At 37.0% G+C, this 72089-nt stretch overlaps 1 protein-coding gene and 2 pseudogenes across 1 annotated transcript; all 3 read left to right on the top strand.

Moving 5' to 3' along the window:
* The first annotated feature begins 20908 nt into the window (after nucleotides 1-20908).
* LOC138396859 (liprin-beta-1-like) lies at nucleotides 20909-39782 on the top strand. Its single transcript, XM_069490592.1, is given in 12 exon segments — nucleotides 20909-20972; nucleotides 24973-25002; nucleotides 25005-25177; nucleotides 27781-27867; nucleotides 28964-29077; nucleotides 30028-30159; nucleotides 34222-34314; nucleotides 36148-36469; nucleotides 37175-37300; nucleotides 38624-38775; nucleotides 39456-39521; nucleotides 39663-39782. Coding segments are annotated over 12 exon segments (1479 nt in total).
* A 7661-nt stretch (nucleotides 39783-47443) lies between these two features.
* LOC138396858 (taste receptor type 2 member 50-like) lies at nucleotides 47444-54497 on the top strand (annotated as a pseudogene).
* Nucleotides 54498-64206: 9709 nt separating this feature from the next.
* LOC138397568 (taste receptor type 2 member 13-like) lies at nucleotides 64207-65118 on the top strand (annotated as a pseudogene).
* Nucleotides 65119-72089: the final 6971 nt, after the last annotated feature.

Genomic DNA, 72089 nt, shown 5'->3' with positions numbered 1-72089 from the left:
GTGTTAGGACAAGTTGATCTCCTTCCGTAAGTCAGAACAGGCACAAAGACTACGTATGCATAATATACCATAACTGTAAAGGATCACTATCTTAGACTATGGATTTTTCTGTGTGTTAGAAATATTTAAATGGCATGTGGCAGAAACTAAGCAAAAAAAAAAAGTACACATACACACATTTATGTTTTTTACGTAATCCCACCTATGTAAACCCATAAAAAGTTCATATTAGCTGTGGAAGCTTCAGTCATTTCTACGTGGAGCTGCACTTGTGAAACCTGTGGCTAGGCAGATATTACCGTCTACTTTCAAACTGTTAATACTCCTAGAGTAACATCACAATGGATCTCCCATAACCACAATAATATCCTGATATTTAAATGATGCACATTTCATTACCTTCACTAATCTTCCATTTTAACTAGAAAGCTCTGTATTTTTCGTCACATACACCCTCTACATGGATTATTCAAATGTGTGATTTCTGATCATAACCTTCAGATTACAGTCTGGTTCTGAAAAGTATTTTTCAAATATCTCATATTTCACCCTGCACTGCATATCTCTAGTACTGTTCAAAGCACAATTACTGTATACTAGAGTACCTCTGTTTCTATTTATCCTACTGATGATATGATTGGTACAAATAAAATGCCATTGGGAAATTTCTAAAACGTAGTTGTGTGTTCCCAGCTAGAATTTCTTCTTCTGCTACTTTGCTGTGCCAATACCACCAGAGCAAATCGACAGCACTTAGAGGAACTGTTCATAATTACTTATGACAGCTTCTAAAATACTAGTATAGAGACTGAAAAGCCAAGTAAGGTGAATGATGATCACCTCTAAGAACCAGGAGATGTATAGTTTCAGTAAACATGTATCATTTACTCTCATTAAATTGAAAGAATAATACATAAAGCCATTCAAGGTCATGGGAATCATTAATTTGTGCCTGAATTTGTGGATTCATTCTCTCTTCCACTCTTCCTTGTGCCCCACCCCACCCCCACTCTCCACCTGCCTCAGCTCTGGTTAACTCCATGTAAATCCTGTCTTCCACCGTGATCCCATGTGGAAAATAGCAGCCACCCGCTGATAACATGGCCAGATTGAGGTCCTCTTCTAATGAGAAGGGATAGGCAAAGAAGACCAGTCACAAAGATCTAAATCTTACTCATTAATGCTCTAGAGCTGATGAAGGATTTCCATCAGGTGAACCTGATAAAGGAGAGTGGGATAAGACCAATATTTTAGTTGTAGTTTTTATTCTGTCCCTTGATCTTTAGATTTGAATGACTAATCTACACTTCTTTCCAATAGCACATATGAACAAGTTATCAACAATAATGCATATCTTAAGCCATTTCTTTCCATGGTACTTCATTGATTCTTGGCATTCCTTTCCTGATCCTTCTTGTTCCTCTATTTTTGACTTTATATTCCAGTTTGAATACATTTTGAAGGCCTGTTTAGCTTGATGATCTTTGGAAAAGTTTTAAGGTAAGCTTCAGTAGATCTGCAAAGTACCATATTGCCAAATTTTCAATTTTTGGGAGGGAGGGAATTTGGCAATGTAAGTGCTCTATTATATGTAAGAAATGCATTCAGAATGCAAGGACTGGATCCAAATGATCCAAGCCTGAAGGTAAGAGGAAAATCGTAAATCAGTGAGTTTATCCAGCATGTGCATGCTAACAAATTGAGTTCAACCTTTCAATCATCACCACACATGGAAACTTTGAGGTTTAGTGTAAACATACACGGGTTTATGAAAATTCTTTGAAAGGAAAACAAATTATATCAAGTAATCCCAATGACTAGCTTTCACAGCAATACTGGACAATTTCTGGATCAAGAGTGTATGGTCAAGCATCATGTGTATTATACTGAAGCAGAAAAATCAGTTGCAACATTAGAGATTAAGATTTTTCTCTCTGTGTGTATGTTATAAGGAAAGATATTTTGCTGTTTGTGGTATTAGAATTCATGATTGGACTGTATGGAAATGGCTTGATATATTGGTTAACTGCATTGACTGGCTCAGGCCTTGGAAGACTTTTAAAACTGATTTTTCATCAGTTTAGCCATCTCTAGAATCTGTCATCTGTGTTTAGTATTATGTGATATTTTTATACTTGTGTTCGCAGCACACCATTAACTTGTGCCAATGCCAACCTAGAAAAAAGTACTATTTCCTTTTGGACACTGATCAGTCACTCAGCCCTCTGGTTTGCTATCTGCCTAATAATTTGGGGGTCTCAAGACAGCTATTTTTTCTCAACCATTTTTCGTCTGGATGAAGTAGAATTAATTACATGATTATTATGATTCTGATGGAGTCCTTGTTTTATTAACATTTCATTGGAAGTAAATTCAGTTTTGTGGAGACTATAATTGCTTTTATTTTTCTCTACCATGTACTACTTTTCAATTTTTATGGCCAAATTGATTCATTTTATGATAAAAGCCAGCTGGGTGTGATGCTTTTGCAGACAGCAACCTTCTACCTTTCTAATCACTCTATGCTTCTGATTCTAGGGAAGAGTAAGCTGAGGCAGGCCTCACAGATAATGCTTCAGAAGATTATATTCGGCTTGATATGATGGAAAACCTTGGCTCTATGAAAGCCTTAACAAAAATTTATTTATTTATTATTATTTTCTTTTTTTCTCATTATTATTTATTTTTTTAAGACAGAGTCTCTCTCTGTCTCCCAGGCTAGAGTGCCGTGGTGTCAGTTTAGCTCACAGCAACCTCAAACTTCTGGGCTCAAGCGGTCCTCCTGCCTCAGCCTCCCGTGTAGCTGGAACTACAGACATGGGCCACCACGCCCGGCTAATTTTTTCTATTTTTAATAGAGACTGGGGTCTTGCTCATGCTCAGGCTGGTCTCAAATTCCTGACCTCAAGCATTCTTCCTGCCTCGACTTCCCAGAGTGCTGGGATTATAGGCGTGAGCCACTGTGCCCAACCAAAAATTTATTTTTGTATTAGGAAAAAAGAAATCAAGTAGAAGTCCATGTAAGAACTCTTTGTTTTTTTTTGTTTGTTTGTTTTTTGTTTTTGCTATGGCTTTAATATGTATGTATAATTTGGAATCATTGTACTTCTTATTAGAAGATTTTTAATACCTAAACATATACTCTTATTTCCACTTTTCCAGGAAGACTTTTCTGTTCTCGCCCTCTCCCACCTCTCTTTTAGATAATGGAATATACCTAATAATTGTCAAATTATTAAGATCTATTCTAGGTTGCAAAGGCCAAGGAGGCTGCATGAGAAATCATCTCTCTGAGTCTTTCACTAAAAATTTTTTACAAAATAAGTTTGTATATGATGCATATGGAAGAATATGATATATGTATACCTTTATGCATGTATTTTGAAAACCAATTTGAGTATTCTGCTTTCTTTTGGGAGGTAGAAAAACATGAGAGAATGTTGCTTCTGCTATAACAGGGAGAATAAATTAGATAGGCTTTGAAGTCATAATTTATTTTAAGCTTGTTAGAGCTTAAGTTGCAAGGTAAGCAGGTAAATTGAATTCCAAAAGGTGGTAAGACCTTCCAGGTAGGACACATGAACTATTAAATCTTTGGCAGAACTGAAAAGAATAGCTTAGCTGCTATTTTTAGCTGCTAAAGGTCGATAAGAAGAAAATGGCTGAAATTTTAACCAATTCTTATAAAAATCAATTGTGTTATAGTTTAGTGTGACAGTTTAGAGTCCTTGGAAACCTCAGACACAAGAGTGATCTGTAATTACTAGCTCCTTTCCCTGGGCCTCTACCAAGCATTGAAAGATTGGGGTCAGGGCAGGGGACATAAGAAAGCCACCTTTATGGTACATGATATGGTAGGCAGAATAATGGCCTCCCAAAGATGTCCATGTCCTAATCTTTGCAACCTGTTAATATGCTAACCTTACATGGTATAGGGACTTTGCAGATGTGATTAAAGGTATACACCATGAGATGAGAGATTATCCTGGATTATTTAGGTGGGTCCATTCTAATCATATGAACCCTTAAAAGCAGAGATTCTTTCTGGACTAAAGTCAGAGATGTGTCAATGGAAGAAGAATCAGAGAGATGCAACACATCTGATTTTGAAGATGGAAAGGTGGAGGAAGGGGACCCAAAACCAAGTTCTGCAGCTAGTTTCTAGAAGCTGGGAATGGCAAGGAAATGGATTCTCCCCAAGAGCCTCAGAAAACAACACAGCTTACCTGACCCCTTGATTTTAGCCTAGTGAGACCTCTGTCAGACTTCTGATCTATGGAACTGTAAGACAATTAATTTGCGGTGTTTAAGCCACTAAATCTGTGGTAATTTACTGTAGCAGCAATAGAAATCTGAAACACGTGAGAATAAGGTCTTCTTAAGTTTGAAGGTGGAACAATAGAAACTGGAGACAATTTCATGTTTACACACCAGACTCCATCTTTTTAGTCATTACCATGAATGGAAAACTGCAGCTGATGCCAAAGATGAATGGACCTTATTAGCATTTAGTGTAAAAATTATGTAGTAGCTAACTGGAAGTGGTAAGAAGATATTTATGAAACTTTGTATCTCTTCACAAAACTGTTTGCTTTAGTACTGGAATTACAATGTAAATAGAAGAAACTATTTTTTCATGAAAATCTCCAGAAGTACATTACATGGCAGAATTTTGACTGTACTTTCTGGAATTGTGGTGAAAACATATATAGAAAGCATCATAAATGGGTGTCCATCTGTAACTTTGGCTATAAATCTGTCAGTGAGGTACAACATTAGAACTATTTTCATAGAAATGTCAATTGGAATGAAGATTTCTTTTCTGGTGGTGGGAACAGTAGAACTCGCATTCAGAATGGTGGGAAATGGGCGCGTTGGACTGATAAGCTGTGCATGGAGTGGCTCAAGGGTCGGAAGGTCTCATCAGCTGATCTCATCCTCACCAGCTTGGCTATGGCCAGAATCATTCAACTGTGGGCAACACTATTCGATTCATTTGTAATGGGGCTATTTCCTCATGTGTATGCCACCGGTAAACCAGCAAAACTGCTTACTATTCTTTGAGCACTAAGTAATCACTTAACTACCTGGTGTGTCACCTGCCTAGGCATTTTCTACTTACTTAAGATAGCCAGTTTCTCCCTCTTCTTTTTCATCTGGCCAAAGTGGAAAATGAACAGAGTGGTTCTTGTGCTTTTCCTGGGGTCTTTGTTCTTATTGTCTGTTAACCTTTTAATGTAGGATGCTCTTCCTGAGTTGTGGATGCATACCTACAGAGTACGTGAAAGAAACATGACTTTGCATTTAGATGTAAGTAAAACCTTCTCTCTTAGAAGCCTTATTCTTCTTAGCTGGACCTATGTTATCCACTTTCTTCTGTCCCTGATCTCTTTGCTCCTTTTATTTCTGCCCTTGGTGGGACACACCAAGAATTTGCAGCTCAATTCCCTGGGCTCCAGGAACTCCAGCACAGAGGCTCATAAAAGGGCCATGAAAATGGTGACAGCATTCCTCTTCTCTTCATCATTTACTTTATTTCCACCCTAATAGGAAGTTGGATCTTCCTTAAGGTACAGAGTTATTGGGCCATGATGTTTGTCATTGATATTTCAACTGTCTTTCCCTGAGGCCGCTCATTTATTATAATTTGGGGAAACAGCAAACTAAGACAGACCTCCCTGAGACTACTGTGGCATCTTAAATTCTCTCTGGGAAAAGCAAAACCTTTAACTTTGTAGACAAAATTTAAATAACTTTCTGTGTTTATGGAAAAATACCTTAATAGAAGACCTTGTAGGTTAAATTTTATATTTCAATATTTCTTTCTTTGGATTCTTGTAGATATTGTTAAACAATCCTGAAGTTTTCTTACAGTATGCTGTTAGCTAATCACATTTTCTCAAAGTCATTTGACATATTTGACTAATGGAAATATCTCTGTTATAGTAACATTTGCTGATAATAATAGAGTATTTCAGACTTGAAGAAAAAAGACTATAAAAATTTATAATGTAATATAATTATATGCATATATAAAATGTAACGCAATATGAATAACTGTATATGAAATCACAGTCAGAGAAAGGAAAAAGAGTACCATGCAATTTTTTGAATAATAGATAAATTCTAAATAGAATAGGAAAAAGAATTGTAAAATGTTGACTGTAATTTAGTAAATTTACTAAAGCATAGTATTAATATGTATTTAGTGTAGTTTTAGTGTATGTTTGTGTATGTGTACTACTACTATGACTACCATAATAAAGTAACCCAGATTTAGTCATAGTAGCTGGGAAGGTAAAGAAGCAGGTGAGAGAATTTTGCTTGCTAATCATGCTATTAAAATATGAAATAAAGATCATACACTATAGTATTGTATACATGATATGGACATGTCTATATGAAAATGCAAAGAAAAACAACAACAACAGAGTATCATCATCATTATTATTTAATCCCATGTTGTGAGTATATATCAAACTTACAGGGCTGAAGAAATGGACCACCTTATGCATTTAATGGTAAGTATCTGGTACATTATAAAAGCAATTCCAAGCAACATTTATGTCCTTATGTATATCTGAGTCTCAATTTTGTAATTTTATCTGTGATTCTCCATCTATAGTATGATCTTAAATATTTTTGAGACCTCATTGCGATTTATGTTATAGACATTACTTCTATTGCCTTCTTTTCTGGAATTCTGTACATTTTTCTTTTTGTGGAAGTTTTCTCCAAGAACTTACATTTGTCTCAGCTGTAAACATCTTCTCACAGTTTTCTGCTGTCATTTTGTTTGTTCCTCCAAGGGTTACGCTCATTTCTCCTAACATCTTACTGGTCAATTTACTTCTTCTTTATTAAAAATACTGGGCATATACTTTTAGGTTCTTATGTTTTTGCCACTCTTAGCATTATTTCTCTAAATTTTGCCTTTTGAGGACTCACTATGGTATGATATATAGTGTTAATATGTGTGTCATTTTTGATGAAAGCACCAATTGTTTAAATAAATTAAACCCATTTTATTGTCATTAAATAGGCAATGTAATCCAAACATATGTTCATCATCAGTTAAAATCTACCCCATACTTGAATTTAGTCCCGTTGTCATCTTCCTTGGTTTTTCTTGTTCTCTTACCTTCCCTATCCTTTGTTTTAATGTCCTAACTTCATATATATCCAGGCATTTAAATTACATTTTTTTTTGAGACATAGTCTTGCTTTGTCACCCTGAGTAGAGTGCAGTGGCATCATCATAGCTCACTGCAGCCTCAAACTCCTGGGCTCAAGTGATCCTCCTGCTTCAGCCTCCCAGATAGCTTAGACTATAGGTGTGTGCCAACATGCCTGGATAATTTTTCTTTTCTTTTTTTTTTTTTTTTTTAAGAGGTGGGGTCTTGCTTTTACTCAGGCTGGTCTCGAACTCCTGAGCTCAAGCAATCTTCCTGCTTCGGACTCCCAGAATGCTAGGATTACAAGTACGAGCCACTGCATCCGGCCTTGATGCCAGTCTTCTCAGCCAGAGTCAGTTATATTTTGAAATTTAATAATTAATGCCAGAAATGTCTCCATGGTTTATTAATGCTTTGTGTAGTCATCTTAGTAATTAATGTGGGCCTAAGAACAAATAGTTTTTAAGTGTCAGAGCCAGGATTAGGTTTTATATTTATGTTCTATTTAGGCTGATAAATAAGCCCAAGACTGTTTTACTTCCAAAATCTTTGTACATTTTCCGTTACATAACATTAGCTCTAAATTTAGGTAAATATGATTCTTTATCAGGAACCAACTAGCCAAAAGGCTTCTAAGTTTATCTCATAACATAATCATTGAAGTTCAAATGAACTTCAGGATGTGGACTTCCTTATTTTAGTGATATTTCAGTTTTAGATCAGAAAAGAAGCAATCCAAACAGACTTATGACTTATAGAACTGACAAGTGCAGAGATAGGACAGCTTCATGTATGGCTAGAGTTTGATAAACATGTGACACCTCTGGCCTAGCCCAAAATAAGTCTTAGAAAATTGGCATACTTGTTCTTAACCTCAGTAATAACAATAGAGTGAATTCTGTCACATACCTGTATCCTCTTATGACCTCACTATTTACCTCATGTGGGTGGACTTCCTATCAGTGATGTTATCCCTTATTATATTTAATAGCCTTTCCTTCTGTGGTAGGTAAACTAATGACCCCTTGACAATGTCTATGTCCTAATTCATAGATCCTGTGAATGTTACGTTACATGGCAAAGGGGCATTAAGGTTGCAAACAAAATTAAGGTGATTAATCAGCAGACATTGAAATGTGGAGATTATCCTACACTATCCAGGTGGTTCCACTGTAATCACAAGGGTCCTTTTAAGTGAAAGAGGGAGACACAATAGTGAGAATCAGACACGGAGATGTGACAATGGAAATGAGGGTCAGGGTAATGTGATTGCTAGCTTTGAAGAAGAAAGGGAGTCTTGAGCTAAACAATGCAGTCAGCTTCTGGAAGCTGGAAAAGGTAAGGGAGTGGATTCTCCCCGAAAGCATCTGGAAGGAGTGTATGTCTGCTCACACCTTGATTTTAGCCCGGTGAGACTCATTTCAGACTTTTGATGTCTAGACTTGTAGGACAGTAAATATGTGTTAAACCATTAAGTTATGGTAACTTGGAAGCACTAGGACACAAATACACATCCTTCTGAAAAAGTCACTCAACTTTTCACCATAGATAATTCCATATTCATGGATTATTCACACTCTGACTTCTTTGTATAGACTGTTTCTGAAAAGTACTGGTTAAATTTCTGAATACGTACCTATTCATCTCTTGCAGTTAATTAGCAGATCTATTTCAGCCAGACTGAGTGATTTTTACATGTCCGTGAATATTTTTATTTTTATGCATTGAACCAACAACATGACTAGTACACGAATCTACCTTAGTGTTGTGAAATGTATCTGAAAAATTTGACTATACTGTTGAAGTTCAAACATTTTCTCCTGTAGCACTTGTGGTCCCCAGTCTCACTCGTTGTGGCCCCATTATCATGCTAGTACTTAGCACCAAGAAATCCAGCAATTGATAACTCGAGACAATTGCTACAATAACTATGTAAGGAGTAGGCTAAGGCTGAGAATAGGTAACCAGGTATGAGAATTTCATGCAAAAGTATGAGCAGGAAATGGGGTGTGACTCAATTAATTCCAAATATACAACCACTACCCATCCATTATGAAAACTAGAAGAATGCCCAAAGCCTTTCAGAATCACAGAAATAATGAACCCAGGATTTTCTAACTTCAAATACTCTAAAGCTCAGAGATCTACCTGCATTTTCCTCTGCTTTATGCCTTTTCCCACCCATGAAAACTCTTACCTACAATTACACCAACTTAAATTATGTGATAGAATTACTGGACACTTATTAATAACATGGTCAAGTTAAATACTTGATACACAGGGAAGAAAACCATCATGAAGCCCTTGGTCTTATCTCAAGAATGTCATAGAAGCCATCTGGATTATTATTTAGGCTATTCAGTATGAAATATCCGATTTCCTTAGGTACTAAGTATGATAGTTGATATCTCTGACATTTCACTTTGACACTTCCTTTACTGTTGTGAGGGTACATCCTCAGTCTTTCAAACGGATGGTTTAGCTTGTGATTAACTTTCAATTTTTGTAGAGCAATTTTTGTGAAACCATGGATAAGTAAAAATTCGTGTTGTTTTCAAATATGAGTTCCGTGGTGGAACCAGTGCAGCACAGACAGCTCAAAATGTCAACAGAGTGTTTGGGAAGGACATGGCTAATGAACACACAGTACTTCAGTGATTTGAGAAGTTCTGTTGTGGTGATTTTAATCTGTAAAATGAGCCCTGTAGGCAACTTGAGACCAAGGTGGATACTGATGAGCTGAAAGCTGTAGTGGAAGTGAATCCATCTCAACCCACGCACGAATTAGCACCGAGGTTTGACATTACTATTCCAACAATATTGGACCATTGGAAACAAATCGGCAAGGTAAAGAAGCTAGATAGATGGGTTTGTATGAATTAAACAAGCGTAAGAAGAGAAATCATCTTGAAGTTTGCCTTTCTCTGCTGTCACGACATAAAGGCAAACCATTTCTACACCATATTGTTACGTGTGATGAAAAATGGATTCTTTTTGTCAATCACAAGTGTTGGGCACAATGGTTGGATAAAGATGAAGTGCCAAAATTCAGTCCCAAACCGAATATTCATCAAAAAAGCTAATGGTGTCTGTTTAGTGGTCTAGCACCAGTATTATCCACTATAGCTTCATGAAACCTGGTCAATGGATTACAGTGGACTCTACTGCAACCAATTGGATGAAATGATGAGGATGCTTGAGATGAAGCAGCTGAGATTGGTCAATACAGAGAGGCCAATCCTCTTGCAAGACAACGCTTGAGTCCACATTGTACAACAGGGCTGCTTGTACAAAACTACAGAGGCTGGATTTGAAACTCTCTCTGTCATCCACCATGATCACCAGACATTGCACCAACTGAATACCACTTCTTCCAGCCTTTGGACCACTTCTTGCAAGGAAAAATCTTCAATTCTCAACAAGCTATGGAAAATACCTTTTGCAATTTCATCGTCACTTGCTCTCCAGGCTTCTTTGCTGCTGGCATTAACAAGCTACAATTAAGTTGGCAAAATTGTGTCGATAATTTAGGCCATACTGTGATTAATTGTACAGATTCTTGTTTGAGATATAATAAACTTTTGATTTGCAATCGGACATTTCATATTTAATGACCTAAATAAATTAGTTATTACTAGTCTCTTTTTTTTCATTCTCACTCTTTTTCCCTCCCTATCTTCTTCCCTCCTTTTCCTCCTCCTTTCCTTTTTGTACCCTATCTCCATTGTTTTTAAGCCTAATATATAGGATAAGGAAGGCATGTTTTTTAATATCTGTTTTTTTCTGCACCTTCTTCCCCAGTTTCACCAATGCATATTGAGAACCCCATTAATGAACATCTAGGTTCCTTATAGGTTTTTTTGTTTTGTTTGAATCCCTCCTCTGCCACTTCATAGCCATGTGACCTCTTCAAGTACTGATGATCTTTGATGGCATTCTTTGGGTGGTGCTGAGGTGGCAGCCATGTTGGAGTGGGCAGTGGAGCGGCAGTTGGTGGGGGAGGGGGAGCAGAATGCAGCTCCATCCATTTTGAGGGAGTAATTGTGAGGCGTCAGAGCAGATCTGTAACCTAGGACGGGTGGAGGTAAGTGGTTGAGAGTGTGTTTTGTGTCTTTGCTTTTGGATGGGATTTTTAGGTCTAGAAGATTTTCAAAATTTTATTGGTTGAGCAGAAGGAAAGAGAGGAACGGAAAAGACTGAAGGTATAGAAGTGTAAGTGAGTAATTGTTTGAAAGCTTGGGATGAGATCAAGAATGTTACGGCCAGAGAGTCTTCCCGTGACAGAAGGCTATAGGCCAAGAACAGGCAAATGAGTACACGTGGGAACTTTAGATAAGGGAGAGTTCCCCGGGATTGGCTCTGTTATTCTCTGTATGGTGGGATGTCAGTATTGTGCTGAGATTAAGGGTAGGTGAAGAAGGAACAGGTTAGGGGAGAGTTTTACAGGAATTTTTAGAGACAGTCATTATGAGAACTGTGACAGGGAGGGAACTAATGATAAGTAAAAGGATTCTTGAGTAACATTAAGTGCCCAGTGATGATTAGCTAGCAGGCATTTGAAGTGGAGCCAACTTGGCTTTCTCTAGCCATGCTTGGTACAGCTAAGACACAGCAAGGAGTTTCATAGGGGAAAATAAAATTTTAACACTCTATTATTGTTTAACAGAGGTTAGGCATTGAAGCATCCTGAGATGAAGTTAATTAAAGACATTCAGTACGATGCCCTAAACAGCAAAAATTTAAAAACCAAGAAGTATGTTATTATTCCCCACCCTTGTTTTTAAGCTCAAGTATCCCATTAAGTGGATTGTATACCCCAATCACTTAGAATATTCAAGTTTAGGTTTGTCACTTGAAAATAAGGCAGATGTTGTACTTAACTAGGAAAAAAACATATTTCTCTGGCAGATGGGCTCCCTTAATGGGGTTCTTCAGGTGGACTTGATTGGAAGCAAATACAGAACTGGAGATGGTAGGTGGAATGAAAGCTCCTCAGTGCCTAGATTAGTTTCTGGCCCATGGTTTCTGGTACATGGTAGGTAAATGAGGAATATTGTTTGACTTAAGTACAGTTGTCCCTCGGTATCTGTGGGGATTGACCCCAGGACTTCTCTGCAGATACCAAAATCTGTGGGTGCTCACGTTCCTTACAAAAATTGGCATAGCATTTGCATATAACCCATGCACATCCTCCTGTATGTTTTAAATTATCTGTACATTACTTATAATACCTAATACAATGTAAGGGCTACATAAATTAGCTGTTCTGGGCCGGGCGCGGTGGCTCACGCCTGTAATCCTAGCACTCCGGGAGGCCGAGGTGGGCGGATCGTTTGAGCTCAGGAGTTCGAGGCCAGCCTGAGCAAGAGCAAGACCCCATCTCTACTAAAAAAAATAGAAAGAAATTATATGGACAGCTAAAAATATATATAGAAAAAAATTAGCCGGGCATGGTGGTGCATGCCTGTAGTCCCAGCTACTCGGGAGGCTGAGACAGGAGGATCGCTTGAGCTCAGGAGTTTGAGGTTGCTGTGAGCTAGGCTGACGCCACGGCACTCACTCTAGCCTGGGCAACAGAGTGAGACTCTGTCTCAAAAAAAAAAAAAAAAAAAAAAAAAAAAAAATTAGCTGTTCTGCTTTATTGTTTTTAATTTGTATCATTTTTATTGTTGTATTTTTATTTTTAATTAGTTGTTTTGGGGCATATTTCCAATTTACGGTTGGTTGAATCCACAGATAGGAAACCCATGGATGTGAAGGGCTGACTGTATATATGTATATATGTATGAGTAAATGTATGAACTTATCCATGTCACTTTGGAGCACTAGTCCTACCAGATATAGTAAAATATGGAAAATTCTGATTGTACTGGTCATTTGGTAGTCCTGCCCAAGTCACTCAACATATAGCTATGGTAAAAGCCAGCTTTCAAGACAATTCAACATATTTACTCTCCTCTTCTTGTCTTCTCCACTGCCCCCTTCCTTCTTTCCTAGAAAGTATGGGTTGCCAGAATATTATTGAAATGAAAACAAAGTCTAGTTGATGCTCTAAGATGTAAAAGAGCCAAGCAAGTCCATTAATGTACCATTCTTTCCTATTCCAAAGCATACTCCAAAGCATATGTGGTTTTGTTGACTAAAGAGTCATTTTATGTTGATGGATAGAAACAGTTATTTATCTATTCATCAAATCTTTAGTGATCACCGCGGTAAACCTGGTATAGACATTATTAGGAGTGGGACCTTAGTCCTTAAAAAGCTTAGTCTAGTAGCGACAGCCTTCCACAGACCAAGTAAAGTGAGCCCGCTTGCCAGAGACAGGCCTTTTCCCTAGCCAAGAATAATATTTAGTAGCGATAACTAATGGTTCCTTATGGTACTTGGTAAAGAGGTTGAAAGAGAGAGAGAGAATGCTTTGGGAGTACTTGATGTGGTCATGAAGTTTCCTTTGGTATTCTGCCATGACATGTAGTTTTTATGCATAAGATTCAGGTGTGTTGTCAGTTTTTAGTATAAAGGATAGTGGGGTGATGACTCACCCTGGATGGTACTTTTACAGTTCCTCTTGCTCCTTTCCTTTGGTGGATGAAGGACATGCTTGTGATGCTCGGAGTTGGGAGTGGGCAGTTAGTGGCAGTTAGTCACCTCAGTAAATGGCCACTCCATCCCTCTATGGTGTAGGCCACAGTCTTGAGTCTGTCCCTTCCCCCAAACACTATATCAATTTTGGTGAGCATTTCCATCAGAATAAACACAGGGTGATAAAAATGTGGATGTCTTGTTAGGGGTGTGTTACTAAGATGTATGCATTTGTCAGAACTCATCAAACTGTACAGTAAATATCTATACATTTCTCTCTCTGCATTATAACATAATTCATACACATGTAATATATCTTACTCTACATATAGTAAGATACATTTTATATTTAGTTAATATATAATAATATACATTATAGGTATATATATTTTTTATTATATGTACAGTCACACATGCATAGCCAGGGTCCAGTCACCACCTCCACTGCTCCCACTCTGCCCTGAGCCACCAACAGGACACCTCTCATGTGAATTATTGCAATGGTTTTCTGACTCTTCCTGCTTCTACCTTTGCTTCGCCTTCAGTGTGTTCTTAGGACTCATATTTTTTAAAGCAGAAGTCAGACCATGTTGTTCCTCATCTCTAAAGCCTCCAATGGCTTCGCATCTCCCAGAGCTTCATTTCACTGTTTACATCACCCAACAAATAAGGAAACAAGGGGCTTCGTCAGTTTGAACTGTGACTTTGAACCCAAGCTCCACTCTTTTGTTTTGGTAGTTATTTTCTTTGTAGCTTTGTCTTCAGCAAGTATTCCAAGAGGTATGTATACATTAGCCATTTAGAATCCACAAGTAAATCTTCCCCCTTGTGAGAATTATTGGATGGTGAAGTTTTAATTTTCCAAATGGTTTTGTCTGCCCAAAAGACCAAATTATAAATAGCAGGTTTCTAGGTAAGTATAGAATGAGGATAAAGAGACCTGAATATTCTGTTATTTTGGACCTCAGGTACATATATTTGGATTATTCCTCATCCTTGATTTGTGACATATCATCATTATAGTTCCATGTGTGTCCTACCTATATTCATCCATCTATTTAGTTAGTTCATGTTTTGAATATGATTTTATTTCTGATTTGTAACAATCACCTTCATTCCTGATTTTTTGAGTACAAAAAGTGTATTTGGAAAGTAACTACAGGAAAGACTGTTAGAGAAATGGGAAGTAAAAGAAAGAAAAACTGATAAATGATGCATTATCAAGCAAGTTACCAGTCTGAGAGGAGCGTAATCCTCTGGGTAAATCTGGGAACCTGGGAACTAGTGCAGATTACATGAATCAGGAGAAAATGTGCTGTGGTGTTTAAAGTTGATGACTGCTCCCAGGGGATGTTAATTCCCTGGCATTTCCAGACCACCATGTGCAACAGCAGAGGGCTCCCTGATATCCTAGTTAAAGGTCAGGCTGGTGTGCATGAAAATACGCATGGGCACAAATAACATCTGCCCCAGAAACTGAACAATGCTATTAATAGATATGTTTTAAGGGAATTCCTGATTAAATAGACTGAGTGGATTTTATGCTTTCTACATTTAGCCAGCAACTAATGCTTCTTTCCCAGTTAAAGAATTTAGCTGGGATTGACATTGGGATTCTTAATGCCTGACAAGTTTTAGAGACCATTGCTTAGTTTGATGAGTTGGAACAAATATATAGACTTGTGTAAGCAATATCCCAATCAAGATATTGAACAGAAATTTCCCTAGTGTCTCCTTCATTCACTCACACTTTCTTACAAGTAATTATTGTTCTACTTTCTATCATAGGTTGCCTGTTCTTGACTTTCTTATAAAAGGAATCATACAGTACATAGTCCTTTGTGTGTGGCTTCTTTTGCTCAACCTATCGCTGTGTGTATTATTTGTTCAATCTTTTTACTGTAGGATATTATTCCATTGTATTAGAATAATATTTCATTATATCAATTAATTATGTGAGGAAGCCCAGGGAACTTCCTCTCAGAAATGTTTTTGAGGATATAGGAAAGTCTTTATAGAGAGCATGGGGTTTTTCTGAAGGCTTTTTATTTTTATTTTTATTGAGACAGGGTCTCACTCTGTCGCTTAGGCTGGAGTGCAGTGACATTATCATAGCTCTCTGCAGCTGAAGGCTTTTTATTTTGCCTTTTCATTTTAAAAAATACTTGGACCTAGCCATGAAAATTGACATAGCTTTATCAACACAGATGCCTGCTAAATTAGGCTGCCTCTAGAATAGCTCAAGCCACGGGCAAGGCAGAATTTTAGTTAAGTATGGACGTTCTGTTCTTAGTATTAGTACTTTACCACTTCGGGTTTTGGCTCTTACTCTTCTGTGTAGTTCTTTAAAACCCATTTGAAATTTATTTTAACTTAGCTTGTGGCCTTGTATACATACCTTATCCTGGTGAATATAACATGTGGACTTGAAAGGAATGTTTCTGCATTTGGGTGTTTTGTTGTGTAAATTGAATTAGGTCAAGATGGTTGACAATGTTACTCAAATCCTCTATATTACTGGGTTTTTGTTTTGTTTCATTTTCTGAGACAGAGTCTCACTGTCTTGCCTAGGCTAGGGAAATGTGGTGTCATCATAGCTCACTGCAACCTCCAAGTTCTGGGCTCAAGCAATCCTGCCTCAGCTTCCCAAGTATTAACAGCTGGGACTACAGGTGTGTGCCACCACACCTGGCCTATTACTGTTTTTTTTTTTTCCTCTTACCTCATCTACTACTTGAAAAGAAGGTTTAAAAGGAAGAACAAATGATAGATGGGACAAACATTAAAAAATGGCAGGAAGTAGACTAAAATCCAGCCATGTCAACTATTATGTTAAATATAAGTGGACTAAATTTACCTAATTCTCCCTTAATTTGGTTGCTTCATGTATTTTGAAGCTTTGTTAGTGGTTACAAAAACATGTATGCTTGTTATGGCTTATTGATGGATTCACTCATCATTATAAAATCTCTCTCTTTTTTTTTCCTTCTAGTAATACTTATTGATTTGTAGATTTTTCCCCTCATATTAATATACTTACTCCTGAAAAAAACCTACTTCTGCTTTCTTATACTTACTATATGCATAATATAGCTTATTTTTCATCCTTATACTATTATATTTATTTATAGGTAAAGTACAGCTGTCTAAACGGCATACAGTTCTTTTGTAAAACTATTCTGATGATCTCTGGCTCTTATTACTGTTTATTCCATTTATATTTAACTTATTTATTTATATGGTTTAGTTTAAATTTGCTATCTTGGCTTTTTATTTTTCTTCTATCCCGACCATCCATTGTTCCTCCATTACTGCATCTTTTGGACTAAAGAAAATTGAAGTTTTTATTAATATTCCATTTTATCAACTCAATTGGGTTTTTACTTATACCTTTTTTTTTTTCCATAACATAGTCTCACTCTGTCACCCTGGCTAGAGTGCAGTGGTATCATCATAGCTCACTGCAACCTCCAGCTCCTGGGCTCAAGCAATCCTCCTGCCTCAGCCTCCTGAGTAGCTGGGACTACACATGTGCACCACCACGCCCAGCTAATTTCTTTCTATTTTTAGTAGAGATGGGGTCTCACTCTTGCTCAGGCTGGTCTTGAACTGCTGGCCTCAAGTGATCCTCCCACCTTGGCCTCCCACACTGCTAGGATTACAAATGTGAGCCACCACGCCTGGCTTAGGTTTTCATTTTACAGTTTTAGTGGGTTACATTATTGATTCTTATCACAGTCTGCCATGAATTAGTATGAAACATCTTTGTGTAGAATGCAAGAATTTTACCCCATTCTGACCTTTGAGCCAGTAAGTTTGGAGTTTTCTTCGGGAGTCCTGGCCACTCTGCATCACATGGTTTGGGGTGCTCACAGGTAAAAGCTGTATAAATGCGAATCTTTTCCATTATGGTTCCTTTTTCTTAAGAGCTAAATTCCCTCCGGTTTCTACCTGCTTTTGGTCACTCTCCACTTTCTTCAAACAATGTTTTTGTATTTCATATTTCATCCACTGTTTTGAATCCCTATGTGGGGGACAATTTTTCCAATAATATTTATTCTAACATTACTAAACTGGAATTCCCATTTTGTTATTTTTAGTAATGTTATAAGCACTTTTGAATTCATTACACAACTCAAAAACTTGGCACTAACCTTGTTACTTGGTAAGTTGCATCGTTCTCTTTTTTCTTTTTCTACAGTTATATTGAATTTGTATATATTTATAAATTTTATATATATTAATATATAATCAATATATGTTTATAATCCATATCGATTAGCTGATATATAACCAATTTTTTAACCATTATATTGTATGCATTTATCCATACTACACATATATTTCTTTAGTTTGTTTTGATATCTGTATGTCATTCCATTGTGTGACTATCCCACAGTTTATTCATCCCCTCTCATGTTGATGGACATTTGGATTGGTTTTATATTTTTGTTCTTGTAAAGAGTGCTTCTATGAATGTTCGTGTATTGCTCTTGATTGTACCTTGGAGTAAATATTGGCACATTGAAAATGAATGTGAATGTTTAATTTTAGATGCTAACACCACATTATTACTGAAAGTGGTAGACCATCTTACATTCCCACAACCATTCTATAAGAGATTCTGTAAAGCTGGGCATGGTGTCACATGCCTGTAGTCCCAGCTACTTAGGAGGCTGAAGCAGGAGATTTGCTCGAGCCCAAGTATGAGGCCAGCCTGGGCAACCTAAGTAAAACTCCATCAAAAAACTAGCAAACAACAAAAGATTCTGTGAATCCATATCCTCTACAACACTTAGTGTTGTCAAATATTTTTCCTAATTGAATGGGTTTAAAACAATATCACATGGTTTTAAATTCCTCAGTTATTAATGATATTAAGCATCTCCTCATATTTTTATTAGTTGAAAAATATTCCTCTTCTTGTAAATGTCTGTTCATGTCTTCATTCCTCTCATTACATTTTATTGATTTGTAGGCATTCTACACTTGGAATACCACTGAAGTAGACTACCTATATTTGACTACTATTAATTTATTAGAGAGATCTGTGGCCTTTGAATCTGTCCCTGCTTCCTGGCCACCTATTGAATGTGCAAACCCCTCCAAACTGGACCCCCTTATCCTCCTCCATTTCTCTTCCCTTATCACCTACCACCTTTCCCATATTATATGTGTATTTATTGCTTATATTTACTGTCTTGTCTTTATTAGTACATGTGGGCTGCAACATGAGAAATATAGAGATTGAAAGTAAGCATTTATGAACTTTCATAGCAATTTAAAATCATCATCATGTTTTCCTTATGTTAAACAAAGGATTATTCTCTAAGGAATTAGAAATTTTTATAAAAACTGGTTCTTCACTACTTTGAAAAGCATGCTCTAGGATATCTATGCCTTCATGTCTGAACATTTGAAAAGCTCATTGAACAGAACAGAGAGGAAATACTACTGTCATATTCGAAGAAGTGTTTGTACTCTACACAAAATATAACTGCTAACAAAGATGATTTTTTTTCTATTTTAGTGAGATGGTGAGTGTGTTTTTCTAATGTGGGTGTTACTTTGTTTTATTGGTATTCCCACATTTATAGCTGAGCATGGTGTGTATCTCTTTGTTTTCTTTATACACATATATCATATGAAATCCAGCTTAATCCTTTGTGCTCTCAATTTTTATGTTTTGTGTCTTCCAGCCTGAAGTATGGTTATTAAATGTGTGCTCCACCTCTTTGGATTGTACACTGGCTGAGTGTGCAAGTCAATTTGTTAGAACAACCTCGGTTCATAACCTATTTGTTGATTCCTCGGTTTCTGGGTACTGTAAACGCATACCTTGAGTATTTTTGTACAGTAGTATTCCACATAAAATGATATTTTATACCTTCTGAAGTGAGTAAAGTTCTAGAAAACCATTAGATGAAACTATTCTAAAATCAAAGTAATATTTCCCAACAAATTTTTGGTATTTTGTTAAAATAAATGTAGAGTAGAGAATTGAGTCAAGAAACTGATACCAGAACTATAAACATATTTGTGAAAATAAAGTGGTAAGTGAGATCTGGCTGCTTGGAAACAGAGGGCAAAGGTTTCTGTTAAACAGTGTGCCCTTTCTTTCCAGGTATTTGCTGTACTACAGCATCTGCAAGGTAACAAGAGCCTTATTTAGGTCTGTTCAGAGAATCTACAAGGGTGCTTAGTCTGGTACCTGAAATGCGTTAATTAATGTCGAAAATCACATTATCTTATCTTTTTCTTGTCTATGACCAAGTGTTTTACAAGCATAATCTCAAAATATTTTTGACAGGTGAAACAATGAGTAGATTGTTACACAATTTCAGTATAGACCTGTCCTTCAGATAAAATCAGATAAACAGAAATTCAGTGTTATACCGGAAGTCAGACAAACCTAGATTAAAACTAGTATTTGCTATATTTACTTGATGTGCTCCATGTAAAAATCAAACATCTTTGATCCTCACTTGTAAAATGGAGATGAATGTATCCATTTTATAGGTTTGTTGTCATTATTAAGGATTATGGATAACTTACATAAAAGTGTAAGAATCACTATGAGCACTCAACTGATAGGTATAATTACACTACAAAATACCACTAGGGGTTTGTGTGTGTCTGTGTGTTTAGCATGTATGTTAGTGAATCCTTTTGTTAGAAAATTCTTAAAGCAAACCCTTATGCAGAAAGAAAAAAGCAAACAAGAGAGCAGAGATTGGTGGGGCTGGTACAGGGAGGAATGAGCCAGCACCTCTCATGTCCCCAGCAAGCTTCCACGGCCATCCCGGGTGCACTTCACAGAGTCCTAGAGCTCTGGAGTAGATAGAGCATGGAGACCATTCTACTGGATGTTAAGGACCTTGAGGGCAAGAACTGAATCTTCTTTATTACCTGACACAGGTATGGCATGTGGTCTTGTGCTACAGATGATTGGCCACAGCGTACTGAATGGTTAGGTTGATTCAGCTCCACTACTTCTGAAGTTCTGTTTCCATATTTTACTGGGAAGTGTAGTTCTAACTGGAAGCTGAATTAGCAAACTCACATGCAAGCCTGTGTCATTTAAAGGATACAATGACAACATCATTATTTTTTCAGGTCTAGGTTGGAATTTGCGCTTGACACATAAGAAGATGATGAGTGATGAAAGTGACATGTTGGCTTCGGCATCAGAGAAGATGAATGGTATCAGAGCAGGTAATCTGCATCCTCTGAAAGACAAAATCATTGCCGGTCGCAGTGGCTCTTGCCTGTAGTCCCAGCATTCTGGGAGGCCGAGGTGTGAGGATCACTTGAGGTCAGGAGTTCAAGACCAGCCTGAGCAAGAGCGAGACCCCGTCTCTACTAAAAAATATAAAGAAATTCTCTGGACAACTAAACATGTATAGAAAAAATTAGCCGGGCATGGTGGCGCATGCCTGTAGTCCCAGCTTCTTGGGAGGCTGAGGCAGAAGGATTGCTTAAGCCCAGTAGTTTGCGGTTGCTGTGAGCTAGGCTGACGTCCTGGCACTCTAGCCCACGCAACAGAGCAAGACTCTGTCTCCAAAAAAACAAAAACAAAAAATACGGGATCATGACATTTACTCTGCTTGCTTGGCTTTTTCATTACAAGTCTCTTGTTACCTTTTCACTTTCTTACTTTCATTTCTGGGCTCTCTACAATGCCTTTGGCTTCCCATGGTTTCATTTCTTCATTTTCTCCTTATTTCTGTTATTCATTTTCTGCCAGAATTAGTCTCAAACTTAATTTTAAAATATCAGTAATTCCACTTCCATCCTAGGTCTTGGATCAAGGGTAAAGAATCTGCACCTCAGGTGATTCTGGTGTACGTGGTCTGTGGACCACACTTTGAGGGACACTGCACTGCCCAGTATCCATGAACGTTCTCATCTCTTCCCTTGAATCGACGTTCACTTTCCACCGATGACTCTTACATTTATTTTGTTATTCTTTAGAGACAGGGTCTTGCTGTGTTGCCGAAGCTGGAGTGCAATGGCTGTTCGTAGGTGCGATCATAGCTCACTGCAGCCTCCAACTCCTGTGCTCAAGCCATCCTTGGGCCGCAGCCTCCCGAGTGGCTGGGACTACAGGTGTGCACCACTGAGCCTGGCTTGTTCAATTTACATCTATTTACTGTCCCAATTTTTTGCTAAGCTTCCAGTCCCTATTTCTAACTGACAACCAGATATCTCCTTGAAATGTCCTATAAGTACATCAGTATTATCACTTAAAGCATTGAGCTCATTCACTGTCTTTCCTTGGAAGTTCCTCTAATAGTCTTTTTCTCAGTTCATTTTGTAACCCTCCGTCTACACTTTCCCAAGCCAGAAATTTAAATCATTTTAGACATTTTGTCCCTCATGTTCCCCATTTAGTTAATCAAGTTCTGCAAATTCTGCCTCCTCCCAGATTCTGCCTTTTCTTTTTATCCTCTCTAAAATCTGTCCTGTCTGTCCTACCATTATCTTTCTATGACCAAGTAACCTTTCCACATGACGCCCCTGAGACTCTTGCTTTCCCGCTCTAGTCTATCCTTCCCGACCCCACCAGAGTCTCCTTTCTAAAACACGGATCTCATCCTACCACTCCCTTGTCAAGGATCTTCAGCAGGTGTCTATCATGGAAGCAGAGCAAAGGCTGTAAACCAGCACAGCTTTGTCTCACACCGTGGCAGAGGGGACTGACTAGCAAGTGAACCCTTGAGGTCTCCAGGAATGCTGGACACCTGAGCTCTTGTGTCACATTACAGTTTTTGTCTGAAGAGAGGAACTTTTATGTATTTAGGAACCCATTATAAGGAGGAGAGGGATTCATATGTACCAGTAGGTGGGGTTGTCACCCCGCAATGGTCAAGGTCAGAAGCAGTTGAGCTCTACTCCTCCTGGATTCTAGTTGTGCTGGCCCCACCTGCTTATTTTTTCTGGTCATAAATTTAACCTTATTCTGTTTGGTTGTTCTAAGTCCTGTTCAGAAGGTTCTTTTTCTCCCGAGGGAAGTGGCATGCCATAGTTTTTTATACTTCTATGTCCTGGAGACCCAACTTCAATTTAACCTCCTTTGTAAATTAGAGTACTGCATTCAGTTCTTGTAATATCATTTTCAAGAGTTCTTGGCAAGCTAAAACTTGTCTAGGGGGGGTGAACATGAACACCAAAAGTCTAACAACCAAATCTGGCAAGGAACAGGTTAAGTTTAATGTAGAAAAGTGTTTTCTCGCTCAGGGCGTGCAACATGCTTCCAAATACTAGTTGAAAATACTATGTGGAAAAGATATGGACTTACTCTGTCATGATTTCAGAAAATATTACTAGAACCAATTCTAGGCTTTTACCAGAGATCGTTACCGTACACTCTTAGAGAAACTCTAGTTGAGAGAAATGATATTTCTAGAATAGTGTTTGAAGGTTTTACATTTTATATATTGTATCATATTAGTGTCTTTATTTCTTAGCCCCCAGCAGGGTCTCAGACCCTTTCAGACAGTTATTAAGAAAGACAAACATTCCCCAGGTCCCACCTCAAACTAAGTCAGTGAGAAGCGTTGTGGGTAGGTAGGACCTGGGTTTATATGTTTTTAAATTAAGTTCGGTAATTCTCTAACTGGGGTGGGAGGGAGAGGAGGAGAAATGAGTATAAATGTTTGGAAACTTTCTAAATATACATCTCTCCCCTATGCCCGCCTTGTTTTGTGAAGGCAATTTAACAGAAGGGACTGTCACGGACACATATATTTTTAATAATATCATCAGGTGATCCTAATGCTCAAAACTGCCGGAAGAGAACACCACAGCCTGACTGGGTTTTAATGCCCTTGTGTTCCTCCCTCCCCTCTCAGCCTACAGGGCTGCTAGGGGATTGATTCAGAGGGTTGTGTGATGTAGTCAGCACTGTGCCTAGCGTGTCAACAGTGACTATGATTAGAGTTTGGCAGATACTGGTCTAAATCATTTGGTCCAGTATTAGGAAAGTCAGTGGAATGGACTAGCTGAAAGAATTTCTGTTTCCATGGTCACAATTGATCAAGCCCGATGGCCAACTGGGGAGAGAACGCAGGCATTGGTTTGTGTGTATCATCCAATTGCAGCCCTTCAAACATGTGAGGTGATAACCTGACCATCACAGTGACTGATTTGTAAGTATAAATGTAGTATGTGTATCTGACGGAACTGAAAATAAAAATCAAAGCGATAGAGAGGTATATATGATTGTTTTCATAATGGGTTGTGGGTCAGTTGTATGAATTTAAAAGTAGTAGAATGTTTTCTCCTATAAGTAATAACAAACAAAAGTGGCTGTAAAACTTTTTTTTTTGAGACAGGGTTTCCCTGTGTTACCCAAGCTAGAGTGCAATGGCATCATCATAGCTCACTGTGACCTCCAGCTCCTGGGCTCAAGCCCTCCTCCTGCTTCAGCCTCCCAAGTAACTGGGACTACAGCCGTGAGCCACCATGCCCATCTAATTTTTCTATATTTTTATCGAAACAGGGGTCTCACTCTGTTACAGCCCAGGCTGGTCTTGAACCACTGGGCTCAAGCAATCCTCTTTCCTCAGCCTCCCAAAGTGCTGGGATTACAGGTGTGAGCCACTGTGCCCAGCGTGTAAAACTGTTTTTTAAGGCTGATATTAACAAGAGCATTTGATGCTGGGCTGCAAATGAAATCATAGGGGAAAAGTTTAGACACATATGCTTCGCACATACATACACAAATGCACACATGTAATTCTGTGAAATCTGGAGATTAAATTCCAGTAAGTTAAGTGGAAGGTGGCCTTCATGGCTTTGAAGTTGTGCTATGCAGCTTCTACTTCAGTATAAATCCTTTTCAGGGATTTTTGAAGATTTTATGGTCTGTATATGCATGGTTCCACTTGGCCTCATCTGCCACCTTATCCATGGTTTCCGTGAGGCCGGCACACCTCACACCAAAGTCCACCAGGCTCTTTATCTTTCTATACTACACAGTTGGCCTCCTTGTTAGGTATTGGACCATTGATATTTACCACCAATTATATGGTTTTTATTTTTGCACCAAATGGCTATGACTTATAGAGATTTACATGATTGAATTATTGTTTTCTTGTTCCTTGTTTTGATTATTCCTCAGTGTGGTTAGACTGGTTTATCGCCTTCAGCGCTGGTATTTTACCTAACATAAATCCCATTGTCTCTCTCTGTGATTTTTCCTTTAACCTAGATTCTAAGGCTCTGGAATATTCCAATGGGTTTCTGATTGCCTGTCTTCCACTTCTCTGTTCACAGGAAGCTTGCAAGCTCTGCACCTTGTGGAAGACCTGTCTGGACTGTTAGAGGGGATGGAAACAGATGAGAAGGAAGGCCTGAGATGCCAGATCCCACACTCAACAGCAGAAGTGCTTGTTCAATGGCTTCAGAATCCAATGGTAGATGTTACAGGCTGTGTTGTGAATCTTTTGTTGCTTATTCCAAAGTTCAGAACATAGCATAGGTGACTATAACAAGAAAAAAAAAATTGTAAGACAAGAGATTTACTCTGATTTTGTCCCTTAAGAGATTCCAATTTCATTTTGACTCTAAAGATAACTGTTTACAAAGTGCTGTTAGTCTGCGTTTTATGATTGCTGACAGGTCACCTGAGTTTGCCCATCAAAAGGGCTTTTAGACTGTGCCTGAATGGCCTACAGTGGCTCACCACAAACAGTCCTGTAAGAGAAAGAACCTTGCACATAACAGATGTTTTCTCAGTCACATTGGGAAGTTCACTCTGAAGCACCCGATGGCAATTCCAAATGGAAAGTGTAATGAATAGACACTTGAGAAAGCAACAGAGGTTTGTGGCAGTCCTTGATAGGAAGCGCCATCTAGTGGTTTATGGCAATCATTTCAATTCTAGTTCTTGAGTTAAATGGAGTTGAGTGTGACTCACTGAACAGCAAGGCCTCTTTCTAGGCATCCTTCCCCCAAATTGATGCCATGGAAGAGCTGCCCTTTCTCTGGTCTCAGTGGTAAATACCACGGTTTTAATATGTGATGATCACATAAAATCTAAAGAATATCACAAAAACAGATTCGAAGAGAAGGGTAGGAATGATAGTATTTCGTAAGCGTTTAAAGGACACTCAATTTTCAGTAAGATGCACTAATATGCTTGTGAGTTGATTGTGTTTATATAAAAACTAATGAACATGGTATGAAAGAATCAATTCTGATTTTGGATCTGTGGTGGAAATGAAGCCACTTGCTTAGGGAAGCTTGATAGTACAACCTGTTTTCATGTGATGTGGCATAAATACTTAGGTTCCCACCCAATTTACCTCTCCCCTTCTGAGTGCAGATAGTACCATCCATCCTTTTATGCTGGTACAGCCACACCACCTTCACAACCGGAGATATTTTACTTTTTTAAAATATAGGATGGCTTGCTATTATACTTTATATTTACTTTGCAAGTTTGTCCTCCGGAGATTTAAGTGTCCAGGTTTGCTGATTTCTTTGGGGATGGCCTCCTGCTCTGAAATTAGGTGTTTTCTAACATATTCCTTAGCCCATTTTACATCCTATCTCACCCTTCTTTACTGCATGTTTTTCTGAATATTTAGCATGTAGTGAGAAAGGAATTTACTATTGTTAGAGGAACCTATTCTCCTAACCCACATCCAGAGGCCGCCAGTGACGGTAATAACTTAAGAGAGTACCTGTGGTTAAAGTTTTGACATTTTTTCAGAAATTGTCAATGGCACCACATCTTATTCAGAGTAATAGCCAAAGTGCTTACCGTGGGATGCAAGGCCTTATGGGATTGGTTCCCTGTGACTCTCGGACCTCACCTCTCATTACAATGCTTCCCCCTTTTCAGTCCACTCGAGGCACTTTGGCTGCTTCACTGATTCTCAAACATGCCAGGTAAACTGGCCACAGCGCCTGGGCTCGAGCAATTCTCCTGCCTCAGCTTCTTGAGTAGCTGGGACTACAGGCAAGCACAACACCCAGCTACTTTTTTCTATTTTCTTGCTTCGGCTGGTCTTGAACTCCCAACCTCAAGCAATCTTTCTGCCTGGACATCCCAGAGTGCTAGGATTACAGGCGTGAACCACCACATCCGGCCTTGGTTGCTTTTTAAATTGAACTCTAGATGGCCCCATTTAACTATTTTGGATTCCAACTGGCTTTTATTCCTATTGTATTTGAATAAGGAATCAGGAAATCTATTGGGATCATATATTTTATGGTTATGAACCATTTAAAAGCTATTAAAAGTCACATATACTACTACATGTTTCCAAATGATGTTTTTTATGTGTCTTTCACGACTTGCATATGACCACAGAGAAAAGAAAAAAATTCTATACTTTCTTTCTCAATCTCTATTTCCTGTGGCATTTATACCATGCGTAAATATACCCAAATCATATTTAAAAGCAGGGGCAGGAGGGAGGGGACGAAAGAGTGAGCATCAATATATGCAGAGGAGCCAGGTGCTAGGGAGGGCACAAGACGATTTACAGGCTCTGCCCAGGAGCTGAACATGCCATTGTACAGACAAGCAAACTCACAAGAAGTTAATGAGTTTAAGACAGAAAGTGATAAAATGCTGATAAGCATGGCTAGTCAGTGCTACCAGGGACGTCATTTGTGGACTGCGTGTTTGAGTTTTCTGGGGCAGAGAGAAGGGCTTCAACAGTTCTGGGTGTCCACCGCACACTCACAAAACTTTGCCTGCTCCTGGGTGTGGGTTTACTGTCAATGAAGAATATTACCAGCCACCGTTCCTTTGGGGTCATTATTCTCTCCTTGATAAGAAATTGTTGTGTAGTTTGGCGAAAACATGTCTAAAGGCTTCATGTGCCTGTCTTAACCTATTTTGAGGTAAATGAACCAAATTCCATTCTCCTATTTTCTGTTTGGCAATGACAGCTGTGCTGAATTCAGTTCAGGCTCCTTGGATTAAAGACACGTGACTTTCATTTGCCCACAATACATCGATCTTAAAGAGGGTCAACCTCACCCATATTATTTCCTTTTTCAGACAAATGGACACCTTCCTGGGAACGGAGACATGTATCAGGAAAGGCTGGCACGTTTAGAAAATAATACAGAATCCTTCATTCATCAGGCAAGTGATTTTAAAGTGTTGATCTTTCCTCACAACATACTTATAAAGACTATTTTAAACTGGGATGACAAATTCCAATGCTTACAGCCCCCAGACTGGTCATGGCAGTAAGTGCAGCAGGAAATGGTGAGGCTGGGGCAGCACAGGGCCGTGTGCACGCAGTCTGGAGGGAGCCGCCCTGACTCAGCCTCAGCTCCTCCAGGGCCAGTCTGAATAGAGGCCCAGTGTCATCTGAGGTGACTTTTTGATCTCATCTGTCATCTGATCTGATTTTCAATATATAGCAGGAATTCAAACATATGAATATCTGTAGTATAAAAATCTGAAAATTATTGTATATTTCTGAATCTGGATATAGACTTTTAATTTTTTCAAATGATACCATGGGCCAGACAAAACACAACAGTGAGTGGATCTTGCTTGTGGGCTAAATTTGAGTTTGTTTCTTTATAATGTTTTAAAATGTTTGGCAGTTATTTGTCTTTTGTATTTTGAGCTAAATGAATTGACGTATATTTTCTAGGCTGGTGATTATTGAGGAAAAACTCAGAGATTTGCAATAAGCACTGAGGTTGAAGGAATCACCCAATAGCTAGATCCTCACAGGCCTTTGAATGTGTTGAGTTCTGATCTGAATCATCTTGAAAGATCTCATGGAATTTGAATTTTCTGGTTTCTTTTCCTTATTCTTCTTGAAGTATCCTAATTGGAATAGTCCTTGATAATTTCTCTTTCAAACATTAACTTCATTTCCTCTCTGAACCTCTAATACTATGGTCCCCTGTCCCCAGAAAGATAATTAGTATGCACACACACTCTCTCATAAATGGTTGAAATGGTCTTAACCTATAAAGCACTGTACATCCCTAATCAATGCTAACTTTCTCCGAAATTGTATAGGACTCTTTAGATCAAAAAGCTACATATAAATAGGAATGTGAAGGACCACTGTCACCTTGTAAATTTTCAGATTATTCTTCTTTACAACCGTCTGAGTGGTGGGATCATTGCAGTGCTTGTTCCATTTAGAGAAATAAAGTATGCAGTAGGACCCACATTCTTTCTAACTCATTGCTGTATTTTACTCCAAATACAGATAAGTGTGTTAGCAGGCCAGCTGGAGGCTCAGCGGGAGAAGATTAGAGATTTGGAGCTTTGTGTCCAAGAGCACAGAGAGAAGTTGAATGCCACAGAAGAAATGCTGCTGCAGGCTCGTGCGGAAGCCAGCACCAAGGTGGGCTATTCCAGCTGAGTTATTTGAGATGCTACATTTCTATGTTGTGTTTGCTGTGAGGCAGCAGTAAATTTGGAGATTGACTTAGACCAGCACATTTTGTGCAAACACCTAGAATAGCAGAGTCTCAAAACACACACACAATATAAAATATTTATGTCATTAGCATCTGGAATAAAATATTAATAGGATTTTAGGTTATTTTAATTTTTTTTCTTTCTTTTTTTTTTTTTGGCATTCAGGTGGTTTTCTAACTCTCATCCAAGAGCATATATTTTATGATTAAGAAAAAAGACAAGTACTACATATGACTTTTGTTATTGGGGAAACAAACTGATAATGTATATAGACATGCGCCCGCACACAGGGTGCTCACATGAGAGGCTCTGTAATATAGCAGATAACGTACACACTGGAGCAAAACACTCAGGTCTGAATTCCTGGTCTGCCATGTCCTTGCTGTATAACTTTCGGAAAATTCTTAACCTTTCTGTTTGTCAGCTTCCTCATCTTTTGAATAAAGATAATAGGAATTTCTACCTCATAAGATTGCCAGGAGGATTAAAAGACTATATGTCACAACAACACCTGGCACATAGTAACCACAATGTCACCATCATCATCATCAATGTTATCATCAGGCTTAAGAATATATAAGGTTTATATATGTGTGTGTATCTACATAATATGTATAACTATGTAACTATGTAACATCTATATAACTCCCCCAATATACTGACATGTGTTTATTGATTCTCAAAGAAGGGTAACTAAAGTTAATAATGTTTTAATTGTATATATTCAGTAATTATACTTTACTGCATCCTTTACTTGATTGGTGCTGCTTTGTACACATAAATGAAATAAACTCACATGTGGCTGCTTCTAATAAAACAATTTTCAATGTATCTCTTAAATTCTAATAGGAACTTCTGAGCAGAACTTCTTTTAAAACTGAGAGATTGCATCTGTTGGCTGAAATTTGTGACTTGAAGTTAAAAGTGATGGCTGTGGAGAAGGACAAAGTGGATTATGAAGACAGGTTTAGAGACATAGAGGTGAACCCGTCTCTCTGTCTGTCTCTGTTTTCCCACCCCCACCTCTCACACACAGTCCTATGGCAAAGTTGAAATTCCTTGGAGGTGTGTGCAGGGGAGGTAGTTAATTACTCTATGCCCTCACCCTGCTTCGTTTTAAGAATAAACTTTATTTACATTGACATCTGATCACTAAATGCAAATGGCAATTTTTATTTAAAAAAAATTTTGTTAAGACTTTTGATATGCAATATTAATCTTTCCATTACCCTTTAAAAATACTTTTGACTTTAGGATATTTGGATCATCCATCCATCCATCCATCCATTTGTCCATACTGGTTTTCTTAATTTTGTAAATAATGCATTTAAATGCATGGTTTTACTAGTAATTATTTAGGCACCCTGATGATTTACTATGTCATTGGATTTTGCTTATTTGTATCGAGAAGATGCTTATATTATCATAAAATCACAGAACCTTTGGAGGTCAGTTAATTAGGCCTTCTACTTTTGGTCTATTCAACACACAAATCATTCCAGTTAAATAAGGCTTACTATACCTTTATTAATTTGAGGTGTATTCTACACCTTGAAGTACCCATTTTAGTGGATAAACAAGCTTTTTGTTTGTTTTCTCTATTTTATTGTTAATCTAGGCCTTCTAGTTTGTTTGTTTTGTGGGTTGGAGGAGAGAGCATATCCTTCTGAAATCTATTCATTTGAAATGAAATGTAAAGACCTGCAGCAATTCCTTCTGAGGGCCATCTTCCCTCCTTTTTTCTGTTTTCTTTCTTTGGTTGGAATGTGGAGAGGTGTCACACTGGATTAGAAGATGGATACCAAGAAGGAGAGAGGAGAGGAAATGCTTTATTCTTCCTCTCTATCTTTATCTCAGACATTTATTTTATGCTGACTGTATGCCATCATGATACCGGGCACATTACCTATATTATCCACTCTATGAAAGGTCTTTATAGAGTTGGAGATAATGAGGTTTACTCCATTGCTATTTTCAAAATCAAATTTTCTGTCAAAATCCAACTGTAATGGGAAGTCTTGGTATATGTCTTGCTTCCTCCCCAAGCAAAAGGAAATCTCTTACTGGGTTCATGTTTTAATCTTAAAGCTCTTTGTCAATCACCTATATGAGCATGTTTCTCATCTGATTGAGACAGGAGCTCTTTTTTTTTTTTTTTTTTTTTTTGAGACAGAGTCTCACTCTGTTGCCCAGGCTAGAGTGAGTGCCGTGGCGTCAGCCTAGCTCACAGCAACCTCAAACTCCTGAGCTCAAGCGATCCTCGAGACAGGAGCTCTTAATATAAGACTTAGAAAGTTACTCAGTTTTAAAATTCTTGCTTTTGTGCTTTCTTTAAAAATCTGCTCTGATGTTTTCCTCTTTCTCCTCTTTTTTGTCGTTCCCTGATCCCTTAGTTGCTATAAAAGGCAGTAGTAGAACTCAGTCAACAGATAAACAACAGGGCAGTGGGGCTAGCTCTGCTGCAGGGAAGAAATTACGGTAGATGGGCACAGAGGTGGCCTTTCTCCGTGTGCACGCAAGGTCTAGGGGAAGTCTTAGCCTGCATGACTGTTGTTAGTTTAACTTGGGTACAAGATGGTAACCAAATGTTTTTGGGTTTTTTTTGAGGGGTAAGACTCCAGAGTAATATTTACATCCCTTGAGTTTGGCTGCCGTTTGTATCAAACTTTTCCCCCACTGCTTCCTTACTTTCCCATGCATTCCCAATCACATGCAAAGTGATCTTGTCATCAAACTTCCAGTAAACTCAATGCCTGATCATTTTCTAATAAAAATTCAATGCTATTGGTAAAACATAGTACGCATGTACTGGGAGATTATGGAAGAGTTGATAAACTTTGTGATGTTATATATAAAAATAATTAAAATAGTGCTCAGAATTAAAACTGAATTGAATATTATTATGTTCCTGTTATTCTTTCCTTCATAAAAGCAAAATATTTCCCTGGATATTTCCTGAATTCAAAATATTTAACTTTGTCTTAGAATTTTCGATTATTTTGATATTAATTTGTAAGAAAATATTGCCGCGAGGAAGAAGTATAGGCATTTGCAAAGGATTAGGAATAAAAGTCTTTAAACCTTGGAAAATTCAGGACTTGCCTGTCTCAGTTATTATAGATGGGAGATGGTTAGCATCGCTCACCACTGCCCCCTTCTGGTGAGAACACACATGTCAGAGATGGAGTTCCTTGGGAGCTCTGAAGAGTTCTCGGAAAAGGGAAACTTAATAGGGATTTTCTTTTTTAAAGAACTGAACTTTTGATAAGAAATTAATTAAAATAATTTGTATTTTATTGTTAAAAGTTTCACATGAAGGTGCTATTTCCAGATTTTCCAGCCTGAGTTGTCACGGGAAGAGAAGATTTTTTTTTTTTTTTTTTCAGCGTGAAAATCTGGATTCATGTTTAAAGTGTTGCTGCAAAAGATAATGAGGTAGTTTTTTTAAAATAGGAAAAGGATACCAGTTTGTAACTCCATTTTCTTCAGTTGTTTTTTCTTTGCAAATTGTCACTATTTCTGAAAGTGGTAAAGTATAACTATATATTTATGTGGAGTTGCCATACAAAGGAAAAATTTTATAAAATTGTGTAATGGCTATTTTGTAAATAAACATACAGCTACGATTTCCCATTTTCCCTATGTGTGGAGACCTTTGGGACACCTTGTAAATATACATCCACATACCCCATATTGATGAAGGGAGATCACTAAGGAGTCATATCATGCAGAAATGATTCATTTAAATAAGTGAGAGAAACTGGCTTATTTTAAAAACTTGAATCCTGAGCTGTTAGATAAGGAATCACAAATAAAATGTTATTGAATCATGTGAAACAGTTCTTGACCTCATTCATAAAAGGAGAAAATAGATTTTTCTGTTATTGAAATATAATTATTAAGGAGTAATTACATAATAATGGTAGGTAGTACTTTTCCCCACTTTACAAGAGATCACAATATAAAAGCCTGTGGGTTTGCTGGGAAGTGTATTTCATTGTAGCGTCCCTTTCCTAGTGTTTGTGAACTTTAATTATTACACTTGGAAGTTTAGAATAATCCCTGTTCACAAAGTTTTACTTTTTATAGTATTGTTCTGGTTTTTTTTTTTTTTTTTTTTTTGCACGCTTGTATAATTCTATTATGTAGTTTATGAATTAGTGGCCTCTTGTAAAAAGAGAGGAGCCAAACATATTCACCATTAGAGGGATTGTTGTTGCTTATGATAAAAAAATGGCCTCCTGCACAGAATATTTGAGCTTCTCTTTTGGAGGAGTTGTTACTGTTTAGCACTCTAATTTCCTTTTCCTACTTTCTAGGCTCTGGCCATAAATACGAGACTACTCCTTAGAATATTTAGGCAAGTTTTACAAGTAAATTAGTCTGTTGTAAGAAGTGGCTATAGGAAAGGTGTCAAATTGTATTGTATTATGAAAACATCAGGATTGCTTTCTCTTTCATTCTACAAATATAAAATTGTAGTATAATACTGAATATATGTGTAAACTATAGGCCCTCATCCACCTTCAAGTGGAAAATCTGGTTTAAAGGATTCAAATTTTACTCCATTCTCCCAGACTGGGTTGATAAGCAATCTGTATTTTTGTAGACAAATGAAAAAATTATAAAAAATATTTTTATAAATACCCATATATCACTGAAAAAGCCCTAAAGGTAAATGGCATTACTAAAGAATGTGGCTTATTTTAAAAGACGGAGTTCGTGTAGTCAATTTTAGTCTAGAAATATCTGATAGATCATAGTAAGTCAGATATTAAGCTACCTTTCTTAATCAAAATTATAGTCACCTTTTATTTTCATAAGCCCCTCACTTTAGAGCAGGGCATTGGGGATTTAAAGCAGTGTTTTAAATGGAAAGATGTGTTGGTTCTTAAGGGATACGTTCATTTCCATTTGTCTCATCTAATTCATACAACTTTAACCTAGGCGCCATTGACTTCTTTAGATTTCCAAGCTGCTATTTTGGAATAGATAACTGTGTTACCACTTTCCTAATGTATTTCCTTGTTTCTTTTTGGACAGAGGCTAATTCAGGAGGTCAATGATTCGAGGTTAAAAGTCAGTGAAATGGACAGTGAAAGAACTGAGTACGAAAAAAAGCTTAAATCAACCAAAGTAAGTTTTCTCACTGGTTAAAAGATTTAAAAAAATGGTTCTACTACTCATGTATAACCAGTAATATAAGTAAAATATGTTTTCTGCTTAATATATGAGGAAGAAGGTATTTTGTAAGTGAATGAAGTTTTCCCCGAAGCTGGGAAGCTTCTTGAATTTAAACACTGGTGTTCTGAATAAAAACCAGGGCTTAACTAATGTGACAGAACATAACCTGTCATTTCTGTAAGTGACAGCCAACCTCCTTTCTAAACTGATGCTATTCTCTTGGTTCTTTAGCTTGTCTTTTTCTATTAATATCTATAGTTTGCTTTCACTCCTCTGTCTCTGTCTGTACCAGTCTTGAATGGCCAAGCTTTCTAGCATGAAAATCAAGGTGGGTCAGCAGACGGAACGAAAATGGGAGAAAATCAACAGATGGAACAAAAATGGGAGTCACTGATGGGGCAGAAGACTTGGGTCATGGGATCCACGGCCTGTTGCTTTCTGTCTTGTGTCGTTTTGCTGTGATGGTGGTTTTAGTGGTGTGTGCATTCATTTTGTATGTGCGTCACCTGTTTAGGAAAAATACATTTCAAGCTGATTAAAGGGATGGCGTGATCCCTAATATTGTTTTCAGAAAGATATGAAATAGTGAAAAATAATAAGCAGGTGAATAAAAGTATTAATTTATAAATTAAATCTAACAGTCTTAGACTATCTGAGACCCAACCATGGTAAAATAATTGTAGAAGCTCACCTCTGAAAGAATTCTCTTGCATATCAACAGCAGAGACAGCTTTTCTCCTTAGCAACTTACTTGAAGGTAAATAAATATACAGCACTTTACTATATCATGGCAGTGAATAAAAATTACTGCTTAGAAACAGTACTGTGAGAAAAGGGCAGTACTTTTTGCTAGTGCTACTGAAAATTTCTTGTACTTGTCGTCCACTCTTGCTGTAAGTCAGCCTAACGTTTTTGGAGAGCTATGTTTTCACATAGTATCATGTGTAATAAATATCTTTAGAAACCTCTGAAAATGAAATGGGTTATTGAATATAAAGATATACCTATTATCATTGCATAACTCTATTTTTCATGTTAAATGCAGCCAACAAAAGTTAAATTTGCTAAAGCTAATTCTTTACTAAAGTAAAACTGACATTAAAACATTAATAAGTAGGTCAATGGACTTGGAATCTTTTACAGTTGCGTAGTTAAAAAATAAAAAGAGGACTTAAAAGTGTGTTTCCTAAATGTATTTTTTCCCATTGATTTTAGGAGATTCTGTTCTTTCATCTTAGTGATGAAGATGAATTATTTAGTTCTGAGATTTGGCTAAAGTTGGTCATGACTTGCTACTATACCCACTACGTAAGCTCTCTGCTTGTCCAAGGAGCATGAGTGCTATCTTGAAACGCTGAGTGAATGTCAAGAAAGTCTCTTCCAATTTGGATTTATTTTGCTTTCATGACACTGAATATCTAATTTGATTATCTTCCTTGATTAACTTATATATATATATATATACACATATTGTTTTTTAGTATTTAACATGAGATTTAATCTTTAGGGCTCTCTTGGTCTTAATTACACTGTAAAAGATCTATTTTTAATTTGATCACAACGAAACTTGAAATAAATAAAGCATGACTATTATTAATTGGACTTCTATTAATAGTCTTGCTTCCTGCTTCTCATTGCCCCTGATTTCAGATGTTTGTGTCTGAATTCTTGTAGATTGTTGCTTCATCTGTAAAATCTAATTATTGATTTAAAGAGCTCAGATGCTTTCTGAATATTCTCTTTTAGTCATAATCTACTGTTTTAAAATGAATTTATAATTTATAGGATGAAGTGGCATCTTCAAAAGAACGACTGGAAGAAAAGGAATCTGAAATAAGAAGGCTACAAAAAAAATTTGTTTGCAAGATGAAAAGAAAAGAGATTGAAATTCTCGATAGAGGTAAGAATGTATGTTTAACATTTGTTTTCTTGTTAAAATCCTCCAAAATCTGTAAAGAGACTGATGTTAGTCAATGTGTAATTTTAGCATCAAAGAGAGAGTACCATAAACCAGCTCGGCCCAGGCCTGCAGGGGATTCTCCACAACTCTTTACTGTGCCTGGGAATCCATTACCTTCCTCTTCTGCAGCTGGAGAAGGACAATTCCGTACTTTATTGGGTGGTCCTTTTAGATTACTAAATTGTAAATTCTCATCACGAGAATGGCACACTGAATTGGGAATATACACATTCAGATACTGAGGCTGGAGAGAAAGTTGAGGCCCAGTCATTTTAATGCCACCTACTTATAAATGAGTAAAGCCATTATTTAGTGATGAGCTTATAGAGTTGGGTGAGCTTGTCAAGAGATCCTGCAGAGTGAACTTAGAACAGACTCTTGGAGCAGAATGGAGGAGGAGAAGAGAACAGGAGTGCTACAGCAAAGAAGGAACTATCAGTTGACAGATCTAGGAGAAGGAGAGTATCGTGACATGATGCTAAAAGAGATGATTTTAAAGGATGTAGGAAGTAGTTCAATGGTACCAAATGCCACAGCAATGTTGAGACTAATTTTATTAATATTATGAATTCAAATCACTTGAGGAAAGAATATGGCAATCCTTCACACTCTTTTAATCTTCAAAGGAGTTGCAATTTTAAGTTTATTAACTTTACTCACAATAAACTGTAGAGCAGAACATACATTTGTGTTCCATGTTTAATATTTACAGGGTGCTCTTTGTAAATCACTGATTTATAGACCAACAGAAGAAGAATTCTTAACAGTTGCTAACACCAAGAAAATTAACACCTAATCCTGTTCATACCATATTTAAAAATTCATCAAATCTTTGTTCTGTTCTTGGCATAGCTGACACAGAAATGGAGACAGCAGAGCACCTGGATCTGGCTGCATTCTCTAAGCAGAAAGCTTCACGGGGGAACAGTACCTCTTTGGGATCTCCACCATCTCAGGATTCCAAAAAGAAATTCAGAGGTATCATGAAACTCTTTCGAAGGTAAGTAAAAGAGTGAGCAAGTCAACTGGGCCTTGTCTTACATGTGGCTCAAATGTAGCGATAATTGGAAAACTGGCTAAAAATGGGTATGGAATTGTAAGACTTTTATATTCTTCTTATGGAAGCAAGGTTGTGATTTGGGATTCATTAACTCATGGGTCTCAGTTAAAGTTTAAACTTGTATGTGTAAGTTAATGACATACAAAGAGGATAGGCTGCAATATATGTGCCAGCTAAAAATGTTCTGATTAGCAAGTCTAAGGCCTCCCTAGGTATTAATAAGGCAATGTGTGTTGTGTCTTCTTCACATGTTGGAGAAGTTAGTTGTCAACAACATTGAATGCAGATAGCATGTCTGAGTGTGAATTCAAAAGAAGAGGGACAGGGGCAACTGCAGGGCCCCCATTGGATTGGCCTTGAGATTTGGGACAGTCTAGCAAGTAAGAACAGCCAAACTAATGGACTTTTGTATCTGTACTACTCCTCAAAGCCTCATGAGCTCCTGTAGTAGTACTGTCAGTGGGTTAATCAAAGTCATTGGTTATGCTGGGCCTACTGGACGGTTCCATCATCTCTAGAGTGGTGCAATTTGTCAATGGTTGGTGAACAACTATACAGAAGGTGAGGGCTATGGGAACTAGTTGAGGAGCCAGAGCTAAAGCGTCAACAACATCTGTATCAGAACAGTTCTTGGACTTAAATTCTACACAGACAATAATTATAAGTACTCTTTAGCATAGCTTTGGAAAGATGGGATGGCATGGTGGTTAAGAGTAGGCTCTAAAATGAGACAACTAGGATTTGATTTCTGGCCTTACGACTTTCTACCAGTTGAATGACCTTGAGCAATGACTTCCGTGCTCTGTGCCTTAGTTTTCTCATCATAGTAATTAGTACCTACTCGAAAAGGGGATTGTGAAGATTAAATGACTTAGTATGTGTTAAGTGTCTGGCAGACAATAACTACTCAACAAGCATTAGTAATTCATGGAGACTATGAAAGCACTTAAAGAAATAAATTCTACCAGAATTCTTAGATTTATCAAGACTACATAATGTTTTATGTATTAAGAATGGTTGGGCATGGTGGCTCATACCTGTAATCCCAGCACTTTGGGAGGCAAAGGCGAGAGGATCACTTGAGGCCAGGAGTTCAAGACCAGCCTGAGCAACATAGCCAGACTCTGTCTCTACAAAAAATGGAAAAGTTAGGTTGTGGCAGTCCTTGCCTCTAGTCCCAGCTACTCAGGAGACTGAGGTAGGAGGATCACTTGAGCCCAGGAGTTTGAGGCTGCAGTGAGCTATGATTGTGCCACTGAAACAAGACGATGGTAAAGAATATGTTTGTGCAGTGGAATTGAGACAGGCATCAGGAAGTGCATCTAAGAAAGCCTCTGGAACTGGTTTGGACATGCACCTGTGTGACAAAGGTGATTTGGACTGGTTAGAGCCGGTAAATATAATCCTATATATCTCTTTGAATGTGCTTCCAGCACTCAAACACTAAGTGGAAACTTTGTACACTGCGCCTGCTAATCAGGGATTATCTCCTCAGATAACTAAAAATAAAGATAATAAAGTAATAGTAAGTACTTTCAGATCACTTACTACATTCCAGGTACTATCCTAAGCACTTACTAGATAGTAATGTTCATGGAAATCTTAAGACATAGAGAGTGTTGTTATCCTCATTTTAAAGATAAGAAATCTGAGGCGTGGAGAGTGTGCATGACTTGCCCAGGGTCTCCAACCTGTCAGGCCAGCTCCAAAGCCTGTGTTATTTAGCTGTCTTCTACCCTCTCAGTATTAGGGAAATCTATGTATTAAAACAAGTCAGAAATGGACAGGTCATCCTAACCTTTTATATTAAACTCACGAGACTGCATATAGCTCTCTTAACCAGAACTCCTTTTGGCACTGTTACCAAAGTCATTAGACTAGATGTGTCAGTCAAATGTTGCTTCTAATTTTTCACTTCTAATAGCGCTGAGAGGAGATGATCATGAAAAGTGTCCCGTTGCTCCTACCCCATTCAATACCATTTGCATTATTTCTTCTTAGAGTTTTGTTCATCTTGCTGCACATTCCTTGAAATTATGAAAATGAGTATGTCATGTTGTGGTTTGTTTGCAGATGGAAAATTCAGAAGGGACAGTGAGACAAATGGATGCGTTCTCTGAAGGCATCGACAATCTGACAGTAAGTCGGTAAAATGAATTGAAAATATTATTTTAAAAATGTCTTTCAGAATAACCCCAAAGGACTGCACGCATTTTGAGGAATGCACAGTTCTGAGCTCCGGGCTTTCAGTGTGTGACTCCCCATGTCCTTGTTTTCCAGCCCCTGTTAAAAGAAGACGACATGTTTAAAGACTTTGCTGCCCACTCCCCCAGTGCCAGCCTCACAGACAGACTCAGATGTTTGACCCCAGCACCTGGACCCTTGTCAATGAGAGTGTAATTGTTTTTACCTATTTAATGTAAAAATCTGTAATATATTCTATTTAATAAAGTGTTGCGTTTAAGATGAGGCTTTTATCACAGTTTTTTCATTCACATCCACAGTATGGAGCATTTGGGGAGCAGGAACCAGTGTGTGAATGATTTTGTCACATCTGGGTTCACTGCAGCTGTGTAAGTATGACATTATGTGCTTTCAAAATCGGTATGTGGGATTCCTTTAAAAAGCATTCAGTGCACCCACTAAATGCCAGCCACACCTCTACTTGCCTCTTCTTGTCTTTTTGTGTATTTTTCTAAATATATGTGTATAGACAGTGTGGAGAAAATAGAGCACTTTTTTTGTGACCTAAGGAAGATGGTGAAAAGATCACATTTAAAAAAAAATACGGTGATCAAAATTTCTTATACCAGCTGGTTCCTGAAGTGGTCAGAATGATCTTTCTTTCACCACAGCTGAATTTTAACAATGTTGATCATTGGGGCTAAATTAATATATAGGAAAAACCTCCTCTTTTGATGAAACACCACAAAATTGTTGAGCAGTTAAAGAATTTCAGCCATAATCGTGTAATCCTTTTACCTCATAAGGAAGAACTCAAGGGACATTAGTATACTATTAACTTGACTATATCTATAAGCTCCTTCTTCCAAAAAATTTGTAGAAATAATTTCTGAATAATCCAAAAACAAAACAAAAACCTTTACAGTGTTAAGTTTCTTATTTTTGTCCTTTTAAAATACATCATTACATCAAAATAATAATAATCTGCCTAAACATATTATGTGTACATTTCTCAGGCTATCAATGAATGCAGCTTTTTAAAAATCTGAATAATTTTCTGAATATTTTGTTTCAATCAGAGTTCAAAACAATTGAGGCTGCAAAATGAGTTTTATAATGGCTATTTGGTGACGATAAAATGTAGTTCATGTTTTTCTATAGCTAGCAATGGGCCCAAATTATTCTTTGTAAATTGAAAGCTTTGTAAAATAGAAAGCTGCAACAAAAATCTCCCATTGTATTTATTTTTTTAGGAATATTAGAAAAAATATTCTATTTTTTATTCAGTGCTACGTAATTCCTCATGGTAGCCTACCATTCATTACTTGGTACCTGTATTGGCCTCTTACTGTAGTTGGGTTTTATTTTATTGTTTTGAAACACAGTCTCGTTCTGTTACCCGGGCTAGAGTGAATGCCGTGGCATCAGCCTAGCTCACAGCAACCTCCAACTCCTGGGCCCAAGCTATACTTCTGTCTCAGCCTCCTGAGTAGCTGGGACTACAGGCCTGCGCCAGCATGCCTGGCTAATTTTTTTCTATATATGTTTTTAGTTGGCCAGATAATTTCTTTCTATTTTTAGTAGAGATGGGGGTCTCGCTCTTTCTCAGGCTGGTCTCGAACTCCTGAGCTCAAGCGATCCACCTGCCTCAGCCTCCCAGAGTGCTAGGATTACAGGCGTGAGCCACCGTGCCCAGCCTGGGTTTTATTTTAATATGACTATGTGTCACCACTTGAAAAACTCAATTTGTTGTTATTAACAGAACCCGATTGAGAATACCAGAAGATGATTACAGATGCCAAAATTTCTTTATTCAGGACAATATAACATAACTAATTGATGATACATAATAAGGTTGAAAAATTTTTGATGTATTTTATCTACAAATATCATGCACTGCTGATATTTGTTATGGTCTGAGACATGAGAAATGACCACTTAAAGACCAAATTGAGCCAAATCAGGAGGCTTTATTAGCTGGCCAGCGACTACTCCCTGTACTGCCAAAGGCGGCGGCACAGAGAGCAGTTTTGAGCTTTTGAAGTAGAAAGTTTTTATTGTGAGTGAAAAATCACTGGGGCAGAGCAAGTCTGATTATAGGGGCAAAAAGTAGCATTACATTACTTTCATGTCTTGGTGTAACAGGACCTGGGCAGTTTAGGGCTTGGTCATGTGGAACACTTTGGGCACTGTCTTTAGTAAGTAGTTTTAAAGAAGTGAGATAGTAGGTTAATGATTTTTTGGCACGAAAATTATATTATGACATTATAGAAATAGCTTTGACAATGTTAAAATTTTAGCATTTAACATTATATGGCCAAAAGTTATAGTCTTGAAGTTTTTGGCCCTTAAAATTCCCCACTGGTTTTCAGGGGGAATTAAATCATTGATTTTTTGTTATAAGTTTTAAGTTTTGGAAAGATAGAGTTGAGTTATTGTGTATTTTATTAAGATTTTGAAATATTTTTTAAATTTATAATTTAGAACATTTTTTAAAAATAATTTATTTTAACTTTTTTTTGGCTATTTGTATCACTCTGTCTCCCACACAAATGTCTTAAGTAAATAAGGTGTTTAGTTTATGTCTAAGGATTTATCTTTTAAGTACAGAGTGGAATTTAATGTTATGACAGTGTCATTTATTGTCTTTGTAAGTACCTAAGTGTAGTTTATAGGTTGCTGGGGTTGCCTTTGGAAAGTTTAAAGTAAGTAATTAGGAGGAACTAGAGGAGTCTTTGGAAAGTCTTATTTTCAGCCGGTCTTCAGTTGGTTGGATAATTTATTTTCCAGGAGTTGATCTGAAGATGTCTTTTTAATCTGGGTTTGATGGATCTTGTGGTGCTTTCCGGCAACTTTTATGGCTGTTGGCGTGGTGAGAGTTACTGGCAGGGGTCTAGTCTACCTTGCCTCCAAGGTAGTGGGGTGGAGTTTTTTTATCTAGACGAGATTTCGGGGCTGTACCTGAAACGAAGCCTTTTTCAAGGGGAAGATTAATTGGTCTAGAATGAGTGGCCTTTATAAGGTGTCCGGTCTGTTGGACATCAGAGTGTAAGGCCTATAATGACTTAAGAAGGGAATGGTTATTTAACTCTGTTATTTTGTCCTCCCCCAGCTTGGGGACAAGTAGGGGCGGTCAGCTGAACATGATTTTATAGGGGGTTAAGCTTTTAAGATAAGGAATGTATTTAGCCCTTAGTAGAGTAAAGGGGAGGAGGCTTACTCAGTCTATGCCAGTCTCTAGCTTTAACTTGTTTAATGTTTTTTAAAGTTTTATTTTTTTATTTGTCTTGAACTCTGAGGCTTATAAGCATAGTGTAATTTTTAATTAACCTTTAATGTCTTAGTTAATAATTGAATTGTTTGGGTGATGAGCGCCAGGCCATGATCAGACCCCAGTGCAAGTGGGAGGCCAAATCGGGGAACAATCTCAGTAACTAGTTTTTTTATAGCTATTTGTGTTGTCTCTGACTTTGTAGGAAAAGCTTTTGTTCATCTAGAGAAAGTATTAATGAATATAAGTAATTGCCGGTATCTGTACTTGACTGGATTTACTTGAGTTTAGACATGGCACCTTGTTGAAGTTTGCTGGGCTTGGTGGTATAGTCGAGGAATATCCGACCTCTTGAATTAGTTTTAGTCTTTAGGGCTTTTTTTATTTTAACTTTTTTTTTTTCTGTGTAGTTTGGAGACTTTGGCAAGAGCTGTTTTGGCAGAGCAGGGAGAGTTAGGAGAGGCCCCACTGGTTTTTGGGTGACTTTTTTTGTTGTCGTGTCGGTGAAAGCATCATCTCTCATCACTGGGGAGTCAGTCCTCATTTTTGGTAAAATATCCCCTGTACATGTGTCATTGTAAAGGCCTTCTCCTGTCTGAGGGCCTGGGTTAGGGGCATGAGTTTAGCCTTTTGGGCTGGGGTTTTATGTCCAAGAGCCTGTGCCCAGATAACCTGGTCAGCAGTCACAGCAGCCATCCCTGTATACCTGACTCCCTCTGAGATATGGCAGGGTTGAGGGAGGCTGTTTTTAGGAAGTGAATCTTGTGTGTGTGTGTTGGGGGGGGGGTCTAGCAACAGCACCTGATATTGGCTTATGTAGGGGTTTGAAAACCACCTTTCGGGAGTGTGAGGCTAGAGTATGTAAGTCCTGCGTCAAGTTCAGTTTAGAGGCTTTTTTGACCAGGATGGCAGTTGTGGCAATGGCTCGCAGGCAGTTTGGCCAACCTGAAGTCACAGGGTCTAGTCTTTTAGATAAGTAAGCCACTGGTCTTTTTTAGGGTCCCGGCGTCTGGGTTAATATTCCCTTTACTATGCCTGGTTCTCAGCAACATATAATTGGAAAGGTTTAGTTAGATTAGGCAAAGCCAATGTAGGAGCGTTTGTGAGAGCTTGTTTGAGAGTCTAAAAAGTCCGGGTTTTAGTTTTAGTCTAAACTAGAGGTTTTTTTTTAGAAAGGGGGCCCTTTAGCTTGTTGGACAACGGAATATGTTGTTCTTGTGTCTACCTAAAACTCTAAAGTTTGCCTCTGACATTTAAAGTTACCTTGGGGTCCTGGGGGCTTATTGGGATGGAGCCCCGGCCCCGTCAGCCTGTGTCTTTTATAAGGACCGGCGTGGACTTGGTTCCCTCATGTTTTTTGTGGGGACATTTATTTTTCCAGTGACCCTGTTTTTTGTAATAGGCACACTGGTCACGGACTAAGCCGATCTTTTTTTTTGTTTGTTTTTTTAGTATCTCGATTTGGTCTTTTAGGCTCCTTGTCTCTCTTAGTTTTATATATTTTTTGTTTTATCATAGTAGATATGAGAATTTTGGCCATCCCTTTAGACTGTGCAGGCTCAGGGTCTTCTCTGTTGTTGTAGATCTTCTGGGCAATTTTTATTAACTTAGCATTTTTTAAAAAATCTTTTCAATTTCTGTAGTTTTTTTCTACTGTCTGGGGCCAACAGAGTGGCAAAGGCAATATTAACGGCACGTTTATTTTTTGGTGCCTCTGGGTCTCTGGGAGTATACAGGCAGTAAGCTTTAAAGAGGCGTTTTAAGAACGCGGCCAGGGGCTCCTTAGGTCCCTGTATGGTTTTGTTTACCTTAGACAAATTAGTCGGCCTTTTAGCCACAGCCTGTATGCCTCCTAGTAGAGTCTGGTGATACCCATTGAGAGGCTCCTTATCTTGTTTCTCATTTGGGTCCCAGGCCGGGTGCCTGGCAAGGAAGACAAATTTTACTTGGACTGGGTCAGTCGTGGGTTGCCCATCCGGGCCAGGAATGGTTTTGACTGCCTCCGTCCTCATCTGCTCGCACTCCTCAGAAGGGAAGAGGATTTGGGGGAGCTGCTGGCAATCCTCCCAAGTTGGCTGGTAAGTATTGTTAGAGCCAGTTCCCCTTGGCCCCAGGAACAGAGAGGCAGAGACATTGAGGCTGCAAAAAGGCAAAGGAGTTTATTGGCTAGCTTGAGCTAGGGTCCAAGTCCCAGAGTACCAACGCAGCGGCCTCTCTACGAACTAGGACACGGCCCTGGGGTAAAGGTTAAGCTTTTATACTTTTCTGTATGCTAGTTTTCACATGACACGTTAGTCTGTACACAACATACTAGTCTGCACACAACACACTAGTCTGCACTCCATCCCCCTTTAGTTTATTTGTTCTTTTAGAAGTGGCTGATCACGTTGGGTCCTGATTGATTGACTCTAAGCTTCGGGCTTTTCCCTCCGGCGCCAGTTGTAGTTAACGTCATTTAGGGAAAGAGGAGGGTCTCTGAGGAGGGTTTGAACTCATTCAAACCGAGCGATTGCTATATGGGACAACAGAAAGATTTCTATCTCTTTTCAAATGCATAGAAAAAATATTACCAAACTTTACTGAATATTTACATTTAATATTATGTAATATAAACTTGTAAGCCTTTTTAAAACAATGTCTTAACTATCACAATGCTAAGCATGAACAAGATGCATAATAAATGTTGAAGAAGTAAGAAGCCTGAATTATTGGAAAAAGAAGGGGATTTAGATCCAAATAAATCAATAAATAAATCTGTGTGTATGCATGCACTTGTAAAAGGTAAACAATAAATAAATATTATTCTTGGTACCCAGCATTCTAGGAATGATGACTTCTATGAATTTAGAAAACTGTTACTTTGTAGGAAGAGCTTTGCATAACTGTGGATAAGTCCTTTTACAGAACTAACTTTTTTAAAAAAATCAAATCTCTTTTAAAAAAATTTACTGTAAATTGACAAATTATATACTTGTATATATTTATGGAGAATCAAGTGATGTTATGATTTATAAGTATAATATGGAATAATTAAATCAAACTAATTAACATATTTATCACCTCAATTACCTAAGCTTTTTTTTTTTGGTGAGAACATTTGAAATATACTCTCTCAGAGATTTTGAAATGTCCAATACAGTATTATTAACTATTTTAACCGTAGTGTGCAATAGATCTCAGACAAAACAAGGCTTATTCCTCTCTGAGGCTTTGTACCCTTTCACTGCCATCTTCCCATTTTCCCTACCCTTAACTTTAAAGTGTTTACAAAGCCTCAGTGCTTAGGAAGCCACATATACCACTTTAGATTCTTGTTGCCTGCTATGTGTGTTAGAATTTTGTAATAGTACTTACCCAGAACTCAAGTTGACAGACTCAAATATACAGATGAGGCAAAAAAAAAAAAAAAAAAAAGGAAAGCAAGCAAATCAATGAAAATAAATAACTCTTTATTTGCATATTAGCAAATGAGAATTCAGCATTTCCTTCATCACCCACTACAAGAGACTTCAACCTACTGTATGTAAGGCACACAGTATCTGGATGAAGCTCAGCTGAGCTGTCCGGGGAACTACAAAGATTTTTATGAAGAAAGCTATCAATCCAGTCATTAGCTAGTCTTGATGGTTGCTGATTTAATATTGTGTAAACAGTTTTTTAAAGGGAGTTTATTGAATTTTCAAGAATCAGATAAATGTAATATTTTGAGATGAATGCATTAAGAAATCTTCAGCAGTGATATTAAACATTGGAGCATTCTCTTGCAGACAATGGATAGGGTCATAAATAGCACATTTACATTCATTTTCATTGTGGAATTCATAATTGGAAATTTGGGAAATGGATTCATAGCACTGGTGAACTGTGTTGACTGGGTGAAGAGAAGAAAGGTCTCTTTGGCTGATCAAATCCTCACTGCTTTGGCAATCTCCAGAACTGCTCTGCTCTGGTTAATATTCTTAAGTTGGTATGTATCTATGTTTAATCCAGCTTTATTTATGTCTGAAAAATTCTCTAGAACACTTACTGTCACCTGGACAGTGGCCAATCATTTTAGCATCTGGTTTGCTACAAGCCTCAGCATCTTTTATTTTCTCAAGATAGCCAATTTTTCCAACTCGATTTTTCTCTACCTAAAGTGGAGAGTTAAAAAGGTGGTTTCAGTGATACTTCTGGTGACGCTGGTCCTCTTGTTTTTTAATATTGCACTGATAAACATCCATGTTAATACCTGGATTAATGGATTTGAGAGAAACAGGACTTCCATTTCCATTTCAAGTAACTTTGTACAATTTTCCACTCTTCTTTTATTCACCAACACTACATTCACTGTCATACCCTTTACTTTGTCCCTGACAACTGTTATCCTGCTAATCTCTTCCCTGTGGAAACATGTTAAGAAGATGCAGCATGGTGCCAAAGGATCTGCAGATGCCAGCACCACGGTCCACATAAGAGCCATGCAAGCTCTGATGGCCTTCCTCCTACTATATGCCATTTTCTTTCTGTCTTATTTAATACCAATTTGGAGCTCTGACTTGCTGGAGAAAACTCTGATCATGATATTTTGCCAGGCTTTTGTAATTGCTTATCCTTCAGGCCACTCATGTGTCCTGATTCTGTACAACAGTAAGCTGAGACAGGCCTCTCTTTGGGTGCTATGGTGGCTTCGGTGTAGGTTCAAAGATGGGGAGCCCTCAAGCCATACACCATTTAGGGAATCCTCTTGAGTATTAGAGAGGAAAATCAGTTTATAAGAAATTCTTGTATGTTATATAAATTTATACTTTCCCAATATTCTCCCATTATGTATAAATTATGAGTTTTATGAAAGTATGCTTGAAATAAACACTATCCAAACATATTACAACTTGGAAGAATATATACAAGAATGTATATTAACCTACTTATACATAGAAGGATATGAATATGGACCACTTATATATAAGAAGTCTTTATAGTAACATATCAGTTTTGTATCAATCATTAACCTTTTTGAGATTTTTAAAATAAGAATGCAACCAGGTTTTCATAGGGACAGAAATTTAAAGTAACTCATGAGTGATCAACAAATGCATTATTAGCAGTGATTTGATTATATGCATGTGTTATTAATATTGGTTTTATGGCAGAAATAAAAACTAATAGGTGAAAAATATAAAACAAGTTAAAGGTGTGAGATAAAAGGGAGGGAATCACGGTCATGTGCCTTGTGTTTAATATTGTTAAATCTTCTATATAAGAGAATCTTCTATATTTTTAGAAGTTATGAATTTGCTCCTAGCCTATGTTCACAAAGAAATCCCTTCACATGCAGGCTCTGTGTTTGGAATGGATTGTCTTGTTCTCCTAATGTAGTTCATCTACTCATTTATTCATTGAACATATCTGTGCTGAACATCTTTTGTATGTGTTTTTTAAAGATATTTTAATAAGAAACATATGCTATAAAATAAAAAGTGGGCCTATGTCATAGGTAGCCACTAAAAAGAGGAAGATATAATATGTATGAGGCAAATAAATCTGTAATCTGTATACTTCATAACTTTCTAACACTCACATATGAGCAATAACATTTTTCACATGAAGAAGCTGAGGTTCTGTGTTACCCAGTAGTGCACGGAGACACAAGCTCAGGGCAGAGGAACAGTCCCCAGCAGAGTGAGGCTCTCCCCCAAATTCAGATGACGCATCAGCAGGAACAGGCTGCTCATAACCACATCTCAATTTGGTGGAAAAAACACATAAAAGAATATATAATGTTGGTGGTTATATTAAATGTTCTTAATTTTTTTCTATAGTATTTGGTACCTAATTAATATGTTTCCAATTCAAGTAACTTTGTACAATTTTTCAATCTTTTATTCACCAACACTGCAAACAAAAGTGATTGTTTTTGTTTGTTTATTGAGTTAGAAGCCAGCTTCTTTGCTAAACCATTACACGTGCTTCGTGTTTTCAGCTCACTCTGTTTGTCTTTTGCAGATAGAAAATTACATCATCTACATTTATTGATTTATGATGATTACTTTTACTTCTTCCTTTTAATTATTTATAATTTAATTTGTTGGTGTTGGTTTGTATAATGAACTGACTTGAACATTCAAAATGTTAAGTAATTGTGGTGATAACTGATATCTTTGTAGATGGAGTGTTTGTTAGTGTTTCAACAATAAACATACTGACTTTGGCGTTGAGATACATACTTTTTAAAATCTTTTTCAGAGAGAATCTTGTCTTATTTTTCTGCATGTGGCACTCTAATAAAATCTGTGCTAAAAAGCATCAAATGTATTTTGTTATTTACTAAGGTGATCTGTGACCAGTTAAAATAATGATACTTGTTAACAGTGGCACCTAAAACAAACGTATATTTTTTTACTCTATGCATTCTGGATTTAATGAAACACCATATACACATTCACATTTAGATATATTGTAACAAAATTTCACTGTCAGAGGCAAACTGGAATTCAGAAAGTAACTGCAAAGTACTGAGATAATCTCTAATGGAGGAGGAAAACCTAATTTGAATAACAAGAGAAACCTTATCAAAAAATTATATGCCAGAAGATAATTGATTCATCTTTTCAATGTGCTAAGGAATGTAACTATAATCCTGAATTCTTGGCTAAAATGTGGGATTGAATTAGATAATATTTCTAAATAAAAAAGACTGGGGCTATTTACTAAAAATACCTCCTCACAGAAAATGCTACTAACGGATCTACTTCAGAAAGACTACCATGGGCTGACTTACATGCCCCCAAAATCCATATGTATTTTGTTTCAGTTTGGTGGAAAAAACACATAAAAGAATATATAATTTTGGTGGTTATAGTAAATGTTCTTAATTTTCCATGTTCAAGCCTTCATCTCCAGTGTGACTGTATCTGGAGATAAGTCCTCTAAGGAGGTATTCAAAGGTTAAATGAGGTCATGACGATGGGCCCCTAATTCAATGGGACTGGAAGACACTAGGAGTCCGTGGGCACAGAGGAAAGAGCAGGTGAGGACACAATGAGAAGGTGGCCTGTCTATAAGCCAGCAAGAGAGGCCTCATCAGAAACCAACCCTGCAGCCCTCTGTTAACTAAAAATATAATGAGGGTTATACTTTGGAAAAAGGAGAGCATTATTTCCCATGAAAAGGTCTTTTTACAGCTCGCAGCAGCCATTCTGGCAAGCCTGGAAACACAGCTCTTAGCCGCAAGCCAGGTACACATGCTTAAAGGGAGAGAAAAAGGGAACAGGATTTTATACTGAGCAGGGTGGCTAAATATCCATGTTTAACAAGCTACAGGAGGAGTTGTATTTATGAAAAGAGAAATCATGTGCATGTGTAATTGTGCTTTATAGCTCCCAGCCTGTCATGGCTGGGAACTCACTTTTAAGGTGTTCGGGGACTCCTAGGACTAAGAGGGGTCCATTCCGTTAGCAGAGGGCTTAGGATTTTATTTTTAGCTCATATCCTTCATCTTGGATTTCCAGCCTCCAGAACCATAAGAAAATAACTTTCTGATGTTTAAGTCATCCAGTCTGTGGTATGTTGTTATGGCAGCCTGAGTAGACTAATAGAAAGACAAAAAATAAATTAAGATGGGAAAATTGGGATGGAAGAAGTGATGTTGAGCAAGTAAAATGTTAAATATGCTGAGAAAATAAGTAAGCATTGGCTGCATGTAAGTTGTAATAAAATTGATATTTTATAGTGTAAAGCAAGCTAGTGTTAAAATTCAATATATAAACTGCATACTCAAAATTGCTAAATTTTATTCTACATAAATTATGCAGTTATACTTCAATAAAGGTGGTTAATAAAACAAAAAAATCTGCATAGCACATATTGGAAGGGATTGATAGTGCAAAGAAATTTTAAAACATGTCAAGAACTTTTCCTGGATTGAAAGAAGACAGTGATTTAATTGAAACATGATTAAAAACAGAAACATGTTATGTATATTAACAAATGTATGTTTTGTAATAAAAAAATGGAAAAAGGAAGTAAACATCTAAATAGATGGCTTGCAAAAAGCAATAGCAACAATTCCATCAATCCAAGACAAAGCAGACAAAGAGAATTAGAAAAGAAAAGAGAAAGCATGTTGAAAACCACAAGTAGGACATTAGAAATGAGTTCAGAGTTATCAAAAATCACTACATAAATTAAGTTAGTCATTAAAAGGCAGAAACACTCAAATTTTAGATTAGCAAATATATGTGTTATATATAACATATTAATGTTAAATTTTATATATTTTAAACATTTATAAATTTTATATATTTTAATTTTGTGTATTATATCTTATATACAAGAGCCACACCTAAAAGAAATAAACAAAAAATGGTAGAAAATATGTGGGCAAAGATGTAAGAATACCAACTGTCAAAGGACTGCTAGGGGCTTTCCAACATTTATTCTTCCCTTCCTGGTTCCTGGCAGACCCCCTGTGTTATCATGCGCATTTTGGCATCCAAACTTTGGATCCTTTTGTTAGATGAGAGATAGACAAGCTTCCACTTAATTAAATCACTAGTATGTTTTTACTCATTTCTTTAGCTTTGTAATACAAAGCTAAATCTTTAATATATCAACGAAACAAAAGCTGATGGAGCAATATTAATATCAAATGCTTTTTAAGGTGAATTGTATCAGTATTTAAAGAGAGATATTTAAGTTAATAAAACAACAATAAATAAGATATAATAATTATGGCCATGAGTGCTTTTAAAAATATAGTATCAAAATAAATAAATCGAAATTTTAAAAATGGACAAAATGTTGAATCAATATACAATAAAAATTCAAGTATTTCACAAGCTGATAGATCAAGCAAAATTAGTAACTATAAAAAGGATGTGAATAACATAAGTAATAAGTTTAATTTAATAGATAAATGTAGAATCCTTCACTAACAGAGAATGCACAATCATTTGAGTGAAACCTTTAACTTCTTCAAACCATAGACCATGTACTAAGCCAACAAACTCTCAATAAATGTCAAAGAATGGCTATTACACAAAAGATGTTCTCAGATTACCATAATAGAATACTTTAATGAAATAAGATTAACAATAATAATATGCCATAAATTGGGAAAGTAAATTACTCTCCAATTCAACCATAGCTATAAAATCTTAAAAAAACCCACACACAATAGGGTTAATCCCAAATTTAAAACTGAACAACAACTAAAGCACTACCTAAACTGAAAGTTTGAAAATTTCAGCCAAAGCTGAAAAATTCATATCTATGAATGTATTTATTAAAAAAAAAATTAAAAGATGAATGGGCCAATATTTAACTCAAGAAGACATAAGATTAGTGACAAAGTCATCTTTAAAAAGTGGAATGAAGTTAGAAACAAAATAATATTAATAATAATATTAGTGTTAACTTAGTTTTATTGCATACAGACAGCTATACATCAGTTTTCTACATACATTATCATGATTATTCCTGAAAACCATCGTACTACATTAAGGACTTAAGGAAACTGAAGAATAAAAGAAGTTAAATACCTTGCACAAGGTTACACAGCTAGAAAATGGGAAAATTGAAATGTTAGCATAAGCAATTTGGTTTCCAAGCTTGTATTTTTAACTACTTTATAATTTGCATATAATAAAGAAGAAATTGATGACATAGAAAACTAAAATAAAATACAGATGAGGGCAGACTAAAGGATTCTTTGTAAAAATCAATAAACAGACAAAAGCAGATATATTAATAGACAATGTTAGAAACATAATAGTAGTACATAGTAAAAAAAAGGTATATAAATACACTTTTTAAAAATTGACTTTAATTTCTTAGCTTTGTAGCATGGGCAGTTTCTGCAGTACCAGGCTCTGGACTAAAAGGCTGAGTGTGAAAGAAAAGGATTTAAATCTAAATGACCCCTCCGAGACTCATTTTTTATTTTGGAAATTACAGGACAATAATTTATGTCTTATGGCTCCTTAGAATTTTCTGTAAACTACATGAAATGTATGGGTGGTGGTGTGTGTGTGTTGGTGTGTGTCTATGAGCTTGTAAGCAATAAAGCTAAATATAAGTAAGTAGTTATCAGCTCCCAATGTGAGGGAATATTAGTTTTCCTGGGGATTCCTAGGGAAACTGGGAAGCTTTTGATACTAAAAATTTGGAAAACCTACAGATGAGTTCCTTTAAGCCTTTCTACATGGATCTAATGTTTTTGTAAAATAAACCCTTAATGGTAATGAGCCATTAAGGTCATCTCTGGATTACTAATCTTCATCTACCAATTTAGCCATTTCCTGCACATTCTATGTATTAAGTTTAAAAATTTTAATAGCTAGCATCTAAAATTCATGAACCCAAATTATGTAGAGGTTAGACAAGGCAAAAAACTACAAAACAAGGAAAGCGAATACACCTTTATTTGCATGCTAGCAAATGACAGTTCAGCTTTCATGCCAACATCAGCTATGAAAGACTCCAGCCTGTGTGGTAAGGACACAAAGCATATGAACAGTAGTTATTTTGAGCTGCTTTGGGAATAAGAGTGTTTTCCATAAAGACAGCACTGAACGTAGCAAATAGTATACTCTGGTGCTTTCCTGCTTGAGGTTGGTAACAGAATTTAAAAGAAAACAAACACTTTACTGCACAATCAAAACCAGGTGCCAGTAGAACTTAAGGTCAACATATTAAAGGATCACAACCACTAATAATAGGTTTGTCTTTTTTTGCTTCCAGACACAGTAAGTTTACTACTGAGCAACATTTCCACTGTAGTAATGCAGAATTTGTTCTTGGACATTTGCCAATGGCTTCATAGCACTGGTGAACTTCATTACTGGGTCAAGAGAGGAAAGGTCTTCTGAGCTAATCAAATTCTCACTGCTCTCGTGGTCTCCAGATTTGGTTTTCTCTGAATAATGTTATTAAATTGGTATTCAACTGTGTTTAATCAGCGTTATATCGTCTAGAAGTAAGAATTATTGCTTATATCACCTGGGCAGTGACCAACTATTTTGGCATCTGACTTGCAACTAGCCTTAGTATACTTTATTTGGTCGAGATCACCAATTTCTCCAACCACATTTTTCTTTACCTAAAAAGGAGAGTTAAGAGTGTAGTGTTCGTGATACTGTTGGGGACTTTGGTCTTTTTGTCTTGTCATCTTGTAGTGGTAAACATGGATAAGAGTATGAAGATAAAAGAATATGAAAGAAACGTTGACTTGAAAGATGAAATTGAGGAGCACTGTATACCTTTCCAATAGGACTATATTTACTCTAGCAAACTTCATACTCTTTTACAATGTCCCTGATAGGTTTCTGCTATTAATCTCTTCCCTGCGCAAACATTTCAAGAAGATGCAGCTTTATGGTTGTGATGTGTGGGCCTGCAGAATTAATACCACACGCACATGGATACCACCCAGGCTCTCCATTGATGCTCTCTGGAGCAGCAGCAGCAACTGCAGCTGCAGCTGCCCCTGGTGCTGCTTCAGCCAGGGCTGCTTCAAGTGGATAAAATGTGGGGAGCAGTGCCTGGAGGTGGTGGAGTGCAGTGGCCTGAGGCCTGTACCTCAAAACCAGTCTGTCCTCCTAGGACTCTGGGCCTGTGTTGGGAGGGGCAACCTTGAAGAGCTTGGAAAGGCCTTCAGGGCCTTTTTTCCTTTGTTCTGACTATTAGCCCCTGGCTGCCTTTTATCCTGCTCATCTCTTTATCAAAAGGTCTCTCTTTGCATTCTAGGAGCCTCTCCTGAAAATGTTCTTTCTTTCTATTCTACATAGCCAGATGGTGAATTTTCCAAGTTTTTACACTCTTCTTCCCTTTTAATTAGAAATTTGGCTTTTAGCTAATTCTTTTGCTGTAGTAACTGAGAAAAAGCTATTAAAAATAACCAAACCACTTCTTGAGCACTTTGCTGATTAGAAATTTCTTCTACCAGACTCCCCAGGTCATCACTCCTAAGTTTGGCCTTCCACAGAGCCCTCGGGCATGGACACCAGGCAGCCAGGTTCTTCCCTTCGGTGTACCATGGGTGCATTTGCTCCAGTTCCCAGTGAGTTCCTCCTCATTTCCATCTGAAACCTCATCTGAACGGCCTTTACTTTCCAAATTTCTATCAGCATTTTGGTCACAGCTACTTAACCAACCTCTAAGAAGTTCCAAACTTCCCTCCTCTTTTTGTCTTCTTTTGAGCCCTCATCAGAATCACCCTAATGCTCCGTCCCCAGCAATAGTCTTTTTCTGACCTGCTTCCCCAAACCCTTCCAACCACTGCCCTCATCCAGTTCCAAAGCTGCTTCCATGTTTTCACCTATCTTTATAGCAACACCCCATTCCTTAGTCTAAGTTTCTGTCTTAGTCCATTTTGTGTTGCCATAACAGAATACCTGAAGCTGAGTAATTTATAAAGTAAAGAGGTTTATTTAGCTCATGGTTCTGCAGGCTGGGAATTTCAAGAAGCATGGTGCTGGCATCGCTCAGCCTCTGGTGAGGGCTTTTCTGCTGCATCACAACATGGCAGAAGGTCAAAGGGGAAGGAGACAGTGCAAAGAGGCAAAACGGGAGAGGCACCTTGTAACAGAGAAAATCACCTAAAAAATGATAAAAATATTTTCTGTCTCTTTAAAACATTCTCACTCTTTTTGGGAACAAAAACCTGCATGCCTGCCTCAGGCCAGTGGTCAGGAGGAGCAGGGGAGAGTCCTTTGTTCTTTATATTACAGGGGATGTCTGGCAGAACTGTCCCTGGGGGTGCAGGTCCCAGTGGGCCTCCCAGATGGGTGGAGGTCATGAGATCTTCTTCCCAGGAGATGGGACAGATCAGAATATTGCCTGAAGCTGAGAACTCTCCCTTAAAAACTTTGTATTTCTGTTTATTAGGAAGATGATGACATTTTTAGACAGGAGTCTCCATCCTCCTCATTTGCCACCAAATTAATAAACTCCTCTTTCCTTCTCATGAAACTATTTGTCCTTGTTCTTCTGCTGCGGCCTTGGGGACAAGTGCTGAGCTTTCAGGAACAACCCTGGCTTTATCAAAACAAACGCTTTCAGGAACATTCACAGGAGAACTAATTCAGTCTCTCCAGAAAGACAATTCACCCACTGCCGCAAGAACAGCACCAAGCCATTCATGAGGGATTTTCTCCCATGACTCCAACATCTCCCAATAGGGCCAACCTCCTAAAACCACCACACTGGGGGTCAAACTTCAACATGATTTTGGGTGAGGAGAAACTCAAATAATAGCAGGTTTATTATATGAAATACTGTGAAACATCCAAAACAATATTTTAAAAGAATTAAAAAAAAGAATATTTTTAAAATAAATGAATAATACATAAGTCTATGTCCCACTCTGTAATTATTAAGAAAGATGTTACAAAGCAGTACTGCTCAGTGGGTTTCCTGAGGATCCTTTGTTAACATGATGTGATAAATGTTGCGTAGAAACAGTTCTCATTTTCAAAATAAAGTTGGTAAATACCAGATGAAGCACATTACACAATGTTCTGTGCTGCAGAACCTCTCTGAGCACTTAATATGCTAAGGTATTTTGTTAAAATCCAAGAGGAGGATATACTATGTGCTGTCCGAATTTCTTTGATCACAGAAACTTTTTCCCCCTCATAAAACAACTGGAATGACTAATGTTTATGATTTATTGATATGGAATAAGTTTTTTATAGCATACTTGTGGGTGTTTGTGTATGCATACTCATATGAACATGCATTTAAGCTTTGTTTAGATGAAATAGAATATATTAAAATGGCTAAAACAGTGGAATAAATATTCATGGTATTTATTTTTGTCTTTTAGCCTATCAGTATGTTTTCTGAGTGTGAATATAGTACCTCTGTGAGAATTAAAAATTAATGGCTACAGAGGTATTTATGACTAATGGTATAAGGGATCTGATTTTGAATCCAAAGTGCTGGTTTTGAGTTTATTCCTGCTAGTAAATGATTTAAAATCTAATAAATGATGCTGCTGATAGTGATGGTGATGCTGATTGCCATCTCTTAATTCAGAAATCTGTCAATTTCATTCTTTAATCTCCTGCTAGTCTCCAAATTGAGGACTGTAATGTGTTCATAAGTCGCATTTAAGGGTGAACCAAACAGTGAAAACAGTGAGAGAAAAACCATCCATATTTGTATCTGAGAACACTAGACTTCATTGTTTGGGTGCTATTTTGAATATGGAAAATTATCACCTGTGGCTCTTATATAAGAAAGAAAATACATGTTAGTATGGAAATTGCTAGCTAAATCGTTTGAATAATGATAGTTATGATTTCATAAAGACCAACATGGCCCTGTCCACAGTAGAACTGATTTCTTAATGGCATTAAAAGAAATAGTAACAGAGAAGGACTGAAACAATAAAAATTATTAAGCCCTTATTATATCAATCCCTTAATTAAAAATGAGAAATTATGATAAAATCGTGGATTTTTCTATCTGAAGAGAAGCCTGGTCAGAGGAGGCCGTTTTCATGGTAGTACTAACTGTGGGATTCACCACTGTGTTGGCTGAGGAAAGAACAGGGTATTGACTTCCATCACCTCAGTCATTCTCACCAGCTTATCTCCCAAACGCATTTCTTGATGGTAACACTAATCCATTGCTATGGGAGTTCTTGTAAGATCTTCACAGAACTGGTAAAATGGCAAATGATCGTTTACTTGGATTTCTGACTGTTGCCTTCACGCATTTGTGAGGTTTGCCACATGCCTCGGTTTTTCTCTTTCTTGGCGATGGCTCTTTCCTCCCACTTACCCTTCTCATAGCCAACATGAGGGTTATGTAGTTGGCACTGTTACCTTTCTAGGGTCCTGTAGCAGGGCAGGTCTCCTTTAGGGCCTGCGATAGCTGAAGGTGTCCTGAGAGGGAGGAATAAAGGAATTGTTATATATATAAAAAAAAAGATGTACCTTTAGAATTAGGGGAAAAAAAAGTATTATCTTCAAGAGATTTTCGTATCTTCTGTGGTCTCCCTATTATCTTCATAATATATTAAACCGTATCTCTAGAATGGGTTTTTCGCTCAATGTGTATTAAAAGGTAAACTGAGGCACACTAAAAATTTATTTTAAAGAGTTTATTTGAGCAAATGACGATTCATAAATTGGGCAGTTCCAAACAAGAAGTGGGTCAGGAGCTTTACTGAGGGAATGCAAAGGGGAGGCTTTGTAGGAGACACACAGAAATAAAGCAAGTACAGTTATATAGATGCCTTATTTTGTCTACTCTGTTGGAAAGCCAAGTTTGCTGGCTGCTTCTAATTGGCTGAGCTTAGGTTCTGTTTTTGTTTAAAATAGGGATTTATAAGAAATAGCTTAAGTTAAGTTTTGCTTATGCTTGTAAATAAAGCACAGTTAAAGTCACTTATGAGGCCTAACTGGCTTTGTCTGCTCAGGGATTCTTCAGGCCTGGTCTCCATTTTAATTTACTTTGACACATGCATCTGCGTTTTGGCTGGCAGTCCTTTCAGAAGTACAACTCTTTCAAAACCAGGTTTTTATGTATTGGATTGCAGTCAATTTTACATGCCAAGGAATGACTCGCAGTTCTTTTCTAGCCATCCTTGTATTTGCTGCATTTCATTGCTTTTTCACCCCCGCACCTTTCTCTCTGGACCTAATATCAGATGCTTTGAGCATTCTGAGGCTGTATCAGGAAAATCAGATATTTAATCTCTGTGCCTTGAGTTACTTTGTCAAACTGAAAGAACAATTACTATTAGTTTGTCCTTCATCTGTATATGAAATAGAAGTTTTAACAACCATACCCTTGAAATAATCTTAGCCTAAAGGTTGAGTTAAAACCAGGCTTTAAAACTCAAACACTATTTGGTGTGGAGAAGCTATTGCCTCTTCCATTCAAAGATCCCAAGTATCTAGACTCTGGTAATTCTTGTTCCTGCATGCAAAGTAGTGTAAAAGTTGTCAGAATCAAAATGGAGTCACTTGTGCTAAAATCCTGCCATGGAGCCTGGGACGGCCATGAAGGAGGGGTTCTCATGCACTTATGACTGCTCACAAGAGCTACCACGGAAGACTACAAAAATCACAACATTGCACAAAGGCCACCTGCAGCCTTATACAACAAAAATACTTCTGCAAGGACATCTGTCCAGCAACTGCTTGTCTGACCTTAGACTGACACCACCCTTGAGAGTGATCCCTGTAGTCAAGGATAATCATCTCAAAACAATTATATAATCCCCCTCACTTTTTCTTTAAAAATTCTTATCTTCCTTTATCTCTCTGAATACACACATAGTTTACTATGGCACACATATTCCCATTGCAATGCTAGTTCCAAATAAATATCACTTTCTTTTAGACAGTCTCCCTCTCTGTTTGCTATTTAGTTTGACAGTAGGCAATTATTTTCAGACACCAATTAAAAATATGTTGTCAAATGCACTATTAATATTATTCAATTATAATTTTCTTTTCCTAAAGTTACAAAATCATCAAATATATGATCTACCTTCCAAGTAATCATAGGTGGCAGTTTATCAAGTGTTTTGATACTTTGTAACTTGCTTTTCAGTAACAAGTAATGTTTTTCTTGCCACTCACTGCTAGTGAAGCCATTATTAAGCCAATGTCACATGTATTAGGTGCTTTGTTTCAGCAGCACCCCATTTTAAGAGGCCAGATATCTTAGGCTATGCTGAGTGAACAAGACTGCCAAATCTCAGGGACTTCATCTAGGAAAAGTTTTTGTTGTTTGTTTTTAGTTTCTGTTACATGATCAGTGCTCATAGTAGTCACATAGGAATCCAGAGTGACAGAGACTTTCTTGACCTTGTTTGAGTGTCAAAGTAAGAAAATGAGGACTTTGCAGTGTTTTGAACTGGTGAGCAAATGCACTCACTCAGAAGCAACATGTCATTTCCAAAATATTTGATTGACCAAAAAAACTTCACATGACAATATATAACTACAAAAGGGAGAGGGGACTTCTACAATAATACATTATTACCGTCCTACAAGAAATGGAATGGTAGCACATAGCCTTAGTTCCTATTTTATTACCTGTATGCTATATAAGATTATATGTCTAAACTCTAATAATACAGAAAAGTTAAAAGTAAAATCTGGAAAAACCATACCATAAAACACTAAACGAAATAAGCTAATATAATTATTTGAACATATACAAAGTATATTTTAAGGAAAAAAATTAAAGTAGAAAAGGTCACTTCATATGGCTAAAGGTTAAATTGGCCATGGAGATACTACAATTCTAATGTTATATGCACCAACTAACATGGCATCAAAATATATGAAGTAAAAGTTGACAGGACTTCAAAGAGAAATAGATGAATCCATACTCATGGTAATATAGTTTAACATTAAGTTTCAATAAATAATAGTTCAAAAAGATAAAACTCAGAAAGAATAAGTAGAATTTGAACAACAGAATTAACAAATAGCTCTAGTGAACGGATGAAACACTGCACCTCCAAACTATATAACACATGTTACTTTCAACAAACGTAAGGCATTTACCAAAATTGACCACATGTATAACAAAAATTTCAGCAGATATCACAAGTTGTCAGTATATAGAGTATGATCTGTGACTTTCATTCAATTTTTCCAAAAATCAATAAAAAAATGGAAAATTCTATGGGAATGAAAACTATATTTAAAAATAGTCCACAGTTGAAGAAAAATCACAATAAAATTAGAAAATATTCAAATTTAAGTATAATGAACTATATAAAACTTTATAAGAAACTGTTACAGATTCTTAGAGAAATACCTTTAGAATAAATATGTGAGAAAAGGAGAAAGAATGAAAATTGGTGTTCTAAATATCCATTTCAGAAAATTTAAAAAAAAAAAAAAAGCAAACATACTCAAAGGAAGTAAAAATAAGTAAATAGTATATATAAAACTAGAAATTAATGAATGATAATACATTTGATAAGATCAATCAAGGCAGATTTGGTTATTTGAATAGACTGACAAATTTGATAAACTTCTAGTGAAATAAATTGTGGGAAAAAAAGCAAATAACAACATGAAGAATTGAAAGGAGATATTCTGTGGATATGAAGCAGATAATAGAATAACCAAATGTACATAAAAATATTATTTGCCGAAATTGACAAATATCTATAAACTGTAACTATCAAGAACAATATCAAGAGAAATAGGCAACATAATAGTTCTAGATCAAGATCATAGAAATGTATGCTCATGTGCTCAAGAATAAGTTACATGTTAAAGAATGTTCATGACATCATGGTCATAATAGTTTCCAAAATCAAAACAATCCAAATATATGTTTCCATTAGAATATATAAATTGTGAATACTTATTCAATTAATAATATTCAGCAATAAAATGAATAATCTATCTCTACATGAAACATGATTAATTTTAAAACATAATACTGGTCAAAATAAGTTAAATGCAAAAAGAATATGCACAGTCTTATTCCATTCATATGCAACTCAAAACCAGGCAAAACTAAGCTAGTATTTAGGGATACATATTCAAATATAAAACAAATAAAGTAAAACAAGACAATGATCTCAGTTGCAGTGTAGTTAGTACTTCTGGGACAAAGAGAGAGGTTGTGATTAGGAGCTTACAAGGTGTTTTGGGGTTTATAAAGTTCCCTTTCTTGACATGGGAGGTGTTTACATTGTGTGAACTTGATCATAAGTCATTTAGACTTTATAAAATGTTCTATAAATTTGTTATATATAACAATAATATGGAGTAAGAAGAAAGAAAAACACAAAAGAAAAATTTGTCAACAAATGTTACGAGCCTAGCAAAATCTTAGCACCAAACCCGGATAGGGTATCTTAAGTGAATGAGAGGAAGTGAAGCAAAACATTAAAACCATATTTCATATGATTCCACAATCCAAGGAAAATACTTCCCCTTTTATAGTCTTCTCTTCTTACACATTGTCTCCTTTTCCTTTCCAGTCCAGACTTCTGAAAAAGTCTTTCTGTGATTTTTCCCTACCATCTATCCTTTTTTCTCCCAAAGAAGTAGGAGACCACTTTTCTTTAATCTAATTTGGTTTTTTAATATTTTCTCATATGGAAACATACCACCAACATGCAGCTTAAAACCACAACTCTGCTATCCATTCTCTACCTCTCTCTCATGTTTTATGTCACAAGTTCTAAAGGACTATGGCATTATTTTTAATATACAAGTACTGTCCTGTCCCTCAGGTGACTTACTCATGAAAATTGTGGCTATTAACAAGTTGTGGCCAGCATCCTCAAACCCTTTTCTCTGAACAGATAGGAAGGCAATCCTTAGTTTACTCTTAAAATGGAAAGGTATACAGGATTTCATCAGGCCTGTGTCAAGAGTACAAATGGAAGTCCACGTGACGCATATCTAAATATTTAATAGTCATAAATAAATAAGCTAACAAACTATTAAAGGAAATATGTCCTATTCTACTTTGACAAATATACCATCGTAGCAACAGAATAAAAAATATCTGTGTAGTTATTTTATAACTGAAATTTGCAAATCATCAATCATGTTGCAATTAAATTTGTAAGGCTAGTGGCAGGTACCCCTCCCTTCCCTAATGAAAAAAAGAAGCAGCCCCTCCTATTCCTGAATACCCACCCTAAAACTGAAACAAAGAAATTCCTCACTCCTCACGCCCACATCTCCTGGCCCCAGAAGCTCCCATCCCCCAGCCCTAAGAACCTATATAAACCCACTCAGACTTCTGGGCGGGGCGGCTTCTGTGGTTTCACTTGTGGGACCATGAGGCTCACCTGGGCCTTTCTCTTGGGACCCGTTACCCCCACCCGGGAGCGCCCCAATAAAGCCTCTTTACTTATCCCTTTCAACTCTGCTCGTCTTTCTTTCTCTGTCGTCGGCCACTCCAAAAAACCTTACAAAATTATTTTGTGAGTATCTGAGAGTTCTGTAGATCACTCAGCAAAGTTTCCATTAGTAATACAATACACACATTTATAATTCATAAACTGTATATTTCTTAAATAAAAAGAGCTTTTTTCTTTATCAGGCAAAATAGCTATATATTAGGCTATCATCAAGATTAAAAGCAGTATTTTATTTGCATTAATATTGAATTAGGCAATTTTTCTTTAGTCTTCACATTTTTAGAATGTTGCTATTTCACTTTCCTTTGTATTGAGAGGGTGAGGTGGGATGAGGAATGTTGACACTTCACAATGAATACAGGAGTTCCACCTTATCCACACTTCTGCTTTCAGTTACCTGAGGTCAACCACAGTTCAAAACTAGGTGAGTATGATACCATAAGGCATTGAAAAAGAGGGAGAGACCACATACATTCACATAACTTATTAATGTACATGTTATAGTAATAATTGTTCAATTTTATTATTAGTTATTGTTAATATTTTACTGTGCCTAATTTATAAATTAAACTTCATTACAGGAATGCATATATAGCAAAACCATGGTGTACATAGAGTTCGGTACTATCTGCAGTTTCAGGCACCCACTGGGGCTTTCGGGAACACATCCCCCATGAATAAGGCAGAATTATCTCCCCCGGTAAGGGAAGACTACCGTCATCTGTTTCTTTGCTTCGCTCGTGGTTTTGAAATTTATGACATAATGTAGTACTGCTTTTTTTGGTAGCTGTTGTTGGTCTTTCAAAATTGATGTTTTGTTCACTTTTAAGTTTGGAAAAGAAATATGGAGGGGAAAGTGGATAAAGGCTGCAGGCATTTGGTGCCCAAGGGGGATGATGGTAGCTCTACTGCCTGGTGAAGAGGCAGGGAGTGAGGAAGACGAGCTCTGTAGACGAGCTTCTCTTCATTCACAAGGTTGACCAGAAACTGAGGACCCTTTTGAAATGACACAGATCTGTCTTTGAGTGTTTTATAAATCCTCAGTGGCAATGCTTCATTCAGCTTCATATTTACGAATCATATTTTTATAATCTTTGTAACTCAGAACTCAAGCTGGTGGAACCAAATTTTTTAAAGGGGAGACAAGACAACAAGTACAAAGCAATGAAAGAAAATATGTCTTTATTTGCATGGTTGCAAATGTGAATTCAGCTTTGCTTCATAATCATCTATGGAATATTTCTGCCTGTGGTGAGGACATAAATATCTTAACTAGGGCTCAGCAAAGAAATTAAAGAGAAACAAAGACTTCACAGGAACAGCTATATGCAGCACATTGATTAACAAACCTTGGAGATTTCAGACTTGACATTGGGCCAAAGATTAAAGTAGGAACAGAAGGAGCAGAAGGAGGAGAAGGACGAAGAAGATTGTCACTGTACATTCAAGGATATACATAGCATTTTAGAAGAGCAAATAACCAGCAGTAGTATCAGATTTTGAGCTTTCTCTGCTCTGATATGGAAAGTACCCTGCAGCACATCTTCACTCTCATAATAATCGCAGAGGTCATGCTTGGGAATTTGAGCAATGGATTCATAGTACTGATAAACTGCATTGACTGGGTCAATAAAGGAAAGTTGTCCTTAGTTGATAAAATCCTCATTGTCTTGGCGATCTCCAGAATTGGTCTGCTCTGGGAAATATTAGTAAATTGGTTTGCAACTCTGCGTTATCCAGCCTTATTTGTGGCTGGAACAGAATCAAGACTGGTTATTTTCACCTGGATAGTTGCCAATCACTTCAGTCTCTGGCTCGCTACAATCCTCAGTGTCTTCTATTTGCTCAAAATAGCCACCTTCTCCAGCCCCATTTTTCTCTACCTGCAGTGGAGAGTAAAAAAAGTGATTCTGATGATACTGCTAGGAAGCTTAATTTTCTTGATTTTAAATATGATAAAAATGAACATACATATTAAGGACTGGGTAGAGAAATATGAAAGAAACACAACTTGAAATTTCAAAATGAGTAACTTTGCAACATTTTCACAGCTGGTTAAATTCACTATGACTAAGTTCACTCTAATACCATTTACTGTGGCCCTGATTGCTTTTGTCCTGTTAATTTTTTCCCTGTGGAAACATCTCCAGAAGATGCAGCTGTCTTTCAAAGGACACAGAGATCTTAGGACCAGGGCCCACATAAATGCCTTGAAAACTGTGATCTTGTTCCTCCTACTCTATGCTATTTTCTTTCTGTCGTTTCTCATATCATGGATTTCTGAGATGAATCAGGCCAAACTGGTCCACATGCTTTGTCAGACTATTGAAGTCATCTATCCTTCAATCCACTCCTTTGTCCTGATTCTGGGAAACTCTAAGTTAAGGCAGGCCTATCTTGGGGTGGCAGCTAAGGTGTGGGCTATAAGATGAAGAACACACAATTCCATAAGTCATTCAACCATATTGTATAAACATTCCAGATAAAAACAGAAGGCTATGAGAAGTTTAAAGATATTTGATATTTCTCCCAATTTCTTCCATTGTGAAGGTCATTGTAAATTTTTCAAGTATCTATAATAGCTTCTTACCTAAGAATATTACATATTTATAATGTGTATTTCTATATTATCAGGAATTTAAAACTTATTTGGAGAAATCATTGATAGATTCCATTGTAATCTAAAAATGTGTACCACGATACCCTCAGATATTAATTATGCAACCCCCAACCTTTTGGGTAACAATAGCTCTTCAATTCTAAATACCTTATTGAGTATGGGTGTTTTAGGTACTTCTATTTAATTGGTGAATTGAGGACAACTAGCTATTTGGAACAGAATATACAGAAAATTTGGACTTGCAACTATTACTAGTACTGATGGGATGGGAAAATTGAGAAGATTAATAAGTGTAATATGAATAATTGCCACATAAAACAATGACCTTACTTTTTCAGTAATTATACATTTGTATACATGCATATTTTACTTGATGCTTTTGAAATAAACATTACTGAAGTATAGTTTATATACAACAAAATGCAACATTTTTAGTTCATATTTCAGTTAGAGTTTTGGCAATGTGTGACTTTTTGTGTGACTACAACATCAATGTCCTTTGCAGTCCAACCTGCCCCTCACTCCCTTCCTCCCAGGAAACTACTTATCTGCTTTTGGTTAACTGTTAATATAACAGAATTCTTTTGTTTCCAGAATTTCATCAATATGTAGTCGTAGAGTGTGTACTGTTATATGTTTGTTCCTGAGTAGTATTCTTGAGTAGTATTCCTGAACAGTGTTGGATACACTATCTTTTTTAAAAAATTCTCTTACCTGTTGATGAACATTTGAATGGTTCTTAATTATTGATCATTATAAATAAAATTGATATCAACGTTCATATCTGTGTCTTTTTCTGGATATATGATTCCATTACTCCTGAGCCTAGGAATATGTCAAATCATATGGTAAATGTATGTTTAACTTTTTTAAAAAATGGGCAAAATGTTCTCCAAAGTGGTTGTATCATTTTATATGTTAGCCAGCAGTGTATGAGGGTTTTGGTCTCTCCACATCCTGGCTAATAGTTGGTACTGTGTTCTGTTTTTTATTTTTGCCATTCTAGTGTGTAATGGCTTCTCACTGTGGTTTTAATTCGTATTTTCTTGCTGACTAACGATATTGAGAGATTTTTATGGGTGTTTGGTCATTCATGGAACTTCTTTTATGAAATGTGGTTTTAAATCTTTTGCCCATTATTTAATTTGGTTCATTGTTTTGTCTTTTTATCATTGAGTTGTATAAGTTCTTTATACAGTCCAGACATAGTTTCTTTATCAGAGATATGTTTTGTAAATATTTGCTACTAGCTAGTGGCTTGTCATTTCATTTCCTTTATAGCACCTTTCAAAGGGAAGACATTTAAAATTTTTTTAATAAAGTCCAATAATCATTTTGTTTTAAGCTGGTGCTTTTTATGTTCTATTTAAGAAGTCTTGCATACTCCAATATTATGAAGATTATCTCTTATGGTTTCTATTAGAAGTTTTATGGTTTCAGGTTTTATGTTTAAGTATATGACCCATTTCAAATTAAATTATATTTGCAGTATAAGGTTAGAACTAGAATTCATTTTTAAAATACAGAAATCATTTCTTTCAGTACCATTTATTTAAAAAGATTATCTTCTCCCATTGTGTCAACTTGGCAGTGTTGAAAACCAGTTGATCATATGCATGGGGGTCTCTTTCTGGTCTTTGTTTTCTGTTCTATCCTCATGTCAATAAAATACTCGATTCCTGCAGTTCAATACTACATCTTGAAATGTAATAGTAAGTCCTCCAACATTGTTCTTTTTCAAAATTGTTTCAGTTTTTCTGGTTCCTTTGCTCTTGTATATACATTTTAGATTTAGTTTATCAATTTCTTTAATAGAGTTTTATGAAATACTGATTGGGATGGTACTGAGTGTATAGACACATGCTTGGAATAATTGACACCTTAACAACATTACATCTTTCAGTTCATGAGCATGGCATATCTTTTCATTTGTTTTGGTCCATTGTAGTTTTCAATGTACAATTTTTGGACATAGTTTGTTAAATTTATCCCTAAGTTTTTTGTTTCTGTGGCTACTGAAAATGGCAGGGTTTGTTTTGAATTCCAACTTCTAATTGTTTGTTGCTAGTATATAGAAATACAATTAACTTTTGTGTAATATTAACTTTATGTACTGTGAACTTGTTAAATTCACTTTTTAGTTCTAGAAACATCTTTCGTAGATTATTTGAGATTTTCTATGTACATGATCGCTTTGTGTAGATAAAAGACTTTTGTTTTCCCCTTTGCTGTCTTTATAGCTTTTATTTCATTTTGTCACATTCTCCACTGGCTGGACCCTCCAAGACAATGTTGAATGTAAGTGATGAGAGCACATATTCCTGCCTTGTTCCCCATCTTAGGGTAAAGCATCTAGTTTTTCACCATCAACATGATGTTGTCTGTAGGTTTTTCATAAATGTCCTTTAACAGTGTGAGGAAGCTTCTTTGCACTTCTAGTTTGCTGAAAACTTTTATTTTGAATGGGTGCTGAATTTTGTCAGTTGATTTTTATACATCTATTGGAATGATAATATGATTTTCCCACCTCATTCTGTGAATATGGTGATTACATTAATTCACTTTTCAATGTACACCAGCCTTACATTGCTAGGATAAACTCTATGTGGCCCTCATTCATGAGGAGTATTTGTCTATACTTTTAATTTACTATAATGTTTTTATTTGATTTTGGTTTCAGGATATTTCTAACTTCATAAAATAAGTTTGAGGGGGAGTTCCCCTCCTCCTCTATTTTCTGCAATATTGTTGTAAGATTGGTATTTTCCTCTTAAGTATTTGATAGAATTAATCATTTAGGTCATTCCTTACTTTGTGGGAAGGTTTTTAATAAAGAATTTTCAATTTTTAAAAATAGTTTTAAGGTGATTAAGATTTTCTGTTTCTTTTTGCTCCCGATTCAGTAATATTTATCTTTCAAGGAATTTGTCCATTTTATCTAAGCTGTCTAATTCATTGAAATAATTTTATAAATAATATTCCCCAGGATCTTAGTCCATTTTGTGTTGCTATAAAGGAATGCCTGAGGCTGGGTAATTTGTAAGAGAAGAGGTTTATTTGGCTCATGGTTCTGCAGGCTGTACAAGAAGCACGGCACTAGCATCTGTTCAGGTCCTGCTAAGGACGTCTGTGCTGAGTCAAAACATGGCAGAGAAAGTCAAAGTGGAAGCGGGCATGTGTGAAGAGGGACCAAACCAAAGGGATACCCTGGCTTTGTAACAACCCACTCTCTTGGGAATAAGTTCATTCCTCCTCCCACCCCAGAACCAATTCAGTCTTGGGAGAGCGAGAACTCACTCAGTACCTCAAGAACAGCACCAGCCATTGATGAGGGATTCACCCTTGTGGCCCAGATACCTCCAACTAGGCCCCACTTCCCAACACCGCCACACAGTGTTGGGGATTAAATGTAAAAATAACATTTGGTGGGAAGAACAAACCACATCCAAACCATAGCATTCTGCCCCCAGTCCCCCATATCTCATGTTTTTCTCACTTTGCAGAATACAATTATCCCTTCCCAGTAGCCCCCAAAGTGTTAACTTATTCAAGAATTGATTCAAAAGCCCAAAGTCTCTTCTGAGACTCAAGGAAAGTTCCTTATAGGGATGAGCATGTGAAATAAAAAACAAGTTATTTACTTCCAAGATACAATGGTTGTACAGGCATTGGATAAAAATTCAAATTCCAAAAAGGAGAAATTAGCCCAAAAAAGGGGGCAACAGGTACCATGCAAGTCTGAAACTCAGCAGGGCAGACATTAAAACTTAAAGCTCCAAAGGAATCTCTTCCGACTTCATGTGCTGCCTCCTGGGCACACTGGTGCGAGGGGGGTTCTCAGGGCCTTTGAGGCTTTGCTGGGCACGGCCCACGTGGCTGCCCTCACACTTCTTCTTCTTGTGACCTCATCTCTCAGTGCTCTCGCTCTCCCTCTCTCCGCACCAACCACGCTGGTTTCCTTGCTCTTCCTCAGACAGGCCAGGCAGCTCCAATGCCGGCACACTCGCTCTGCTGTTGCCTGTGTTTGGAAGGCAGTTTATCCAGACAAAACGTGGATCATTCCTGTACCTATTTTATGTCTTTGCTTGAATGTCAACTTCTCAGTCCTTCCCTAATCACCTTGTTTAAAATTTCAATCTCTCTCCTCACACACTTTCTATTTTCCTTCTCTACTTACATTTGCAGCTTCTTAAACACTATATTGATTTCAGTACGCTATATTTCTACTTATCTGTTTAGAGTTCATCTTCTCATACTAGAATAAAGGCATTTAAAAAAATAGTTTTTTCATTGCTGTATCCCACCTCCTAGAGATCTGGCACAAAGAAGATATGCAATAAGTATTTGCTGCCTGAGTAAATAAAATGACCCTTTTTCAGCGTATTATTTTTTTCTGGATTCTCCTCCATATATTTCAGTTTCAGTTCTGTTGACATTTTGCATTTGCTTATTATAATTAGCCTTTGTTTTAGTCATGGACTTTTCTTTGTGAATTCGCCTAGGATGTGTCTCTTGGTGGGTTATCCAACTCATTTACTTTGACTCCTTTAGGCCTACGTTATCTCTCTCATTGCTTTTTCAGTGTCACTGAATTTTGGATTAACTACTTCTGCTTTGGGAGGGAAAGGCAGCAGTTGCATTACACAAAGAACGTGACTAATTGAGCTTCCCTGGTTTGCCATCATCAGAATTAAGATTGAATAAGTTTAGCTCAATGTATGGGAAACTTTCGGGAAATGTACACAAGTCTCACCTTAAACTCTGTGAGGAAAATAAACATGCTATGCATATCTTTATGGAGTAGAAGAGAGACAGAAGGAGAGGAAAATTTGAAATAACAAAATATTATTACCATTCATATGCCAAATAATTCTATTCTGATAATCTATTACTGCATAATAAAATCATTCCAAAACTTCATGGTATAAAGCAACCACCATTTTTTTTTTTTTTTTTATGCTCGTAGATTCCATAGGTCAGAACTTTGGACAGGACATAGCAGGGATGGCTTCTTTTTGTTCCACACTGTCTGGGGCTTTAGCGAGAAAGACTTGAATAAGTGAGGGGAATTCATATGACTGGGGCTGAACTTATCTACAGCAGAGCCGAGAAGTAGTTCGTTTGGCAATGACGGCAATGTAGTCAGTACAGTAGCTGATAGCGACATGCGGCTACTGAACACCTGCGATGTGGCTGGTGACATTGAGAAACTGTACTTTTAATCTTATTTAGTTGGAATTAATCTGGATTTTAAAAGTTGTATGTGACATGTGGCCAGTAGGTATCATATTGGACAGTGCAAGTATAAAGTCTTCTTGGCTCGTAGGTTTGACACTTGGGGTAAAAAGACTTTAAAGCTGGGCTCAGAAGGAACTGTTGACCAGAGGACCTACCCGTGGCCTCTCTGTGAGGTTTGGGCATGGTGGCCTGAGAGTAGTTGGACTACCTACATGCGGTTCAGGGCTCCAAGAGTAAATGTTCCAGTGAGTAAGAGCAAAACTGCATGGCTTTTTATGACTGAGCTTCAGAACTCCTATAGCATCCTTTCTGCCATTTCTAGTGAGTTAGTTCAGTCAGAAACCATCCTAGATTCAAGGAGAGTGTACACACCCTCCAGATGTCAATAGAAGGAGTGCCAGAGAATTTGTGGCATGTTTTAAAGCTTCCAAGACTCTAAGAGATTTTGGTATTGTATCAGAGAGCAGAGTTTCTCTGTTTTCTTAAACTTCGAGTATTTGATAAGTAATCTGCCTTGATGAGGTTGGTTATGAAGAAGTAGGCTAATCATAAACTCTAGATATATGTTGCATTTTCTAGATTGGTTTTACAGTTCATTGTGCCAGGATGATGAATGAATCAAATGGATACATCATCAAAATGAATCCATTTTAAGGAGAGGATGACATTGTAAAACTATAAAATAAAACCTATCTCAATTTTGCATGTTAACAAATGGAGACTCAAATTCGAATGCAATGCAAAGTTTTACATGTAAAATATAACCAAATGCCAATAGCAGCAGGGAATATAATATTTGTCTTAAAATTCACTAGCTGATATCCTTGAGAAAAATAGGTGTAGATTTTGCAGTTTAATTGGAACTAATTTTGGAGCACACCTTGGGGATTTCCAGACTCCACCAGTGGCCACCAACAAAATGGAAAAAAGATGCTCACTGGACATCACAGCTTTGGATACATAGATCTACAACAGTGCAGCTAGACTCAGTCAATGCTGTATTGAAGGAAGAGACTCCCTGTGAACAGACATGTCAAACGTACTGGAGATCTTGTTTATGATCATTTCTGTCATAGAATTCATAATGGGGATTTTGGCAAATGGATTCATCGTGTTACTAAACAGCATTGACTGGATCAGGAATGGGAAAGTCTCCCTGAATGATTTTATTCTCATCTGCTTGGCCATCTCCAGGATATGTTTTCTGTGGGTAACTATTTTATCTATATGTTTAAATATAGTCTATGAGAAAATATTTTACTCTAAGAATCTAGTGATAAGCTTTGACATCCTCTGGACAGGATCCAACTACTTTTGCACGACCTGTGCCACCTGCCTGAGTGTCTTCTATTTCCTCACGGTCGCCAACTTCTCCAATCCCGTTTTCCTCTGGATAAAACGGAGAATTTGCAAGGTCCTTCTCTTAATTGTACTAGGTGCAATGCTCTCTTTCTGTATATGTCTTACTATGAAGGAAATAATAGCTAACAAACTGATCCAAGAATGGGTAAAAGTGAAAACAAACTTGACATTTAACTACATGGA

Source organism: Eulemur rufifrons, chromosome 16, assembly GCF_041146395.1.
Source record: "Eulemur rufifrons isolate Redbay chromosome 16, OSU_ERuf_1, whole genome shotgun sequence".
NCBI lineage: Eukaryota > Metazoa > Chordata > Mammalia > Primates > Lemuridae > Eulemur > Eulemur rufifrons.
Note: the sequence above shows the minus strand (reverse complement) of the source record. Positions and strands in the feature narration are given on the sequence as shown.